Source organism: Erythrolamprus reginae, chromosome Z (genome assembly GCF_031021105.1).
Source record: "Erythrolamprus reginae isolate rEryReg1 chromosome Z, rEryReg1.hap1, whole genome shotgun sequence".
NCBI classification, from domain to species: Eukaryota; Metazoa; Chordata; class Lepidosauria; order Squamata; family Dipsadidae; genus Erythrolamprus; species Erythrolamprus reginae.
This window is the reverse complement of record NC_091963.1, coordinates 120,820,152-120,879,270: the sequence shown is the minus strand read 5'-3', so window position 1 is coordinate 120,879,270 and position 59,119 is coordinate 120,820,152. Positions and strand designations below refer to the sequence as shown.

The window sequence follows — 59,119 nt, the reverse complement described above, 5'->3', positions numbered from 1 at the left end:
GCATATATGATAAAACACACCTACATTTTCTACTATCGACATGCTGAAAAATTGGTTTGTGTAGGGGAAGAAGTGGCAGAACTTGGAGGCAGAGTTAAAAGGGAGATTAGCATAGAATTTCAATGTAGCCACAAATAAACTACATACATACCCTTAAATTCCACTGATTGTTATCTAACTCCTAGCAGGTTATAAATATTAGTTGAGATTATTCCAATGTATATACTTGAGTAGCAATAAATCAATTTCATTGTACCTTGTAAATGTGATTTATTGCACTTGACAATTTGTACATTAGTCACTTTGATACATAGACAGTTTGAAAAACACACCGATCTTTCATTTAATTCCCTCAGTCTGTTTATGGGATACTCTTATAAAACAGGTTATGAATAGTGTTGGGCAAACCTGTTGAAGTTTGGGTTCGGCGGGTTCGGATGAACTTGCCATTGGAGTTCGGGTAGATTCTCCGAACCTGAACCCAAACCCCAACCCCAACACCTCTGGCCTGGCAGGAGGTGAAGCGCTGGAGTGGGAGGTGTCAGGCTCCATCAAACGGGCAATAGCCAGGAGCTGTCAAAAATCCCTATCCCTAGTTCTCTCTCATTTCGACGGCTCCTGGCCATCGCCCGCTTGATGGAGCCTGACACCTCCCCCCAGTGCTTTGCCTCCTGCCGGGCAAGAGGGCTTGGGAGGCAGGTTCTGGTGGACCAGCTTTTGTGGATCCTGGCAGGCAGCTTCAAGCGGGCAATGGCCAGGAGCCACCGAAACAAGAGAGAACTAGGGGCAGGGATTTTCAGAGGGGGATGTGTCAGGCTCCATCAAACAGGTGATGGCCAGGAACTGCTGAAAATCCCTGCCCCTAGTTCTCTCTCATTGCGGCAGTTCCCGGCCATTGTCTGCTTGATGGAGCCTGACACCTCCCCCCCAGTGCTTCAGGATCCCGGCCGGCAGCTTCAAGTGGGCGGTGGGGGGAGGGGGAGTGGGGATGGAGGGACCCAAACTATGCAAGTTCAGTTCACCCAACACTAGTTATGAATAATAAAGAGTAAAATCTGAGAAAATATTCATTTTTTTCTTATATTATCTTTTATCTTGTATTTTTAAAGGGTCATACAATATTCACTTCCTCCTACATTCTTTGCTAAGATTTGTAGTCATTAATCCTTTCCAATGAAATATAATGATTAAGGAGTGAATATTGCAAGATATTGAAGGATTATTTTGAAAAAAAGTGAAAGATTTCAAATGACTATGGATTCCAGCTATTGCTCCTAAATGACAAGTCAGTCTTGAAAAGGCTAACCTCATCCAGGTTGCCATATATTACTGAGACCTCTCTGGGCAAAAAAAAAGATAATGTCCTTTTCTATAAATGTGTCCAGAAGAATTTCAGTTTTGGCATCAACCACAAGGAAAGGAGTGCTACTATTGTTTATAGGATTCTCGGAAGGATGTCAGGAACTCTGCCTTGCAGATCATCAGGTATCTCACCAGACTCATGGCTAAATCAGGCTTCTATCCTTCTGAGGTAAATAAATGAGGACCCAGATTATTGGGGGCAAAATGCTGACTCTATGAATCACTTGGAGAGGAATGTAAAGCATTATGAAGCAGTATATAGGTCTAAATCAGTAATGGTAAATCTATGGCATGGATGCCACAGGTGGCACGCAAGCCATTGCCTTAGTTCAGCTCCAGCGTGCATGTGTGTGCCAGCCACCTGATTTCTGACTTGCACTGAGGCTCTGGGAGAGCATTTTTGACTTCCAGGGTGCCTCCAGGGGGATGGGGAAGGGTGTTTTTATCCTTCCCTAGCTCCAGAGAAGACATTGGAGCCTGGGGTGGGCAAAACACGAGCTTATTGGGCTCACCAGAAGTTGGGAAATAGGCCATTTCTGACTTCCCGGGGGCCTCTGGGAGGCAAGGAGGCTATTTTTGCTCTCCCTGGGCATTGAATTATGGATGATGTGGGCACTCATGCGATAGCACACACCTACGCTTTTTTAGCACCAGAGGGAAAAAAGGTTCGCCATCACTGGTCTAAGTGATATTGCAATTGCTACAGGTAAGGTGAAGAAGCAGTTGGGAGTTCTGCTATTATATCAGCCTTCATGCTGTTTGGCAGCCGCCCCAAAACTGTCATCAAGTTGATGATAAATATTCCCATACTTGGTTTTTGGGGGCTTCAATCTACTAACATTATAATAAATTCAGTGCATGAATTCATGGCCACCTTTACAACCATGGAGATGATACAACTTTTTATGGGATCTCTGTACAGGGAAGGTCACACATTAGCTCAGGGTAATGGCTATGTGAGCTGGAGTTGGGATATGTTGCATCTATCCCTTGTCACTATCTCATTGGTTTTTCGGCAGTTCCAAGTTAGCTTGAGGTTTTTCCTGGGGTTTGTTACACAGTTTGAATAAAGCCTTTGTTGCTTCCTGATATGAATCAGCAAAAGTATTTTCTATTGGTTCAGACTCACATCTGGGATACAAGGTATTTTGTTCAGAATTCCATTTAGCATCCCCTTATAAAGATTTATTAACATTGCTGTAATCAATTTATGCATTCACCTACCCCCAGGCCCAAGACTGATGTCCATATTTACTGTTTCGGATAAATCATGATTTATTTTTTTAAATTATTTTTATTAAACATATTTCAGCATTTTGTATCACATTTACAATCTTTAAAGCATTCCAGCATCAATAGTACTTATATATTCCTAGAAATTACATCCCTTATTCTTCTTTTAACCATATGTATTGACTTTGGATTTCAGTGTGCCTCTTAAATTAAATCTTAAATCTATCTATCTATCTATCTATCTATCTATCATCTATCTATCTATCTATCTATCTATCTATCTATCTATCTATCAGACTTCTATGCTGCCCTTCTCCAAAGACTCAGGACCCATTGCCTTTATATTTAATCTTTACTTCTATTTTCTAATCATTTATGCCATGTGTCCCAAACCAAATAGCATTCAGTTTCCCCTCTTTCTTTTAATTTCAATGTTACCCTGTCCATCTCTGCACAAAGTAACACCTTTTTAATCAGTTTTGGCAGCTGTGGGCTCTGATGATGCTTATGAAGAGAAGGACAAGGTCAAATAGATTTGTATCAGAACAGGATAACTTCTCCAGTGGGTGGAAATTGCAAAAGTAATGGTCTCTGATAGTAGGGCCACAGAAGGATAACTGAGCCATAACACCCATTAGAAAGTTTCTACAACTGGAAAAAAACCAGAAGAAATTATATTGGGCTAAACATCCTCTCACAGTTATTGTTTTCTTAACTCTTAGCAAGTTGACCAACATTTTAGGCAGCAAAGTAGAGCTATAGCAAGTGTCTACAAAAGACAAATTTGCCAGGAAGAAGTACATTGGGGTGTGAAGGTGCTGATCAGTCACAATTTGCAGATAGATGGGAAGATTTCCCATTATTGTAGTCAAGTAAACCACCAAGAAGAAAGAGAAAAGAGGTTCCACCTTAGGGAAAGTTCCAAAGTCCAGAAGGATGCATTCTGTAATTTCTGTTTGATTTCCTTTTTTTGTATCATAAAATGACAACTCAGATCTAGAATATATAAGAAAAAGGAAAGAAATTAGGATGTAAATTTCTCTCACACACCATAACTAAAAGATCTGGGAAATTTATGTAACTAATGTTTAATCATATCAGGAAGTGTAGATTAAGTCGGAATAATAGGAAAATCTGATTATCCCATTATTATCTTACCTGTTTTGTAGAAGAGATCATATGGTTATGAAACCTTTGTGCTATAAATCATGACTCAGTCATTGTTCCTTCTAACAATCCTCCTAAGCAGTGATGGGCTACCAAAATTTTTACTACCACACTGTGGGCATGGCTTATGCATTTAGTTTCAACATCTTTCAGTGCACATTGGGTGCTCAACAACACTAATAACAATATTATTTACAAAAGGGAACCTTTTATTAATAATATTACAATATTATATTTAACTATTGGTTATATAGCAGTACTGTAGTTGTATTTAGTTCAACTAAAATGTTGATTTTACAATTAACCAAATTGTATTTTAAATAATAAATTGCCTAAAAGGGGGGGATCCTAAACTTAACATGCTTTGGATCTTCTGTGTCACTAATTAAACTGAAACACTGAACAACATATACCCATTTTTTTGTTATTTGTATTTTATTTATTTGTTTGTTTGTTTTGTCAAGTTCATATTGGTGGTATACACAGATATAATAATATTACATATACCTGATACTAGTAAAAGAGAAACATTAGGACAGGGGATGGTGCACTTATGCACACCCCTTACTAACCTCTTAAGAATCATACAAATCTAATAATAAATAAATTGGGAGAGCTCAACAGTGGATAGTCCAAGGGTAAAGTTTTGGGGGTTCGGTGATGATACTACAGAGTCTGGTAGTGAGTTCCATGCATCGACTACTCAGTTACTAAAATTGTATTTCCTGCAGTCAAGTTTAGGGCGGTTTTCTTTAAGTTTGTATCTGTTGTGCACTCGAGTGTTGTTGTGGTTGAATCTGAAGTAGTTGTTGACAGGAAGAATGTTGTAGCAGATTATTTTTGTGGGCTATGCTTAGGTCGTGTTTAAGGTGATGTAGTTCTAAGCTTTCTAAACCTAGGATTGTAAGTTTAGTTGCATTGGGTATTCTGTTGCATGTTTTATGACATCTCTGATAAGCTTAGAGGAATCTAATTTACTCTCAATTCAACATCTTCCCTCCCTCTGTTCTCCACCACTGTTTCTCATTAAAAGAGTTAAGCATCATTCTCTTCTCTTCCCTTCCCTTTCTTGTCTTTTCTCTCTCTCTCTCTCTCTCTCTCTCTCTCTCTCTGTCTCTCTCCCTCTTCCTCCCCAAACCATTTAGTAGTATGTTTAATTCTCATTGGACAATTTGAGGCCTTCTCTAAATATTTTGCCACCTTTTTTTCTTTTTTATTTAATTTAACAGGCTTTGTCTGAGAAATCTGAGACATTTCAGGGTCCCTTGTTCTAGTTTATAATCCTTGACTTTCAAGATTGGTCTTGGGTATATGGGGTGCCTACCTAGCATCTATCCAATCATGTTAGCTCAAGAATTCTGGGAGTTGAATTCCACATGTCATAGAAGAGCCAACTTTACCTACTGTTGTACTAGATAATGACTTAATACAAAATGTCATAAATCATTTATTGTGCTGTCATTTCACTATTGTCATTATTGTGTTTTATAGCATCACTCAAGAGGGTTATCTCTAAGTGTATGCCCAGTATTTCAAGTGAAGGCTTCACATTGGGAGCTTCAAGTTAAATAAACAAACAATTAAGTTAAATTCCATAGGATGAAGATGCTGCTTTGTTGTAATGGAAAATGTAGATTTTAGCATCTAAAAGCAATATAATTGGTGAGAATTTTATGGAAAATAAGAATATCATCCACGTGGTGATTTTGGTCCACCCATTTTCTTTCATGAAAAGACTCAAAATTATCCTGTCACTTATAGGATATTGAAAATCTTAGGATTTCTGGAATCATACCAATTGAAAAACAAATATTCCAGCATCTCCCATAATATCTCTACTCTGTCCATTACTACTTGGTGGGTTTCTTCTTTCTAACATTCCCCCCTTTCTTCTGAGATTCTACTTTTTTCTAAATCTATCAAGATTGATAATATAACAGAATAGAACAGAAATCTAAATAATAAAATTATTTCAATTCTGCATTTTTACTAATTTCATGGGTTGCTCTAACTTTCTTCAATTATGCAATTAAACACTCCCTCGGCATCTAATGCAATCATTCCCCCATTTGCCTCCCCTAGTTTTCATTCTCACCACTATTCTCCAGAAAATAAGGTTTTTTAAAAAATTCTGTCATTGCTTATTATTAATAGTATCTTTCCATTCTCACTTGGAGAGGCTTGCACTATTTCTTTTCTATCAAACAGAACCCAGTTTATTTCTTTATTGCTTTTGGTTCTTAACAGTTATTACTTAAGTTTTTAATAGTGGTTAATTTTAGTATCAAATACGGTCTTACATTTGTAATTAGTAATCAATTAGTAATTTGATGATTTTGTCTTTTGTTTTATGGATATTCTCAGAGTTCCAGCTATAGGTATGCTTGCTCTTCCTCTCATGCTTGATGACAATTACCCATTGTTAGCCAGTAATAAGCAGAAGCTATTGTAGAACATGAAGAATGTACCGGTATATGGGTAGTAAGAATCCAAGGACAGGGAGAGCTAGCTGAAATTTAATTATGATGTTCATTAGGAGAATTTAAGTAGCTTAAAGATATATTTCTAATTTGTGATCAGGTGTGTTCCTAACTTAAGTACTTAAGAATGGACAATGAGCTGGAGGGCGTGTGCTAATGAGCCATCACAAAACAGAATTTAAGCTAGATACACAAGATTTTGCAATCAATAGTACTATTGTTTGGTGTATATAATTGCAGATAAATTATGATAAATGCAATTCATCCAGGAAATGTTTAATTTCTAAAATCCTGACATTTTGAAAAGAGAATCGACTACTCTTGTTTAATCAAGAGGGAGCATTTAACTGATTAAAAGGCGTTAGCAGGACATTGATGTAAAGTGACTATGATATCTGGCAATTTTTCATATTACAAAAAATTGAAACGGAGCAATAGAATGTGAATTTTAGAGCACATTTTAAGTGGTTTAGAGTTATATTAAAATGTTCTATTCCTATATTATTGGAACAGAGCAGTTGTGAATTAAGCTTCACAATTATCTCCAAACCAAACATATATGAATTTTATCTTCTGAATATATATGAGAAATACAGGGAAAAAACACATGAAGAATGATAATGAATAAACATGTTCCAGTTGTATAGATTTTTTTTCAAAATCCCGCTAAACCATTTTTATACATATTCAATATCCAGAGTATATAATTGTATGAAAACACTTTGAAAAACACAAAAATAAACAAAAAAACCTGAAGTCTGTATACAACTTTATACTTCCTAATATCCATAATAAAATATGCTAAAAAGGAATAATACAGTAAAAAGAAAGAATTATAAGAAAGAAGTAGAAGTCAGTTATTTCAATCCTGGTCTTTATAGATATTCCCACCATGATCACATTCAGAATCTTCCATTTAAATAATTAAATATTTAAATATCTTTTATTTAAAATCTTTTATTGGGATACAATATTAATGCTAGCTAATGAATTAAGAACGAGCTGATAGTTTGGGATAACTTTGGCCCAAAATGATCACTTTGCTGTAAAGTCGTCTTAGGGCTTTGTGAACTTCTTTGTTTCTTAAAGAGTAAATTAGGGGATTCACCAAAGGTGTCATCACTGTATAAAAAATGGAGAAGATTTTATTGAGAGGTCTCAGAGTGGGGGAGTCTGGCAACACATAGACAATGATTAATGTGCCATAATAGAGGCAAACTACCATGAGATGAGAGGAGCAGGTTGAAAAGGCTTTTTGCCTACCAGTGTTTGATTTGATTTTTATGATAGTGCCAATAATGCAGATGTAAGAGATGAGAGTCAATAGAAAAGGGGCAATTGTAAAAATAACAGTCATAAAGAAGGCAATGGGTTCAAGAAAATTTCTATTACTACAGGACAATTTCTCCAATGGAAGGAAATCACAAAAATAATGGTCTATGACATTGGAGCCACAGAAGGGCAGTGGATCCATGAGAGCCACCAGAATGCCATTAAATATCAAACTATTTATCCATGTTCCAGCTATAAGCTGGAAACAAAATTTTATATTCATGACAGAATTATAGAACAAAGGTCTACAAATTGCCACAAAGCGATCATAAGACATTGCAGATAAAAGATAGGTTTCTATGGCTGCACAAATACCAAATAAATGACATTGGGCTAGGCATCCACGTAGAGTGATAGTTCTATCACCAGATAACAAATTGGCCAACAATTTGGGCAAGATGGTGGAGCTATAACAAGCGTCCAGCCAAGACAAATTTGCCAAGAAAAAATACATTGGAGTATGGAGATGCTGATTTGCCACAACTAGCAATAAGATGAGAAGGTTTCCAGTTATTGTTGTCAGATAAATCACCAAAAAGAATCCAAAAAGAAGAATCTGCAGCTCTGGAAAAGTCTCCAAACCCAAAAGAATGAATTCTTGAATGGCTGTCTGGTTTTTCTTTTCTGTATCTAGCATTTCCTTAATTCATGAAATGTCTCATCAGATCTGGAATATATGTTTATTTTTTTTTTAAAAAGACATTGTTAAATCCAAAATCCAAATTTCTGTATGCATCTGTGTAATAAATAAAATAATAAAATCTTATATATATATATATATATATATATATATATATATATATATATATATATATATATATATATATATATATATATATATACATATATACACAAACACACACACACACGCGCGCGCACACACACACACACACACACATATGAGTCATATACACATGAGTACTTACGGGATTGGGCAGCATAGAAGTTGAATGGATAAATAAATAAATAAATAAATGTATCATAAATATAATAAATAAATAAATATGACATAGGACAGTTTTCCCCCAAATGTCATCTCTTTGCTAAACAACCAATTCCCATAACGCTGTCAAATTAATAAATAAGACTCTATTACTATTCTTCTTCTCATCTTTACTAGTACTTACTAATACTAATACTAGTGTGTGTGTGTGTGTGTGTGTGCATGTATATATTTATAGATCTTGGCATATATGGGTTTCTCCCCATATAAGGTTCAGAGAATCTTGGTGACGTTTCACTGAGGTCCCACTTGTCATCTTCAGCCTGGAGATGATGAGTGGGACCTCATTGAAACGTCATCAGGATTCTGTGAACCTTTCCCAGGGAGAAACCAGAATATGCCAAGACCCACATACCCATACCCATGACAATCTATACATATGTTTTTTTTCTTTTGAATCTTTATTTCTGACATTTTCAAACCTTCATTTTCAATTCAATTCATTTTCAATTCATTTTCAATTCAGTAAAAATATGTTACATTTATTTATTTATTTATTAGCTTTGTATGCATACACACATACATTCATACATACATACACATATACAATATATGTATGAATATAATATATATACAGTGGTACCTCTACTTACCAACTTAATTCGTTCCAAGTAGAAAAGTTTGTAAAAAGAGGTAATTTTTCCCATAGGAATCAATGTAAAATTGAATAATGCATGCAAACCAATTAGGAAAATCCAAAACTTTAAGGCTTAAAAAAGAAGTGGCGACTGGAGGAAGCGGCGGGTAAGAGGTTATTTTGGAAGCGAGATCGGGCAGAGAATGTAGCAGCCTGCAAGGGGCATTTTGAAGACACATTGAGTTCATAAAGAAGAGAAGCTGTTTGGAAGGGATCGTTTTGGGGTGGGAGAAAAAAGAAGGCAAGCACACATTGAGCTCATAAAGAAAAGAAATCTGTTTGGAAGAGATCATTTTGGGGTGGGAGAAAAAGGAAGGCAAACACACATTGAGCTCATAAAGTAGAGAAATCTGTTTGGAAGAGACCATTTTGGGGTGGGAGAAAAAGGAAGGCAATCTCTGCTACACCCGATCTCTTGCCTGCTGCTATGTTCTGTGCCCAATCTCTCTTCAAACGATCTCTTTATGAACTCAATGTGTGGTTCACCTTCATACCTGTACCCATGAAAATCTACGAAAATAGATAGATAGATAGATAGATAGATAGATAGATAGATAGATAGATGGATGGATGGATGGATGGATGGATGGATGGATGGATGGATGGATGGATGGATGGATGGATGGAGAGGGAGAGGGAGAGGGAGAGGGAGAGGGAGAGGGAGAGGGAGAGGGAGAGGGAGAGGGAGAGGGAGAGGGAGAGGGAGAGGGAGAGGGAGAGGGAGAGGGAGAGGGAGAGGGAGAGGGAGAGGGAGAGGGAGAGAGAATATTGCGCACATATGCCCGGATGACAAATTCCTTGTGTGCTCAATCACACTTGGCCAATAAAAAATTCTATTCTGTTCTGTTCTGTATTGCATGGAATAGTCCAGCTTTGGAAATATCTGCAAAGGTTTTTCTTTAACAAGTTATATAATATCCCAGAGTTAACTGTGATTCAGAGAAATAGAGATACCTCTTTGCAAAACCTGTCCTTTAGTTGCCTAAAGTGTATCCAAAATTGTTTGGAAAGATGATGCTGGGGCTAAAGTAATATATTACCAAAATGAAGAATTTTTTAAAAATACAGAGTTGAATAAATCACAGTGAATGGACCCACACTAAAATCAAGATTCCCAGCTATAATCATTGTTTTCCCAAAGAGTAATGAGCCCTAATAAATCCACATTACAACTTAGCCCAATTTAAAAAGCTTTCCAATGTCTTTATGCAAAATATCATGGAAGAGGATATTCTCCTCCCAAAATATACATTAATATTGAAGTTGAATTAAAACTTACCTTTTACAAGTAACAGGCTACAGAATTTAGTGCTACTATTTCTCCAAATTATGATAAACTACCATGCTGGATAAATTTGAATATCTCCTTCTATGAGACAGAAATGTTTCTTAAATGCTTTTCATAAATGTTTAAAATAATTAATCTTGGGAGACTTGTTGCTAATTTTTTTTATTTTTTTATACAAATTAATAGTGAATCCCAAAAGATATCGAACATTAACAACTTTCCCTTTAGATTTCTGTGTTGTTTAGAGATTTATAATTTGTTGATCCATTTGAACATTTCCCAACAAATTCATTCTTAGTGCTCATCTGATGAAAATTCATACTTAGATTTTTTTTAAAAGTGATATATGTTATTTATTGATTGGAGGCTGGATGTTTCAGAAGAGGGTGAAAACCATCAAAATGAGCCACCTAGACCATTTTTTAAAAATTGTCATGACAGTTTTGTTTATTTGTTTATTTGTTTATTTGTTTATTTGTTTATTTGTTTATTTGTTTATTTGTTTATTTGTTTATTTGTTTATTTGTTTATTTGTTTATTTGTTTATTTGTTTATTTGTTTATTTGTTTATTTGTTTATTTGTTTATTTGTTTATTTGTTTATTTGTTTATTTGTTTATTTGTTTATTTGTTTATTTGTTTATTTGTTTAATTTTATTTGTATGTCGCCCCTCTCCGTTGTCTGGTTACAGCAGCATCTTGATTTTTCAAGTTCTTTTGCAGACTCTACTGGTTGTAGAATAGAATTGTTTAGTTTCGCATACCTTTCAATTTGAAACACATCTCTATATAATTCTAAGCATGGGTTTCTTCAGCTATCTTTCTCTACTGCTATTAGCCATTTCTTTCTTATTCTTGGTCTTTTGCCCTCTTCTATCCAATAATTTAGTCTTCTATCCTATTCTTTTAATTTTACCATAGGTAAATCACCCAGCAATACCTGAAACAAATACATCATCTTTGGGATTATCATCATTTTTAATGCTCTTATCTTTGCCATTTTCCTTAACCCTTTCTTTTTCCAGCTCTTCATCAGTTTTATCATTTTCATCCAAATCTGTCTATAATTAATCTCCACCATTTTCTCCAAACACCTTAATAGCCATATTCCCAGATCCCAGATATTTCATTTTCTTTAGTCCCAACTTCAGTTCAGACTCTTTCCTAATAAGTATCTGTTCTCTGCAATCAATGTTCAGAAACATAATCTCTGATTTTGCCATATTGACTGATAGCCTTGATTGCTATTTAAAATCTAATACTATGTTCTTTATTCCTTTAATCATTTCTATTGGGGTTTGAGTCAATATGATTGCATCAGCAGCAAATAGATTTAATTTTATTTCTAAATCTCCAATTTTATATCAATTCCATTTTTTATCCTGTCTTATCATATTGGCTAATATCTCTATTGCCATTACAAATAACATTGGGGAGCAACATTAGAAAAGTTGAGAACCATTGCTCTATATTTTCTTCAAACTTTCATACATTAGAGAAAAATGTGTATTTTCCAAACCACAAAGCAGTAGATGCTCCCCCTGTACATTTGGGGCATATTATCCTTAAACTGTTATCCAGATTCATTTCCTTAAATTATTTTTGTGCACAGTGCAACTCTAGCTCTCCAGTGTCACCTTCCCAGAATGTCAAAAACAAGGTCATCTATCTTTCCTCCTATCAGACTTAAAGAGACATTGCTGTGTTAAAACAAAATACTCTTAATCCTACAGGTGAAGAAGGGGAGTATTTTGGTCCTTGCTATCATTTTCCACACAGGTGCATGTTCTGGGTTTTGGGGGAGTTGGGTTTATTGGGTTCAATCGACAAAATGATGATTCATTGGCTGTTTTGGAAATTGACTGACCAGTTTGTCACTGGACCAAGTAAAGATACTGAGGATTCATACTTGCAGCTTCCACACAAGAGATCCACCAAGAAAATTGCAATAGTGTAGCTATGCAAAAAAAATTGAAGACTCACAATCATAAATTAGAGTTTAATGAAGAATTCTTTTTCATTGTATGTCTCTTACAGATATTTTTAAATAAATCCTAACATATAATGGTATCCTAAAAGTACCAAAATTTTGGTTTATTGGTTCATATGATTTTTTTTTAAAATCACTTTTATTTTATACAATTTAGCAACTGTTCTGCTGTGGGCCTCTTTCATCTCCCTGTTCCGTAGGCTATATATCAGAGGATTGAACAAAGGGGTCAGGATTGTATAAAATAGAGACAAAGTTTTATTAATATTTTGCAGTCCATCCGTTTTAGGCAAAATGTAGACAATCATTAAGGTGCTATAGAAAATGGATACCACCATGAGATGTGAGGAGCAAGTTGAGAAAGCCTTTTTCCTGCTATTGACAGATGACATTCTCATTATATTAAAAATAATGTAACTATATGACAACAAGGTTAAGAAGAAAGGAGGCAAAATACATACAACAGATATCAAAATTGTGACAAGTTCAATCAAGCGGGTATCACTGCATGCTAGCTTTAATATTGGATTCAATTCACAAAAGAAATGATTGATTTCACTTGGGCCACAGAATTTTAACTGACACATTAAATATAAAACTATGCCCATAACAAGTAAGCTATTTATCCATGATCCAGCTATAAGCTGGAGGCAAACTCTATTGTTCATTAGTATTGTGTAATACAGTGGTTTACAGATTGCAACGTATCTATCATAGGACATTGCTGCTAGGAGGAAACATTCTGAAGATCCAAAGAGACCAAAAAGATAATGTTGCATTATGCAGCCAGTGACAGAAATTGTTCTCCGCCCACCATACAAGACATTAGTCAGCATCATTGGAAGGATATTAGAACTGTAGCAGATCTCCAGGCAAGAGAGATTACTCAGGAAGAGGTACATGGGGGTGTGAAGACGAGGATCAATAACAACCAGCAAAATAATGATGATATTCCCAGCCATGGTAGCAATGTAGGTTAGTAAGAGGAGGCAGAAGAGTAGAATCTGAAGGTCCCCGAACCCTACAAATCCTACCAAATGGAATTCTGTGATATCTGTTGAGTTTTTTTGTTCCCTTTTCTCCATATTTACTAGCTCATACCTGTAAAGATCATACAACATTCATTTTACATTTTCAAAGTGTTACCCATTTCTTACCATTTTATCTTATAAGCTTGGGACACATTTGTAAAGCAGGTGCCAAGTAATAGATTGTAAGTAAATTAAAGTGATTGTAAGTACGTAATTTTTCAATGAACAATTCCATGAGTATAAATCACAACTATTGTCCAGTTTTGGAAAGCTTGGTAAAAAAAATCATTTGAAGACCAGATGATGATTGTAAATAAATAAGGGAAATATCATCCAGTATTCTTAGGCAATGACTTCTTCAGCTTCAACCAAAACAATACATGAGCACATAACAGATGCAAACTCAAAGTAAACTGCTCAAAACTCAATTGTAAGAAATATGACTTTAGTAACTGGGTAGTTAATGCAAGGAAATCACTACCTGACTCTGTAGTATCATCACCTAACCCCCAAAACTCTACCCCTAGACTATTCACTGTTGACCTCACCTAATTCCTAAGAAGTTAGTAAAGGGCATACATATGTGCACCAACATGCCTTCCATCCCCTGGCTTAATGTTTCTCTCTTAATAGTATCATGTATATAAACATTGCTATATCTTGACAAAATAAATAAACTAACTAAATAAATATTAAATTTCCATATTCTTTGTGGAAGTTCCTACATGCATGCCTACATAATGGGTGATGGTTTTTAAAATAATCATCACAGACAAACAATACATATAATATTTCACTGGTAGAATTTCACTCTTCTTTGCAGATACTTGAAATTTGAGCTTCAATAAGATATCACTAACCAAGTCTCTTCATTTAATTCCAATTTTTATATGTAGTTAAGAACTGCGTGTATATGTTTGAAAGGAGGGGGAAGAGAGGGTGAGAGGGGGGTTGAGAGAGAATGGATGGATGGACATACTGCCAAGTTGGAGCATAATCAACGACCCATTTATTCTGTGAAAGCTTATTATAGTTTTATTATATTCTAAATGAGGGGAGAGGGGAATATCTTACCTTTAAAGGTAGCTTTTTTGTGGAGTGAGAAGATTTGTGGCTTTTTAAATTAATGTAAATAATCTAAATCCTGGCTGCACATTGTTGCTGTCAAACTGCATCAATGCATCATCCTTATTTGGTATTTATTTATAAAGCAGTGTGTAATCTCTACCATACATGGCATTTTGTTTGCCTGAGGGAAGATAATATCTCTCTAAATACCAGTGCCCAGGAGAATTGTAGAATCACCAGAAAATCATGACTTCATTATATGTAGTGCAAGAGCTTAATAAAAGAAATTGTCACCATCCAACCAAACATCTTTGGAAATCCCCTAAAATGTTCTAGATATTTACTACTATATTGTAGAAGTTGTAGTTTCTGCAATCAAGATTAAAGTGGATTACATTTAGTTTAAATCTATTCATAGCCCTGGTGTTATTGTGGTTGAAATTAAAGTAGTTGATAACAGGAAGTTAAGGTAGATGATCTTTTGTACTAAGCTTAGATCGGAGCATAGATGGCATAGTTCAAGAGGCCTAAAATTTCAAGTCTACTGAAATAAGGAGTTTTACTGCAAAAAGAGGAGTTAACTTCTTGTAAAATTCCTCTGGTCCCTCTCTCTCGAGTCCTTGGAGATGGGCGGCATACAAATCTAATAAATTATTATTATTATTATTATTATTATTATTATTATTATTATTATTATTATTATTAATGTATTTATGTCCAAAATACAGTGTGGGTCCCAGGCAGGTGAGCAGTATTCAATGATACATCTGGCAAAGGTTTTGTGTGCCCTGGTTAGAAGTATAACATTACCAGAGAAAAAACTTCGCAAAAAATGGTTGACAACTCTTAATGACTTTTTAGAAATGTTATTACAATGAGCTCTGGGCCTTAGATCTTTTGAAATGAGTACACCTCATCCTTGACCCAGTGTGGGTCATGTTGTATCCTGAAATGGCTACCTTGTAATTCCTGTAAATAGTTTGTTCCTCTTTCCAGCGCTGTCTGAGCCGAAGCAGGAAGTGTCTCCTGATTGGCTCAGACGCGGCCGGCTCTAGCTTTGGCGGGAACCGCAAATGTATAAAAGGAGCGGTTTCTCCAGGCAGAGTCAGTCGGTACTCGCTGAATTGTCACTTTGCCTTTGCTGAGCTGTCACTGTTCTCTGAGCTGAATAAAAGTACCGATTGCTTGAACCCTGCCTCTGGGTCTACTTCACTGGCGACGAACGGACGGAAGAAACATCGCGTGCAACATGAACAAAGTCCAGATCGGCCAGGCTCCGGAACTCTTCGATCCCGAGAAAACGACCTGGGACGAATACATGGCCACCTTTGATATCTTCCTCGAGGCGGCGGGAATACAGGACGCCGAAGCCGATCGCAGACGGGCTATTTTCCTTAATTACTGCGGCCCAGAAATCCGTGGACTGGCCCAAACTCTCACCGAACCGCAGCAAGCAAGAACCGTAGCGTGGGACGTCCTACAGGAAAAGCTAGCGAGCCACTTCAAACCGACCAAACCGGCCATGGTTTTTCGGCATCAATTTTCCATGATGGCTCAGAAGGAAACCGAGTCAATCAACCAGTTTACAACGCGGCTTCGAACGGTACTTGCTCAATGCAAGTTTAAAGACCCGGAAGCTCGCCTCACCGACGCCCTGGTTTTCGGCATGAAAAGCGCCACAGTGAGAAATAAACTCCTCACCGAAGAAGAGCCGACTCTACAAACCGTGATTAAACTAGCGCAAACCGCAGAAGCAGCCGACGCAGCGGCTAGAGAATTGAAAGAGCACGGAAGGCGAGAACTCATTGCCAAAATTGACTCCGCGTCTCCCAGCGCCGTGGAAACAGACGACCTCAGCCAACCAACTCACAGCGGGGACAACTGCCTCCTGGTGCAAGACCAGCCGAGACACCTTAGAGCTACTCACCCAGCCCCCTGCGCGGGCTGCCGGGGAAATCACCAGCGCCATCGATGCCCTTTCCGAGATGCTACATGCCGCCGCTGTAACCGTAGAGGCCACATCGCCATCGCATGCAGAGCAACAGCACCAGAAGAAACATTCGCCACACCGCAATACCAGCGACCACAAAACCAGACCCCCCAATCGCGAGAAAGGAGACCGTTCCGCAACTTGGGTCAAAGGAACTACTCAACCGCTAACCGCGACTACTATAGAGGTAACTCTCAATTTTCCGTGAATAACACGGCAACCAAAAAGGGGGCTAAAATTGTTATCTCACTGTTACTAAATAACCAGCCTTGCTCAATGGAGCTGGATACGGGCTCTAGATATACCATCATGCCCTGGGAAAAGTTTAAACTGTATATGCCTAATGTGTCTAAGGCTGACCTAAATCAAACCTCTTTGGTGATCAGAGACTTTCAAGGGGGAGTAATCTCGGTCCTGGGAACAGCAAATGTACCTATTGCATTCAAGAATGTTAAATGTACCCTTCCCATGCTTATTGTAATGGGGGCCAAGCACTCTCTTCTGGGTTTAGCGTGGATGGAACTGTTGGGGATCGAGATTTCGGGTGTGTGTAATGTAAACTGTGATAATATGCCTAACTTTGTGAAAGAATTCCCTGAAGTGTTCAGCCCCACCTTGGGGTTGTATAAGGGCCCCCCTATATCATTCTCTATTGACCCCAAGGTCCCACCGATCAGACTAAAACCTCGCAGGGTCCCCCTGCCGCTTCTCCCCAAACTAGACATACAGCTGGATAAACTCATTAGCCAAGGTATTTTGGTCCCTGTGGAACATGGGCCATGGGAAACTCCCATAGTTACACCTCTGAAGCCAGATGGTTCTTTAAGAGTTTGCGCTGATTACAAATCGACCCTGAATAAGGCACTCCAACACCACCCCTACCCCATCCCGGTTGTGCAACAACTTCTACACTCCCTGGGGGAGGGGAAAAGGTTCGCAAAGATCGACCTGGCGCAAGCTTACCAGCAACTTCCGGTCGATGAACAAACAGCAAACGCTCAAACAATTGTAACGCACAGGGGGGCTTTCAAATGCACGAGGTTACAGTTTGGGGTAAGCATAGCCCCAGGAATATTCCAGAGCATTATGGAACGCCTATTGTCAGGGGTAAATGGGGCCATTCCATACTTTGATGACATCTTAATTGCAGGGGAAAACCAGGAACAAGTAAACAAAAGAATAAGGGAAGTACTTAAGAGGTTACAGGACAAAGGGTTAAGAATCAAGCCTGATAAATGTGTCTGGGGAACCAACAGTATAGAATTCCTAGGATATAAAATAGATAAAGAAGGCATCCACCCCACAACAGAAAAGCTGAGAGCAATTAGAGAAGCCCCAGAACCACGAGATAAGAATGAGCTACAGGCATTTTTAGGCCTCCTTAATTTTTATTCCGTTTTCTTAAAGCAGAAGGCAACAGTAGCAGAGCCTCTCCATCGTTTACTCCAGAAGGAAGCCCGCTGGACATGGGGGAAAACTGAACGTGAAGCTTTTTCTCAAATAAAGGATTTATTAACTTCTAAAAGTGTAGTAGTCCAATATAGTGCTTCACTACCCATTAGGCTCACGTGCGACGCTTCGCCGTACGGCATAGGAGGAGTCCTAGCTCACGTTCTGCCTAATAAGACAGAGGCCCCAATAGCATTTTTCTCAAGAACCATGACCAGCACAGAGAGAAATTATAGCCAGTTAGACAAGGAGGCTCTAGCATTAGTGGCAGGGGTAAAGAAGTTTCACAATTATATTTTTGGAAGAAGTTTTGAACTAGTCACTGACCACAAGCCCCTACTAGGTCTGCTAGCCCCCAACAAGCCCACTCCACCTTTTATGTCTCCAAGACTAATCAGATGGGCTCTTTTCCTCTCAGGGTACCAGTATGAGCTCACCCACAAGGGGGGGAAGGAAATCAATCACGCAGACGGCCTCAGCAGGTGCCCCATAACAGACTTAGTGGAAGACCCTGTTCCTTCCACAGATGTGTTAATGATAGAACTCGAGGATAACCCACTAACCACGGCCAAAGAGGTAGCTGCACACACGCAGCAAGATCAAATCCTTAAACAAGTGGTGAACTGTGTTCTAAAGGGATGGCAAAATGATGTTGTGAAACCTGAATTGTGTGATTTTAAAAACAAAAGACTTGAGTTATCGTATGTAAAGGGTTGTCTGCTGTGGGGAGATAGAGTGATCATCCCCAAAAGCCTAAGGGAAAAGGTACTCAAAATGTTACATGTGGGTCATCCTGGGATTGTCAGGATGAAGAGCCTGGCAAGGGGGCATTTATGGTGGCCAGGGCTGGATGCTGATATTGAAAGTTGGGTTTCAAAGTGTGAACCGTGCCAAGAGTCACGGCCTAGTCCCCCCAAAACAACTCCGGCTGAGTGGGAACAGCCTGCTGGTCCTTGGTCTAGAATCCACATTGATTTTGCTGGCCCAGTGGGGTCCCAGTATTTTTTAATAGTGGTTGATGCCTTCTCCAAATGGGTGGAAATAATAGCAATGAACAACATAACCACAAGTGCCACCATCAAGGTATTGAGTAGACTGTTTGCATCCCATGGTTGCCCAGATATCTTAGTGTCTGACAATGGGCCACAGCTAACAGCCAGGCAATTTGAATTGTTCTTAGATGGCCTAGGGGTCAGGCATGCCCTCATCTCGCCTTATTCGCCCTGGGCTAACGGATTGGCAGAACGCTACGTTCGGGTGGCAAAGGAGGCATTGCGCAGGTCAGGCCCTGGGGATGTGCAACAAAACTTGGACCAATTCTTACTCACCCAACACATTACCCCTAACTCGCACACACATGTAAGCCCTGCAGAGTTATTGATGGGAAGGAAGTTGAGGTCACCACTAGACAGGTTAAACCCAAGGTTCTGTGTTAATAATAACCAAATGTGTGTAAAACCTGAAAGAGAAATGTATTTGGGACAAAATGTATATGTAAAAAGTTTTGATGGAAATGTAAACTGGATGAAAGGAATTGTTGTTAAGCAAAATGCACCAAAGACTTATATTGTAAAACTAGAGGATGGTCGTTTGTGGAAACGACACATAGACCACATTCGGAAGCGAACAGAAAATCAATTGCCACAAACCGCTGACATGGACTCTCCCCCTTCAACAGACTTTAGCACATTGCCCGAGTTAAGAAACACGCAAAGAGACTTATCGGGCCAGGGGGAACCATCCAGCGACGCCAAGCCATCCTCGTCCTCCGAAGCCTTCGTTGGGCCCACCAGGCCAAGTCTGCCGCGCCGGGAGAACAGCGGCGAGCCATCCTCCACAGTCAGTGTCGAAGGAGAAATTGAACTGCGCAGGTCAGCGCGAGCTCCACGGAGGCCCCACCGATTGGACGACTTTGTCACATGGCTTTCCTGATGGATGTGTCCAACTATGAGGGGAGGGGTGTTGTATCCTGAAATGGCTACCTTGTAATTCCTGTAAATAGTTTGTTCCTCTTTCCAGCGCTGTCTGAGCCGAAGCAGGAAGTGTCTCCTGATTGGCTCAGACACGGCCGGCTCTAGCTTTGGCGGGAACCGCAAATGTATAAAAGGAGCGGTTTCTCCAGGCAGAGTCAGTCGGTACTCGCTGAATTGTCACTTTGCCTTTGCTGAGCTGTCACTGTTCTCTGAGCTGAATAAAAGTACCGATTGCTTGAACCCTGCCTCTGGGTCTACTTCAGGTCATCTTTTAGTTTCTGTCCAGCTTATATTTGATGTTCTGATTTTTATTGCCAATATGTAAGACTGAGCATTTGTTAGCAGAGATCTGGAGTTGTCAATTGTTTGATCATTCAGATACATAACCTAGGTCATTTTGTAGGGTAGTAGAATTGTCTGTGGTGTTAAATAATTTTACATAATCAGCAAAGAGGACACAGCTACTTACAATAATCAGAAAGGTCGTTTATACAAAGATAGAAAGAGTGTTGGTCCTAGACTGCTGCCCCAGGGAACACTACTATTAACTGGGTTAATAGCTGGGTTTGATATAGTGTTTCCAATTTTAACTATTTGTTGCCTATTTGATAGGCAGCTATCCACTTGTGCAAGAAAGTAACTACTGAGAGTGGTGCTGGATTTCATGGTCTACTTGGGTCCTGGGAATGCCTGAGGCCTTCGTTGTTGCCCTTCCTCAGGCTCATGTAGACCAAGGAGCCCAGAGACACTCAGAGGAAGTCTTCATGGGGCATGCAATGGTGGATTTTGCTGTCAACTCAAGCCCCAGAAATGGCTGAGGCCTTCCCTGCTGCCTCCCCAGTCCTCGGCCTTGCATAGACTGAGAAATCCAGCAGCCTTTGGCTGAGGCCCTCCTTGTTACCACCACCCAGTCCCTGGCCTCACCTGGCTGGCTTAGCTGCCTCAGCTGCAAGCCAGGCAATCCTAGCTAATTGGGTTCTTCCTGTGTGTCTCCAGTAAAACTTAGTTTCAGCTAGACTCTGGAGCATCTGGTCACCTGCTCCATCATTCCAGCATCCATTGCATTGGAAATCAGTGGTTCTCCTCCTATTTCTCTGGTCAGTCAGAGTCAGTGTTGGCAGGAGGTCAGAGATCAGCTCCCAGGCCCCAACTTTATAGGGTGCTTTAGGAGTCTGTTCTCTTCCCCTGCTGTTTAACATCTATATGAAACTGCTGGCTGAGGTCATCTAATGACATGGGGTAAGTTACCATCAGTTCACTGATGATACTCAGTGGTACATCTCTACCCAGTGTCAGTTCAAGGAAGCAATGGAGGTGATAAGTCCAGTGCCTGGAGGCTGTGGGGGTCTGGGGGCTCAGGCTTAATCCTGACAAGACAGAGTGACGGTGGGTTTTGCCTCCCAAGGAGAACACCATCTGTCCTTCCATCTCTCATGGGGGGGACTTTTGGCTCCCTCAGAGATGGTCCACAACTTGGGAATCCTCCTCAATCTACAGCTGAGATTAGAACAACATCTCTCAGTTGTGATGAGGGGCACGTTTGCACAGGTCCACCTGGTAAATCAGTTGCAGACCTATTTGGACAGGGAGTCTCTTCTCACAGTCACTCATGCCCCATCACCTTGAGGCTTGATTACTGCAATACAGTCTACATGGTGCTATCTTTAAAGAATGTTCAGAGACTGCAGCTAGTCCAAAATGCAGCCATGTGAGCCATCTTGGGTGTACCAAGGTACATCCATTTATTACTCTGTGAGCTGCATTGGCTACCGATTGATCTCCAAATACAATTTAAAGTGTTGGTTATTACCTTAAAAGCCCTACATGGCTTAGGACCAGATTACTTACGGGACCATCTCCTGCCTCACAAATCCCAGCTGCAGGTCAGATCCCACAGAGTCAGCCTTCTCCAAGCAATGATGCCTGGCAGGGCCTAGGGGAAGGGTCTTCTCTGTGTTAGCTCTGATCCATTGCAATCAAATCCCCCCAGAGATTCACACTGCCCCCCAGCCTTTCAGCTTTTCAAAGTTTCTAAAAACACACTTTTCCTGGCAGGCCTGGGCCATTGAGTGTTGACATTCTGCTCCAGCTGAAAGCATGATTGTGATTGGAATGAGTTTGGATGAATGGGTTTAAATATATGGAATTTTAAGATTTGGGGTTTATGGTTGGGGTTTATAATTTGTATCTGCATTATGTATTGATTTTATTTTGTAAGGCGGTGGGCTACGAGCTGGAATGCTAAATTGCACTTGCTGCCATGGCTCATAAGTTCTTGCTGGACCAGCACGATTTTGCTGTCGCACCTGTGGAGGTAACAGAATCGCTCACAGAGCCATAGGTAAAACCTGTGCAATGGGTGCAATTTTGCTACCTCCACAGGTTCAGCAACAAAATTGCACTGGTCTCGCAAGAACTTACGAGCCACGGCGGAGAGTGCAATTTAATGTTCCAGCTCATAGCCCATCGCTGCCTGAGACCCTGGAGAAGGGTGGCCTAGGAATTCAGATAGATAGATAGATAGATAGATAGATAGATAGATAGATAGATAGATAGATAGATAGATAGATAGATAGATAGACAGACAAACAAACAAGTCAGTGCTATTTCTAATGGTATTAAATATTCATTCAATATAAAGTAAAAGCTACTTTTCTCAAGGAATATGTGAAAATAGAACAGCCTCAATTCTATTTAAATTATATCAGTTCAGTCTCTACCTATTTGTTTTACTGATCAAAAGAGCTCACAGGTGCAAAGAAATGGTCCTTCTTCTCTTTTTATTCTCTTTTATTTTATTGATTATTCCTTACACCAATCTACTTTTGAAGTAACTGCAACCAATTTTGGAGGGGTTACCTTTGCATATCAAACAGTTCTAATCCCCAAACAGCTGGAAACATTAATATGTGGAACAGCATTGATAATTTGACAAAATGTAGAGGGCAGAATGATTGGGTAATAGCAAAAACAAAAATTTGGATACTTGTTTCTTTCCGTCCATTTTTTTAATGGACTGGAGACAGAATGCGAATATCCGTCAATTAAAACAGTGATATTGTTATTAAATAGTTTATAATTATTTCTAATACTTTATAGATAATATTGCATATTAGTTATTATATATATTTGTCGCTATTGCATGGTAATCCATAGAATCATAAAGATAGCTATATAATTTATTTATCAAATGTATATACTTGCCTATCGCATAAACTGTGTCTCTGGGTGAAATAAATTTATTACTTATTATTTATTAAATAAATTTTTAAAATGAAAATGTAAACACAAAATACAACAAAATGAAATCAGAAGGCAAAATCAGATCAAAAAGCATATTTCCAAGGGAACAACATTTAATGTTTATATATAAAATGTTGTCAACTATGGAAGTTTTTTAAATAAAGGATAGCTTCTTCTGATCAGTGACTTTAGTAGAAACAGCTTTAGGACTGGCATGAAATTTCCTAGTGCTCCTTCCAAATTCTTCCCTGTAAAGACCAGATGTCTGCTTGGGGAAGATCAGAACTCAGCACTGTTAGTAACCAGCAAAACCACTTCTACCTCCCATCTCCCATTCCAGACACCATGTACTTTGAAACAGCCATGAGCATATTTGCTAAGAATCAAGTAGTTCAGAAATTTCTGTAGAAGGTGATGGGGGGAACCTTACTGTAAAATTATTCTTTCTCCCTTCTAAATGTTTGTTTAATTTATTAGTATAATGAACAATAATAAAATTCACTTGTGTATGTCATTAACAGGACTTTGGCTGTCTCAGGTTAGGAGGAGATAATCATAGCAGAATTTTTGATGTCTTTAATACAGTTTTAAAGAAATCATCAATGTGATTATATCCTCAAGAATCCCAAATCTTCATTTCATTGGGAAATAAGATAACATGAAAAAATTACATGCTAGATTACAGTGATGGCATCCTTCCAAGTGTACACAATTTAGCAACTGCTTTTCTAAGGGCCTGTTTCACCTCCCTGTTTCGTAGGCTGTATATCAGAGGATTGAACAAAGGGGTCAGGATTGTGTAAAACAGAGATAACACTTTGTTAATTTTTCTCAGGCCATCTGTTTTAGGCAAAATGTAGACAATCATTAAGGTGCTATAGAAAATGGACACCACTATGAGATGTGAGGAACAAGTTGAAAAAGCCTTTTTCCTCCCACTCACAGATGACATTCTCAAGATAGTGGAAACAATGAAGATATAAGATGCCAAAGTCAAGAAGAAAGGAATCAAAATACACATAGCAGATATGAGAAAAGTTACTACTTCAATAAAGTGAGTGTCATTGCATGCCAGCTTTAAAATTGGGTTCAGTTCACAAAAGAAATGATTAATTTCACTGGGGCCACAGAACTTCAATTGATGCATCAGATATAAAACTATGCTCATAACAAATAAACCATTGATCCACGATCCAATTATAAACTGGAGACAAATTCTGCCATTCATAAGTGTTGTGTAATGCAGCGGCTTACAAATGGCTACACACCTATCATATGACATTGCCCCTAGTAGACAACATTCAGCAACTCCTAAAATAGCAAATAAGTAATATTGCATCATGCAACCAATTACAGAAATTGATCTCTTCCTACCATACAAGAGATTAGCCAGCATCATTGGAAGGATATCAGAACTGTAGCAGATTTCCAGGCAAGAGAGATTACTTAGGAAGAAATACATGGGAGTGTGAAGATGGGAATCATTAATAACAAGCAAAATGATCAGGATATTCCCCACCATAGTAACAATGTAGATAACTAAGAGAAGATAGAAGAGGGGAACTTGCAGGTTTCCAAGTTCAACAAATCCCAGCAAATAGAAAGCTGCAATATTTGTTTGGTTCTTTTCTCCTGTTTCTGCCATGCCTGCAGATATGATGCAAAAAATATTTGATATCAGGGAAAGTAACTGAGATATTGTACTAGAAAACAGAAGCTTGTTGGATTTTTATTTTTATTTTGGGAACATTTCAGTGAATGCAGTTCAATTCAGTTAAGTCATGTGTCCAATGAAATAATTTTCATCTCAAGATGAACGAGTCTTTCGCAATGAAGGAGAAAGGAAGAAAGTTGCTATTTTAATAAATGAGAAAGAACCAATCTGAGCAAAGAAAAGTTTGAAATTTCACTCTTTCATAACAGTAGTATTTTCAAAATGTGCCCACTGCCCAATTTATCCAATTGTATTCTTCCAGCAGAGGTAGGCTAATGCCTGGACAGAGCGGGGAGGGGGACACAGTGAGGTAGTGAAAATGGAGGTCCACCCTAGAGTACCCAATTTGCACTGCAAGATATTGAAAGAAAATGCAGGGCATCCTGCATAAGCCACGCCCACAGTGTGGTACTAAAAATTTTGGTAGCCCTTCACTGTCTTCCAGTAAACTCAAATAATTGTTTTGCTTGTCTCTTTGCCATTTGTTTTTTTCAGAAACCTATGCAAAGTATGGTATGTATTCCTATTTCTTGGAATCAATATATACCTTTAATTTCCTACATTTTTCCTATTGTTAAGTTTACTATTTAAAATGTTCAAGAATCAAACAGCATTTGATATGTATATTATCAGGTTTTGTGACTTGTTTTCCTCTCAGTTTGCAAACAAAACATTCAAGTGTACATTCTTGGAATGTGCAGTAATCAGTTGCTGTACATCTGGGGGAAACTACATTTCACATAAAAAGTCCCAGATATATAAGCAGTAAGTTACAATAGATAGACACTGCTCCTAAGAAGCAGCTAATCTTTCCTTTTGTGAAGGTGGGGGTGGAGGTCGGGTGGGAGAAGGATAGACATTGTGAGGGTAATTTAAGAGCTAATAAATTGCACAGTATATCTGAGAAAAATAAGAACTAAAACTTTGAAACTGTCTCTACTTACAAAGTTGATATTAAACATAATACAAACATTATAGAAAATAGTAACTCTTGGTTACTGTGTTACTATTTTTTCCCAAGAACCATCATTTATCAAAGTAGCTCCCTCTAAATCAGCACCCTACAAATATTTTGGGATGGCTATTCCCAGAATTTTCAGTCAGAGTTGATTATTGATATACATTCATAGATCCTCCATTCTCAGAATGAATTTTCTATTCTTTAATGCTAGTTTTCTTTTTTAAAAAACAGAACAGTCAGTGCTGGTTTACTAATTTTGTAAAAATAATAATAAAAATTGACCTTTTAAAAAAATAAAAAATAACCTCAATGAGACTGAATCTAAATTAATTTTGTGTTTAGAATAAAATGGATCATTCTGGGATTTATTTGGCTAATATTAGACCCAGGAATAATAGTCCATCCACATAGTATGGAATTAACTATTACGGTCTGATATGCTGTGAGGCATTTATGTCAAGACAGCACCATGTTTGTATGGAATCTTACCTTGATCTCTATATTTCATTTAGGACTGATATAAACAAAGGAGTAATTGAATGAAACCTCTAAAAAGACACTATCCAACTCTGGATTTATCTTAAATAAAAAGGCACAGTCCCTACTGTGCAAATTAACTTAGTTTATTCTAGAGGGATAATATGTCTCCAGATGATGATGCATGGGAACCTCTGAAAACCTGTAGGCAAGATATCTCTTGGATCATATTATTGCTATCATCAGAGAATAGCAAAAGTGCCAAAAATGCTTCTCAAGAATAAGAGAAAGAATCAAATAACACTTAGGAGAAGAAATTGAACACCTGGGAAATGTGATATGCTTGTGATAGGCTTTACATGCATATTTTACCAAATCACCTGAAAGCAGTGAAACTATGACTGTCATGTGGAACTATGAATGTTTGATACCATGGTATCTTGCTTATGTGAGTCTTAATGACTCCCTAGTTAGGAGTAGTAAGGCAGGTGGGTGGCAATCAATGTTCCCTCTAATTTTTTTTTCATTGTGGGCGGAAAAGTATAATGTCTGAGCGGCACATTTTCATGCCTGGGCGTTGATCAGTGAGAAACAAAAGAGGGGTCACATGACCAGTGTTCCCTCTAATGTGAGTTGTTCGCTATAGCGCAGGAGAGTTGAGATGTCTGCCCACGAGTTTCCAATTCCAGCGCAGAGGTCTGACCTCTGCGCCGGAATTGGCAATTAGAATAAGGTGACCAGACCTTGATCATTTGTCCCGACTCCAAAATGCGGCATGACTTTAAAAACTGAGTGGATTGGATTTCCAGCCTCAAGAGAAAGAGAAAAGCCCAGCCGGCTAATTTCCCCCCTCCCCGCACTCCAAAATGCGGCATGGCTTTAAAAACTGACTGGATTGGATTTCCACCGTGGGGAAGGAGCGGGGAAAAAAGAAGGAGAGAAAAGTATGGCTTTTTCTAATTGGATATTGTATTTTTTAAATTCTCACTGAAGGCATTTGTAATTGCTTCTAAATGTTGTTGGTTTTACTTTTGAAAAAAAAAAATCAAAACAACCTCCTTAGGTACAAGTCAGCTGAAAGTCCTAGAGAGACTGAAGGTAGATAATTCATTAAAAATCAAGGCATGTCAAACTGATCTGTGTTTCCTGAACTAGATACTGGATATTGGATACTAGATGTAGAAGTTGTTTATGGTTATTCCCAGTTTCTGGAAGTATTGTCTACAAGGTGGGAAGATGTTCCTCTAAAGAGATGTCTCTTGTGGCTTGTACAGATATTTTAAAATGTGAAACATTTTCTAACAACCAAGATGGAAGGGACCTTGGAGGTCTTCTAGTCCAACCCCCTGCTTAGGCAGAAAACCCTACAGACAAGTGGGCATCCAACATCTTCTTTAAAACTTCCAGTGTTTGAGCATTCACAACTTCTAGAGGCAAGTAGTTCCATGGATTAATTGTTCTCACATTCACTCCTTGTTTCTAAGTTGCTTCTCTCCTTGATTAGTTTCCACCCACTGCTTCTTGTCCTACATGTACTCTGAAGAATAACTTGATTCCCCCTTCTTTGTGGCAGCCTCTTATTTACATTGTAAATAAGCTGTCTCAGACAGTTCTCTTAAAACAGAACTCTTATAAAATTGAACATTAAGTAATATCCTAATATACATTTCGAAACTTTGAACTAGAGGAATCAGCAAATGTATGATACTTTAGTGACTGGATAGATATTTAGCAAGATGTTTTATAAATTCCACTGCTGGTTGGCATTTATAGCCAAAGAAACATGCAAACAATTGTAGCCTTCTGTTAAAATGAAGCCTTCTGTGAACCTAATATACTAGTTGGGAGCAAATATACCTTTGTATTTCCACTCATAAATTAGTTTGATTAACAAAGAAGATAAAAACAAGGTTTTATCATGGTTAACGTGGAACTCATTACTGGACTCCATAGTGTCATCCCCAAACCCCCAACACTTTACCCTTAGATTATCTACGGTTGACTTATCCAGATTCCTAAGAGGTCAGTAAGGGGCAAGTACAAGTGCACTAGAGTGCCTTCCCGTCCTCTGTCCTATTGCTCACTTATATCTCCTATACCTTTCTTCTATTCCTATATCTCTTCTTCTATTCTTTCATTGATATGTTCTATTACTATATCTTCTTTTCTATTCTTTCTTAGATATATTTTATTATGAATATCTCTCCTCTATAACCTTCATCGTGTATTTTACTATGTTTGTGTATATATATATATATATATATTCCCACTAAAAGCCTCATTGTGTATTGGACAAAATAAATAAAAAAATAAAATATTTTTTTAACAAAGTCCTTCCTTCCTAGAAGGAAAAATAGAAAGAATAAAATGAAAAATGTGGATTAAAAGGGAATACAAAAAAATAAAAAAGAAGAGGGTTTGGTTCAAAGTTCTGCTCAAATTAAAGAAATTGGAGTTTGAGAAGGGTTGATTAAGCTTGGAGTATTGTTTTGTTTGCTCTTTTTTAACTTTAATTATTTTTTCTATTTAGATATATGAATTTAGGAATTGCTGATCTGTTTTAATAAGGTTAGAAGTATTGATTATAATAAGTGAGGCAGTAGGTGATACTGATTTGGATTAATGCATAAATGGAATTGAATTTAAGATTGTTGGAGAGATTAATGATATTAATGATTTGTAATTGATTGAAAATAGAGAATATTTAGAATTTTTTCCCTTTTTTTCTTTTCTCAAATTGACTGCATGGAGTTTGTTTTTTTCCTGCACAGCTGCGCGACCACACAGGCGAGAGAGAACATTGGTGGCAATCCTGGAGCGTGTACCAGTAGTGGCTGGTAAGTGGAACCCTTGTCTGGCGTTCAGGGAGGAGAAGCTGAACAAAATATGAAGCAACAAAGAATTGACACATAGGAGCAGTCAATACCATGCAGGTTTGACAAAGGATAGACACACAGGAGCAGTTAATACCATGCAGGTCAGAGCGATGGAACAAGGGGATTTCACCTGACAGGTATTCTGCTAGTAAAGTTTGTAATGTGTGGTATGAGCCAAGAAACTATAAGGACTTATTGGCATTACATAAATTGAACAAGTAAAGTGGAAAGAAGATTTCAACCAAGGGTGGGCAAAAGAAAGAAAGGAAGGAAGGAAGGAAGGAAGGAAGGAAGGAAGGAAGAAAGAAAGAAAGAAAGAAAGAAAGAAAGAAAGAAAGAAAGAAAGAAAGAAAGAAAGAAAGAAAGAAAGATGCTAGGAAGGAAAAAAGACAGAAAGAAAAAGAAAAATGGTTGGAAGGCTGGCCGGCAGAAAGACAGAAAAAGATAGTAGGAAGGAAGAGACAGACAGAAAGAAAAATGGTAGGTAGGTAGGTAGGAAGTAAGACAGACAGATAAGGAAAGGGGGGAGGGAAGAAGGGAAGAAGAAGGGAAGGAAAGAGGGAAAGAAAGAAAGAAAGAAAGAAAGAAAGAAAGAAAGAAAGAAAGAAAGAAAGAGAAAGAAAGACTTATGACCACTATTGAGCCCGAAGCATTGTTAAGTGAGATTCATCACATTTTACTCAATCCATGACATTTCCTAGCTCTAACAGTGATGTGCAAGCTAGGGAAGTACATCTGAAGGCATGTGTAATGTTCTAGTTATGGTTAAATGTGTGGCAGAAAGTGGACTCTGGGTGTGTTTTTCCTATCGCAGTAAGTGAGGTTGATTGTGTATAATTTTAGAAGAGCTCTGTGTGGGTGTATGTGTGTGCATATACACATATAGTTTATATAGTAGATAATGTATATTTTTGTGTGCCTGTGTATAATATGTATGTACACATATGTCATATATACATAGAATTAAATAGTATATTTTGCATGTTCAGTAATAGTAAATAGATAGGGAAATTGTATCTATTATTTTCTCTATCCTCCTGTTCTATCCCATGAATGATTTTAAACACTTTGATCAAGTCACCTCTTAAATGCCATCTTTCAAGGCTGAAGAGACCAAGGCATTGCAACCAGTAAAGGGCAGCAAAAGGTTCTACAGTGATCCCCCGCTCGTTGCGAGGGTTCCGTTCCAGGACCCCCCGCAATGAGCGGGTTTTCGCGAAGTAGCGCTGCGGAAGTAAAAACACCATCTGCGCATGTGCAGATGGTGTTTTTACTCCCACAGCGCTAGCGAGGAGCCGAAGATTGGGGGCGGCGCGGCTGTTTGCCGCCAGCATGGGGGGCTTCCTAGCAGCCCCCCAAACCCGGGTTGGGGGTCCGGGGGGCGCTGGCTCTCGGCGCTTTCGAGCTGAGTCCGGGAGCGAATTCGCTTCCGGACTCAGCTCAAAAGCGCCGATAGCCAGCGCCAACGAACGGCTTGTCCACGCTGGCTCTCGGCGCTTTCGAGCTGAGTCCGGGAGCGAATTCGCTTCCGGACTCAGCTCAAAAGCGCCGATAGCCAGCGCCAACGAACGGCTTGTCCACGCTGGCTCTCGGCGCTTTCGAGCTGAGTCCGGGAGCGAATTCGCTTCCGGACTCAGCTCAAAAGCGCCGATAGCCAGCGCCAACGAACGGCTTGTCCACGCTGGCTCTCGGCGCTTTCGAGCTGAGTCCGGGAGCGAATTCGCTTCCGGACTCAGCTCAACAGCGCCGATAGCCAGCGCCAACGAACGGCTTGTCCACGCTGGCTCTCGGCGCTTTCGAGCTGAGTCCGGGAGCGAATTCGCTTCCGGACTCAGCTCGAAAGCGCCGATAGCCAGCGCCAACGAACGGCTTGTCCACGCTGGCTCTCGGCGCTTTCGAGCTGAGTCCGGGAGCGAATTCGCTTCCGGACTCAGCTCGAAAGCGCCGATAGCCAGCGCCAACGAACGGCTTGTCCACGCTGGCTCTCGGCGCTTTCGAGCTGAGTCCGGGAGCGAATTCGCTTCCGGACTCAGCTCAACAGCGCCGATAGCCAGCGCCAACGAACGGCTTGTCCACGCTGGCTCTCGGCGCTTTCGAGCTGAGTCCGGGAGCGAATTCGCTTCAGGACTCAGCTCGAAAGCGGCGAGAATGAACGGCGTGGGCGGGCGAAGGGCGGGCGGCAGCGAGGAGTTTGCGTGGGCGGTGGGGAAACTCCTTGCTGACGCCAGCAAGAGGGGGAAGACCCGGGGAAGCCGCCCAGCAGCTGATCTCCCGGTTGCCATCTACGCATGTGTGCCCATAGAAAAAACGGGCACGCATGCGTAGATGGTATTTTGACTTCCGGGTTGAAAAATCGCGAAGTACCCTGTTCGCAATGGTTGGGGACGCAATAAACGGGGGATCACTGTACTTCCATACTGTGGGCATGGCTTATTTTGTGGGTGTGGCTTGACGATCATGTGACTGGGGGTGGCTTAAAGGTCATGCGACTTGCTTAAAGGTGGCCAAGTTGACATCACTCATGTCAAGGGTTTGGGTTAGGGTGCCTGGCCTCTCCTTACCTCAGAGATACAATTTCCCTATCTATTTACTATTACTGAACATCCAAAAATTATTTTCTCTATCACACAATACTAGGTGGGCAGCAGTTGCAATTCAACCGGCCGATGGCAGGAAGTGCGAGGAGGACTCAGAGTGGTTTCTCCCGGATGTAGAAGCTGCGTAGGGTTGCCAGGGCTGCCAAGGATCAGGCGGAAGGAGGCGAAGTGGTGGCTAGATTAGGACTCCGGGCCACAACTTCAACTGGCTGCTGCTTCTTTGGCTGGGGAGACAAAGGGGAGCACGTGGCTGTTCCCGCAGGCTCAGGAGGAGGAGGAGGAAGGGGGGGCATCTCACCCAGCTGCTCAGTCCCTGCTTCGGTGTCTTCCACTGGTTGGCATATGACTGGCTTCCCAACTCTCCTTGGCCGAAAGCAGGTGGACAAGCTGGGCTCTCCCCACCCGCTCGGGTGCCAGGCATGGAGCCAGGGAGCCTTGTCTGAAACCAAAGCACCAGGATTCTCCTTTGCCGCCATCACTGAAAACTTTCAAGGAGGGTGGAAGCCCCGCCGGTTGACAAGCCACCAGGCAGCTTCCTGCGCGTGTCAATCCATCCACGAGACTCCCTCTGGGCAGCCTCTACTGTCTTTCCCCCTCCCCTTCCTGAACAAGGATCCGAATGTCGGTGGTAATAAGGCAAAAGGGGTGAGTTTTGGTAGTGCACACATTATTCACTTTTACATTGATTCCTGTCGGAAAAATTGATTTTACATTGATTCCTGTCGGAAAAATTGTTTCTTCTTACGAACTTTTCTACTTACGAACCTGATCATGGAATGAATTAAGTTTGTAAGAAGAGGTACCACTGTAATTAGTCCAGGAATTTCTGTAAAACACAGGGAGGGGGAGGAGCCTTACTATAATTTATTTTCCCTTTAAATGTTTTATTTATTTATTTATTTTGTCAAAGTATAGTATAAACAGATTTCAAGCTGCCCCTTTAAAAATAATGAATACATACCATCAGAATTCTAATTTCTCACACTAGAATGAACACTAATAAAATTCGCTTACTTATGCCATTCACATTCACGGCTGAGGCAGACCTAATCATAGCAGAATTCTTTGATGTTAGATTACAGTGATGGCATCCTTCCAAGTGTACACAATTTAGCAACTACTTTTCTAAGGGCCTGTTTCACCTCCCTGTTTCGTAGGCTGTATATCAGAGGGTTGAACAAAGGGGTCAGGATTGTGTAAAATAGAGATAACACTTTGTTAATTTTTCTCAGGCCATCTGTTTTAGGCAAAATGTAGACAATCATTAAGGTGCTGTAAAAAATGGACACCACTATGAGATGTGAGGAACAAGTTGAAAAAGCCTTTTTCCTCCCACTCACAGATGACATTCTCAAGATAGTGGAAACAATGAAGATATAAGATGCCAAAGTCAAGAAGAAAGGAATCAAAATACACATAGTAGACAGGAAAAAAGTTACTACTTCAATAAAGTGAGTGTCATTGCATGCCAGCTTTAAAATTGGATTCAGTTCACAAAAGAAATGATTGATTTCACTGGGGCCACAGAAATTTAATTGATGGATCAGATATAAAACTATGCTCATAACAAATAAACCATTGATCCATGATCCAATTATAAACTGGAGACAAATTCTGCCATTCATAAGTGTTGTGTAATGCAGTGGCTTACAAATGGCTACACACCTATCATATGACATTGCCCCTAGCAGACAACATTCAGCAACTGCTAAAATAGCAAAAAAGTAATGTTGCATTATGCAACCAGTTACAGAAATTGATCTCTTCCTACCGTATAAGAGATTAGCCAGCATCATTGGAAGGATATCAGAACTGTAGCAGATTTCCAGGCAAGAGAGATTACTCAGGAAGAAATACATGGGAGTGTGAAGATGGGAATCATTAATAACAAGGAAAATGATCAGGATATTCCCCACCATGGTAACAATGTAGATAAATAAGATAAGATAGAAGAGATGAACTTGCAGATTTCCAAGTTCAACAAATCCCAGCAAATAGAAAGCTGCAATATTTGTTTGGTTCTTTTCTCCTGTTTCTGCCATGCCTGCAGATATGATAACGAAAATTATTTGAGCTACTCAGAAATGGTTTATGCAGTTCTTATAAGCCACAATCATGAAAATACACTCTCTTTTCACCAGTTGTTAACTTCCACAATGTGCTATGTGTTCATTCCAATCATATTCTACAAATAAACATTCCATTGTGGATTATTCCATATTTCATAATATGCTCTACTTATGTTTTCATTTTTGTTTGTTCCCATAGGAGTTTATACCTACATTTATGAAAAGGTACTTCTTTCTCTTTAAAATATTAACTGATGTAATATTTCATCTCCCATTTTTTTCTATTGCTAAATAAATTGACTTAAATGTCTCTAATGCTTCTAATCAATGTTATTTTGTAAAATAATAACAAAAATTGACCTTCTAATCATATATATTGTGACTCAAACAAACAAACAAACTAATAAATAAGTAAGTAAGTAAATAAGTAAATAAATAAATAAATCCATCCATCCATCCCTACATCCATGCAGCCATATATTCAGTAATGGGCAGCCAGAATTTTTACTGCTATTTATTTACTTACTTACTCACTCACTCACTCACTCACTCACTCACTCACTCACTCACTCACTCACTCACTTACTTACTTACTTATTTGTATGCCACCCCTCTCCGTAGACTCATCGTTCAAGTGAAGTGTTAAGTCCTCAAGTTACAACCTTACCAGTGTTGTTCGCAGGGATGACAATTTGTTTCACATTTCCCGTGCTCTCCTTCCTGGGTCACCCCCCAGCCTCAGGCTGGATAGCTAGGTGAAACGGTGCTGCCAGAAGCATAAATGCTGCCACCACCACTTCCACCCACACCTTCTGCTTGCACCTCAGATGGGAGGTGGCTGCGTGAGGCTGGAGGGGAGCCAGGCAGGAGAGAGGGAAGCTCGTCCAAGGCCAGGAAGGAGGAAAGAAGAAAAAAACGAGGAGTGCAGACACAGCAGCAGGGGGGGAAAGGAGAGCCGAGCCAAGACTGGTAATCAAGGAAGTGACTGCCGCCAATAAACTGGAACTGTGCACACAGTTTCATTTCCACCAGTGGAATTGCGTTCCACCCTATCCTCCCTGCTGTCCACCCCTGCATATATCCCATACATCTATATAACCATACATCCAGGGGTGGGCTGCTGCCCAGATGGGGGGGAATGCAGTTGGTTAGCAAAAATGGAGCTCCAGTCTCCCCCTACATAAAATTCAACAATTAAAACTTTCAGGCTTCATTATTGGAATGTGCAGTATTCAGTAGTTCAACCACTGGGCAAAACTATAAGCAGATATCTCCTATCTTTTATCAATTTCCTGTCACTACCTCATCTGATATCCAACTTCATTGACACTTCCTAGGGTTTGGGGTTTTTTTCAGTTGAGTCACAATCCACTTAAGTGAGCAAGGAAACATTTATATTTTTAGGAATTTTCTGTTGGGATGTGATCCATATTTTCTTGAATCTTGATCCAGACTTCTACAAATACAGAATCATATTTACTGATGAACTGAGATCATAGTTTATAGGAAGGGGGAAAGGGAGGGAGGGAAGGAGAAAGGAAGAAAGTTGTTATTTTAACAAATGAGAAGAACCACTTGGTAAATAAATGAGCAAAGAAAAGTTTGAAATTTCACTCTTTCATGCCAGTAGTGTTTTTGTAATGTGCCCACTGCCCAGTTTAACCAACTGTATTCTTCCAGCAACCTTCCTAATGAAGATATTCTCACATAAATATTCTGCTTGTCTCTTTGCCATTTGTTTATTTCAGAAACTTATGCAAAGTATGGTATGCATTCCTATTTCTTGGAATCAATATGTACCTTTCCTTTCCTACATTTTTCCTATTGTTAAGTGAACTATTTTAAATGTTAGAAATTAAACAGCATCTCATATGTATATTATCAGTTTTTGTGACTTTTTCCCTCTCAGTTTGAAAACAAAACATTCAAGTGTACATTCTTGGAATGTGCAGTAATCAGTAGCTATACATCTGGGGAAATTACATACAGATGCCCCCGTTCCTTTTCACATTTCACATAAAATGTCCCAGGTACATAAGCAGTAAGTTACATTAGATAGACACTGCTCCTAAGAAGCAGCTAACCTTTTCTTTTATGAACGTGGGGTGGGTGGGGTGGGTGGGAGAATGATAGACCTTGTGAGGATAATTTAAGAGCTAATAAATTGCACAATATATCTGAGAAAAATAAGAACTAAAACTTTGAAACTGTCTCTATTTACAAAGTTGATATTAAACATTATAGAAACATTATAGAAAATAGTAACTCTTGGTTACTATTTTTCCTATCATCTATCAAAATAGCTCCCTCTAACTCAGTACCCTACAGTTATTTTGGGATTAGGTTCTCCATTCTCAAAATCAATATTCTATTCTTCAATGCTAGTTTTCTTTTTAAAAAACAGAACATTCAGTGTTGGTTTACTAGTTTTGTAAAATAATAACAAAAATTGACCTTTAAAAAAATAAAAAATAGCCTCAATGAGAGTGAACAGAGCTCTAAATCACAATTAATTTTGTGTTTAGAATAAAATGTGAGGCATTCCTCTCATAATAGCAGCACCATATTCTGTATGGAATCTTACCTTGATTTCTATATTTTGTTCAGGACTGATATAAACAAAGGAGTAATTGAATGAAACTTCTAAAAAAGACACCGTCCTAGCTTTGGATTTATCCTATATGAAGAGGCATAGTCCCTACTGTGCAAATTAACTTAGTTTATCCTAGAGGGATTACATGTCTCTAGATGATGATGCATGGGGACCCCTGAACATTTGGAGTCAAGATGTCTCTTTGAATACATTATTGCTATCATTAAAAAATCATTATTGCTATCATTAAAAAATGCCAAAAATGCTTCTCAGTAATAAGAGACAGAATCAAATAACACTTAGGAGAAGAAATTGAATACATGGGAAAGGGGGAAAATGTGATATGCTTGTGATACCTGCATATTTTACCAAATCACATGATAACAGAAAAACTATGAATGTCACGTTGAACTACGAATGTTTGGTACCATGATGGCTTGCTTCTGTGAGTCTTAATGACTCCCTAGTTAGGAGTAGCAAGCCAGGTGAGAAACAGACACATGAACAGCATCTGAAAATCTCTATCACTGCACCATTTACCCTAATACTCAAATAAGTGCAAATAAATGTACACTCTTTCCAACATCTAGTCTTCCCAAACTTCTCAATGTTTTAATGCTACATCTCTTAAGTATTTCCAAGGGCCACGCTGTTTGAATTTTGGGTAGGTATAAATCCCCAAAGAGTTAGAAATTTCAGTTGGAGGAAAATATTTAGAGTTCCACAACTAACAACTACAGAATATATAATCTGGCTAGTGATGAAAATTAAAATTTGGAGGTTTGCTACTCTTACTTATCTAGAAACACTAAAAATAAAACTTGTACCATACTATTGACTGTAAATGAAAACAATGAAGGTTTGAAAATGTATCATTTCCAAACATTAAAGTCCTTAAAAGTTGCAACATCCCTTGAGCACTGTAAAGATATTTTGGTTACTTTAATATAATTTAGACTTGCTTGGTAAGTAACTACACAAATATCATAATATTTTAATGTTTTGTTTGTTTTACCTGCACGGAGAGAAGTGTTGTATTTTTCAGAATATAAGACACAGCATTCCCTCTCCAAAAGAGGATAAAAATTTGGGTGTGCCTTACACACTGAATGTAGCCCTGCCCAGCTTCTCAAACAGATGTTTTAACCCTGCTGTTCAGTTCAAAAAATCTCCCTAATCTTATGTTCCCGGGTCTATTTGACCCGGACTGCAAATTGATCATTTTAGGTACAGTACTTATATTTGGTCTTTTTGAAAGCTTTTTTCACCTGGAAACAAGGTTGAACACTTCTGCACACAATGGAATGAGAATTGAACTGAAAAAAGTAATCCTTATTGGTTTATTTTGCACATAAATGTGCCCCCCCCCCGTGTTTGTGGATTTTTTTTAGGTTTATAAGGCCAGGGGGGTGGCCCTTTTGTGGCAAAAATAAACCAATAAGAATCATTTTTTTCAGTTCATTTCTATTTTTCTTATGTTCAGGATTGTTCAATTTAGTATATCAAAACTTTTGGGGGAATATTCCTTAGAGATTTGTAGCCTAAAAAAAGTATAAATTGGGAAAAAATTCAGAAAACATGGGGGGAGGTTTTTTTTGATAAAAATAAAAATATAAGCCTCAATTTTTTCAGTTCAATTTTCATATCATTATGTTCATAAATGTTCAAACTAGTTTTTCAGTTGAAAAAGTTTTCAAAAAGATCAAATTCAAGTACCTAAATAAATTCTTTTTGGTCCGGTCATATACGACCAGAAACAGACTCGAACTGATGGGGGTTTTTTGCCCAGAAAAGAATTAGCCACCACCCCAAAAATATTGTTTTGATGATCAGCAATGTTAAATTGAGTAAATGAATGCATAAGATATTAAAAATATTTCGGATTTGAAGCTTGCATAAATATAAAGTGAAAATGTTTGCAAGCAGCCAAGGGGGGGGGAGGGCTTATTTATGATTGTAAACAACCAATAAGAAACATTTCTTTCAGTTCATTTATATTTTTCTTATATTCAGAAATGTTCAAACTACCAATCCCACACCAACTTTAGTAAAATTGAACACATTTTGCAAGCAAAACTATCCATAAATTGAAATATATTTCACAAAAATGGGGGGGCACGCATTCTATCAGCAAAATAAACCAATAAGAATTACTTTTTTCATTTCAATTTTCATATCATTGTGTGCAGAAATGTTCGGACCACTTTCCAAGTGAAAAAAGTATTCAAATTGACCAAACATAAGCACTTCAAATGAAGAGTTTTCGGTCAGGGTCAGGGTGACCCGGGAACACAAGAAGTGTGACTTTTTGTTTTTCAGCAAGAAAGAAACCCCCCACCCCCCCAAAAAAAATTCTCATAGAGAGAACCCCTGAAATGATGAAAAGTCATGAAATTTCAAGTTTCAGATATGCAGGGAAATTTTTTTACAGGGACTCAAACTTGGCTTCGGGTCACATACGACCCGAACTGAACAGCATTAAAGACTAAAAACAGCCTGTGAAATCTCTAGTTAAGTAGCTTTCCCCTCCACCAATCTCTGAAATCTCTGTTTCAGAGGCTGTGAGGGGCTACAATGGAGGTTTCAGAGGCTGAAAAACAGCGTCTGAAACAGAGGTTTCACAGAATGAAAAAGCAAGAGAGTTCTCAGCCAAGAACCTGTTGCTAAAGTTTATCCCTGGGAACAGCTGATTAGGGTATTCCGGGAGGCCAATCCACCCACCAGTCAGGTTTTTTCTTATTTTCTTCCCCAAAATCTAACGTGTGTCTTATACTCTGGTACATCTTATAGTCAGAAAAATATGTTTTATTATTAAAGAGAAGAAATATATTCTGAAATATTTCAGCGAAACATGAAATATAAATTATTATTATCTCTTTTATTCATTCAACATTATACTTGAAATGCTGTCAATTGACACAAATACCCCTTACTGGTGCTAATGGTTGATACGGGTTGCTGCCAGCATTCTAGGTATCAACCAGGTATCTTCTTAAAATATATGATGTCCCAAGTAGCACAGCTTTTTGCAGTTCCTCTGGTATTATTGCAGGAAGCTGTAATTTCTTGATGTGTTTTGTGAAATTCTTGGACATGGTACCAAGTGCCCCGATAACAATGGGTATCACTGTTACCTGTTTCATCCATAACCATGTAGCTTCAATGGCCAGGTTGCAATATTTTGAAATTTTTCCAGTTCTTTTTCTTCAAATATGTATCTCCTGCTACAATGACATAAATAAACTGTACTCTTTGACCCTTGACAACCATGGTATCTGGCATATTGTGCTTCAAATGAGGACCTGTCTGTATTCTGACCTGTCTTGCCTTTCGCAAACTCCTTAAAACCCACCTTTGTCGTCAGGCATGGGGGAACTGAGATATCTCCCCCGGGCCTATATAATTTATGTATGGTATGTTTGTAGGTATGTCTGCTTAAAAATGGGGTTTTTTAACTGTTTTAAATTTTAAATTGTAAATTATTAGATTTTATTGTGTTGTGAGCCGCCGCGAGTCTATGGAGAGGGGCGGCATACAAATCTAATAAATAAATAAATAAATACCTGTCTGTATTAAAAAATCCTACAAGATCTTGACCATCTCATTTTCAGGAACTTTTTCCATTTCATGCTGTTATGACTTTTCATAGAAACATAGAAGATTGGTGGCAGAAAAAGACCTCCTGGTCCATCTAGTTTGCCCTTATACTATTTCCTATATTTTATCTTAGGATGGTTATAAGTTTATCCCAGGCATGTTTAAATTCAGTTACTGTGGATTTACCAACCACGTCTGCTGGATGTTTGTTCCAAGCATCTACTAGACGGGGAGAGAAGAAGTAAGAAGATAGAAGGAGGAGCTGGAGATAGAGGGAGGGGAATGTAATAGAATGAAGGAAAACAGACTGATGAAAAGGAGTAGAAAATAGGTGCAAAATAAGATATTGATTTCTGTCTGATTGAATAAATACGTTATTGATATACTTAAAGCTATGTGTGAATTGTCACTTGAATGAATCTGTGGATATTTTTTTTTTAAAAAGGCATAATCTTATATTTATTATAGAACAGACAAACAACAAATGCTCAGATTAAATGACAGATATCCACTTTTATTACTATTGCACAATTTATTAATTACATTTTTAAAAATATTTTACCTCCATATTTTATAGGCTATATATCAGGGGACTGAACAAAGCAGTCAGAACTGTTTGAAACAGAAACAAGACTTTGTTTATGTGTTGTAGTCCATGTTTTGGACAACACATAATAATCGTTAATGTGACATTAAAAAATGGAGTTACCATAAGGTTTGTGCAGCAAGCGGAGAAAGCCCTTTTTCTTCTGCTGATTATATTCTCATAATGGTGGAAATAATGAAACCATAAGAGGGAAAAGTCGAGAAAAAAGGAAACCAGATAAACATTGCAGATAATAAAATAGAAACAAATTCAACCAAATAGGCATAACTGTATTTTAATATTGGATTTAATTTAAACAAATATGATTGATTCCACTGTAAATTGACACATTAGCTTGAAGGGTTGGATAACTGCATGGTGCTTGGGTGCATCTTTCAGCTGTGGCGAGGGGGGCGTTTGTCCAGGTTCGCCTGGTGCACCAGTTGTGGCCCTATCTGGAACGGGACTCAGTGCTCACAGTCACTCATGCCCTCATCACCTCAAGGTTCAACTACTGTAATGCTCTCTACATGGGGCTACCTTTGAAGAATGTTCAGAAACTTCAGATCATGCAGAATACAGCTGCGAGAGCAATCATGGGCTTCCCTAGGTATGTCCATTTTACATCAACACTCCGCAGTCTGCATTGGTTGGGGATCAGTTTCCGGTCACAATTCAAAGTGTTGGTTATGACCTATAAAGCCCTTTATGGCATCGGACCAGAATATCTATATATATATATATATATATATAAGGGTTTTTAATGTAAAACTGTTATTTTAGACAATATTAGATTTGCCATTGTATACTGTTTTATCACCGCTGTGAGCCGCCCCGAGTCTGTGGAGAGGGGCGTCATACAAATCTTCTTATTATTATTATTATTATTATTATTATTATTATTATTATTATTATTAATAATAATAATAATAATAATATCATCATCTCCGGGACTGCCTTCTGCCGCACGAATCCCAGCGACCAGTTAGGTCCCACAGATTTGGCCTTCTCCGGGTCCCGTTGACTAAACAATGTCATCTGGCAGGACCCAGGGGAAGAGCCTTCTTTGTGGCGGCCCTGACCCTCTGGCACCAGCTCCCTCCGGAGATTAGGATTGCCCCCACCCTCCTTGCCTTTAGTAAACTCCTTAAAACCCACCTCTGCCGTCAGGCATGGGGGAATTGAGACATTTCCGCCAGGCCTATATAATTTATGTATGGTATGTTTGTGTGTATGTCTTGTTTTTAATTAAATAAGGGGGTTTTAGATATTTTTAAATATTAGATTTGTTATTTTACATTGTTTTTATTATTGCTGTGAGCCACCCCGAGTCTACGGAGAGGAGAGGCATACAAATCAAATAAATGAATGAATGAATGAATGAATGAATAAATAAATAAATAAACAAACAAACAAACAAACAAACAAACAAACAAATAAATAAATAAATAAATAAATAAATAAATAAATAAATAAATAAATAAGTAAATGTAATAAAATTCACTTGTGTATGCCATTCATCGGGCTTTGACTGCCTTGGGTGAGGAGGACTTATCATAATCATGTGTCCTTAATACAATTTAAAGAAATAATCAATGTGATTATATCCTCAGGAATCCCAAATCTTCATTTGATTGGGGAGTAAGATAACATGTAAAACATTGTTCGTAGATTTTATTTATTTATTCATTCATTCATTCATTCATTCATTCATTCATTTATTTATTTATTTATTTATTTATTTATCAGATTTAATCAGATTATGCCGCCCCTCTCTGACAATGCCATTACTGTAATCCTAGATTACGGTTGTGGCAACCTTCCAATTGAACAAATTTAGCAGCTGCTTTTCTAAGGGCCTCTTTCACCTCCCTGTTTCGTAGGCTGTATATCAAAGGATTGAAGAAGGGGGTCAGGATTGTGTAAAACAGAGATAATACTTTGTTAATTTTTTGCAGACCATCTGTTTTAGGCAAAATGTAGACAATCATTAAGGTGCTATAAAAAATGGACACCACTATGAGATGTGAGGAACAAGTTGAAAAAGCCTTTTTCCTCCCACTCACAGATGACATTTTCAATATAGTGGAAACAATGAAGCTATAAGATGCCAAAGTCAAGAAGAAAGGAAGCAAGAGATAGATAGCAGCTATGAAAAAAGTTACTACTTCAATAAAGTGAGTGTCATTGCATGCCAGCTTTAAGATTGGATTCAGTTCACAAAAGAAATGATTAATTTCACTGGGGCCACAGAACTTTAATTGACTTATTAGATATAAAACTATGCTCTTAACAAATAAACCATTGATCCACGATCCAATTATAAACTGGAGACATATTCTGCCATTCATAAGTGTTGTGTAATGCAACGGCTTACAAATGGCTACACACCTATCATATGACATTGCCCCTAGTAGACAACATTCAGCAACTCCTAAAATACCAAAAAAGTAATATTGCATCATGCAACCAGTTACAGAAATTGATCTCTTCCTACCATACAAGAGATTACCCAGCATCATTGGAAGGATATCAGAACTGTAGCAGATTTCCAGGCAAGAGAGATTACTCAGGAAGAAATACATGGGAGTGTGAAGATGGGAATCATTAATAACAAGCAAAACAATCAGGATATTCCCCAGCATGGTAACAATGTAAATAACTATGAGAAGACAGAAGAGAGGAACCTGCAGATTTCCGAGTTCAACAAATCCCAGCATATAGAAAGCTGCAATATTTGTTTCGTTCTTTTGTTCTGTTTCTGCCATGCAGAAATTATTTGTGCAGTTCTTATAAGCCACAATCATAGCTGCGAAGTAGTTTTCTTTTAACAATTTGGTAGTTACAAGCCACAGCAGCAAAACATATGAGGATCTGGGGAAAAAATCATTTAAGAACAAACAGGTGAGCATAAGGTGGTCAGGGAAACTACGGGGAGATATTCTAGCAAATAAGAGAGCAGAATTTTGTAAAAAAAAATATCAGAATATAACAGTATGAAAATATACTGTCTTTCCCACCAGTTGTTAACTTCCACTCCATGTGCTATATATTCATTCCAATCATACTCTACAAATAAACATTCCATTGTGGATTATTTCACATAATGATTGCTCTTCTTTTGTTTTCATTTTTGTTTGTTCACTCAGGAGTTTATTCCTACATGCATAGTAAGGTACTTCTTCCTATTTAAAATGTTAACATGTAATATTTCATCTCCTATTTTTTGCTATTGTTAATTAAATTGACTTAAATGTTAGGAATTAAATTCTGTCTAATTAAATTAAATGATATATTATGCATACATTGTGAATCAACTAGATAGATAGATAGATAGATAGATAGATGGATGGATGGATGGATGGATGGATGGATGGATGGATGGATGGATGGATAGATAGATAGATAGATAGATAGATAGATAGATAGATAGATAGATAGATAGATAGATAGATAGATAGATAGAAAAATAGATAAAATAAATATCATGTTTTTCTGAAAATAAGATACTGTCTTTTTTTTTAATACTGAAATAAACATTTGGTCTTAATTTAATTTATTAAATTTATAAGCTGACCAACTACTTATGGATGCTTATTGCCATGCACTCAAGAGCAGGATTGGGCTTATTATCAGGGGATGTTTTATTTTGGAGGAAACAGGGTACATCCATACATCCATATATAAATTAATTTGGTACTGTCAAATTTCCAAAACAGAACACTACAGCAAAAGAATAATCATGGAAGCCATCGAGATAGAAAAACATCCCCAAAATATGAACAAGCGGGATGATACCTCCCGCTTACCAGACATCTGGAAACCAGCCCTCAAACGTATCCCAGCCATAGAAACCAGACTCAGAACACACATTGTAAAACAATCAAGTTCCAACTACTCAGGATATCACGCCTAATCTACAACCATTAACTAATCAGCATACCTCAGCTACATCAACAACCCCAATTGTTACCCCACTGACTCATCAGGAAGTTTCTACACAGCAGGCAATTGCTGAGCCATCAAACCACACCCAGCCACCAGTATTTATAGAAGGAAGGCAGCTCAGGTCTCGCAGTGTTCGCCTTAGAACAAGGACAGAAACACCAGCCTGAAGATGACGAGTGAGACCTCGTCGAAACGTCACCAGAAATTTCCAAATCCTACACGGGAAGAAACCCGAATATACCAGAACTCCCTGAATTCAGCACCCAAATGCAAGGTGACATTAGTGGTGGGAAGAGCCCTGGATGATAGTGCAGAATACCATCAAGTCCTATGAGTGTGGAGCTAGTCCACTCCACCCCCACCCCCATTGTGCCTCTGAATAGCTTATTAGTGTGAACAGAATGGACTGGCAACCGTCAGCAGCTAAATAACTGCAGTATTTTGTGAGAGCACTGTTGCCAACCACAACACATCACTGTATGCTAAATAATCTAATTCTCTCTCTTCCCCTACATGAAATTCAACAATAAAAACTTTCAGGCTTCATTATTAGGATATGCAGTACTCAATAGTTCAACAACTGGGCAAAACTATACGTAGATGTTTCCTACCCTTTATTATATACCAACTTCTTCAGTTGTCATCAGTAGCCTCCATTAAATAAGCATTTCTAAAATTCATGAAGTCCCTTTGTGTGGAGTGAGGTGGGATGGGGTGGAAGTAGGGTGCTGCAGGGTTGGATGGGGAGAATAGCTACATTTGCCCTAAGGCTTCCGGAGGGAAGTTCAAAACGAATGCTTTTGAGAAAAATAAGATGCTATTCTTTAAAAGAACATCCGGGCAGAAATGTTACCAGAAGTTTACAACTATCTAACTCTGGATTAATAGTTTTTAAAGAACTTCATCTCTCATAGCTGGGGCTGTAGTTCTAAGAATTAGTAGCCACAGAAATAATTTATGAAACATTGTTATATGTTAACATCGCAACTGTCTCTTCTATGTTTCAGTGACAGCTTTCTTTTATCAAAACAGAATAGTCAATGCTAGTTCAAATATGTTGTAAAATTATAATAAAAATATAACTTTAAAAAAAATAAAATGAGCCTAGGAAAGGCTCAAAAGAATCTTAGATACAGTTTCGTTTATGGTAACAGTGGAATTAAATGGATTGGATCACTCTGAGAGAAAGTCTGCTTGGCTAAAATTACAAACAGAAAGATGAAATGCTGCAGCATACTGTTTTCTATCATGCTGAAGAAGAAAACTGAAGAAAAGCTGTGAATGAAAAGTTATTGTCTTGAAATGTACCTTTCCTTTCCATGGTTCTGCAAATAGGTGTGAAAAGAATTTAATTACCTTTGTAGGAATCTGCTATTCAGTAAGAAGATACAAAAAAAATAAGTTTTCGTACCTTAGTGCCAGGTTGTCTATGGAATCTTACCTTTATATTTAGGTTTGGCTCAAAACTGATGTAAATAAAAGGTGTAATTTAAGGAAACCCAGTTAAACATTGCCTTAGCAGCTTAGGTAGCACAGTGGTTAGCGTGCAGAACACTTCAGTTTACTGTAAGCTGCAGTTTGGTGGTTCAAATCTAACTAGACTCAAGGTTGACTCCGCCTTGCATCCTTCCCAGGTCGGTAAAATGAGGAGCCAGCTTGTTTGGGGCAGTATGCTGATTTTGTAAACTACTTAGAAATGGCTGTAAAGCACTATGAAGCAGTATAGAAGTGCTAAAAAAGTGCTAGTGCTTCAAAAAAGACTCCACCCTTGCTATACACTAGTCTTATATCAAAGGCCACAGTCCTTGCTGTGCAAATTAACTCAGTTTACCCTAGAGGGGAAAAACAGGTCTCCAGATGGCGATGAATGAGGGAATTCAAAAACTTTCGAGCACAGCTTCTTTGAAAACACTAGTGCTACAGAAGAGGAATAGATAAAATTCCAAAAATGCTCCTTAAGAATAGGAGAAAATAAAATAAGTATGCCATGTTTATGATAGCCTTACTACATAATTTATAAGAAAACAAGGAAAGCAGGAACATCATTTTAGTATGGTAACATCATTCCTATTGAATGAGAAACATAATAGAGAAAAATGTGCAAGTCACAAGGAGATATAGTTCCATTCTTCATTTGAAACCTACTGCTTTGAAGGATCCAGAAGTGCTCCCTCAAATCATTTCTGGCAACCTGTCACCCCAGCTGGTAAAAGGGTAAAGAGAAATTAAGTTCTGGAAGATAAGGGACAAGTTTGTATGTGTGTGTGTGTGTGTGAGAGAGAGAGAGAGAGAGAGAGAGTGACTGTGACTATGTGTCTGTGTATGTGCACCCGCTTGTGTTTACTATCCATTCTTTAAACATTCATGTACTTTTGATCCATAAACTCCTACCTCTTTTGATTATTTTCCTTCATTTCCCTTTTTCTTCTAACAATTCTCAACAAGTATCACGTGACATGCATAAAATCCTTTAAAAATAAACTCAACAGTCTTTGAACTATTCAAATATAACCATTTCAAATTCCACTTTGCTTTTATTAGGTGTACACAAGAAGCAGAATATTTGACATTTTTTTTCACATTAACAAGAATACATATATCAGGTCGCACGCCGGTTCTAAGTCACCTTTCCCCAACTTGGAACTTATTCAATGTGTGATAAATTGTAGCTAAAAATTGTGTACTAGCATTATCTACTGCAGGAATAGAATATGTGAGTGGCTAGGATTTCAGTCAACCAAAAGCAAGCTAAAGCCTGCACCAAGGAGCAAATGAGAATGGGCATTTGGCATTGCTCCTTGATGCTTTAGCTTGCTTTGGGGAAAACTGTGTGTAGTGGGGGGGAATAACAGCTCCCTTAAGCTGTCCAACTTATTTATTTATTTATTTTATTTATTGATTGGTTTTGTCCAATACACAATGAGGGTTTTAGTGGGTATACACATAGTAAAATACATGATGAAGGTTATACTAGAGGATATACTCATAGTAAAATATATCTAAGAAAGAATAGAATAGAAGATATAGGAATAGAACATATCAATAGAAGAAGATATATAGGAATAGAAGAAAGGTTTTTTTATTTATTTTGTCCAATACACAATGAGGGTTTTAGTGGGTATACTGTATATCTATATACACATAGTAAAATACATGATGAAGGTTATAGAGGAGATGCTCATAGTAAAATATATCTAAGAAATAATAGAAAAGAAGGTATAGTAATAGAATATATCAATGAAAGCATAGAAGAAGAGATATAGGAATAGAAGAAAGGTATAGGAGTTATAGGAGAGCAATAGGACAGGAGATACTGACCTCTTAGGAATCTGGATAGGTCAACCATAGATAATCTAAGAGTAAAGTGTTGGGGGTTTGGGGATGACACTATGGAGTCCGGTAATGAGTTCCATGCTTCGACAACTCGGTTACTGAAGTCATATTTTTTACAGTCAAGTTTGGAGTGGTTAATATTAAGTTTACATCTGTTGTGTGCTCTTGTGTTTTTGTGGCTGAAGCTGAAGTAGTCACCGACAGGCAGGATGTTGCAGTATATGATCTCGTGGGCAATACTTAGATCTTGTTTAAGGCATCTTAGTTCTAAACTTTCTAGGCCCAGGATTGAAAGTCTAGTATCGTAGGGTATTCTATTTCGAGTGGAGGAGTGAAGGGCTCTTCTGGTGAATTATCTTTGGACATTTTCAAGGGTGTTAATGTCTGAGATGCGATATGGGTTCCAAACAGATGAGCTGTATTCAAGGATGGGTCTGGCAAAAGTTTTGTAAGCTCTGGTAAGTAGTGTGAGATTGCCAGAGCAGAAGCTACGTAGGATTACGTTTACAACTCTTGAAGCCTTCTTGGCTATATTGTTGCAATGGGCTTTGGCACTTAAATCTTTTGTTATTAGTATACCAAGGTCTTTAACCGAGTGGGGATTATCTGTGATAATTTGATTATTCAGTTCGTATTTGGAGTTCATATTCTTCTTCCCAATGTGTAGGACAGGGCATTTGCTAGTTGAGATTTGGAGTTGCCATGTGTTAGACCACTCAGAAACAGCATCAATGTCTTTTTGGAGAGTAGTTGTGTATGCTTATTGGTTTGTTTATTTTGCTTATAAAAGCCCTCCCCCTTTTTTGTGAATTTGTTTTCAATTTATAGGTAGTTTAGCCTGCAAAATGCGTACAATTTTACTACATTTGGTGTGGGGTTACTAGTTTGAACATTCCTGATCATAAGAAAAATATAAATGAACTGAAAAAAATGATGCTTATTGAGTTTTTAAAATCATAAATAAGCCCCCCCCCCCCCCGGGCTGCTTGCAACCATTTTCACTTTTAAAACATTTTAGGCTCCAAATCCAAAATATTTTTAATATCTTAGGCATTGATTTACTAAATGTAACATTGCTGATCATCATAAAAATATTTGGGGGGGGGCCTAACTTTTTTCTGGGCAAAGAAACCTCACATTGAGTCTGTTTCGGTTCGTATATGACCTGGACCAAAAAGATTTTTTTCAGTACTTAAATTTGGTCTTTTTGAAAACTTTTTTCACTGGGAAACTAGTTTGAGCATTTCTGAACATAATGATATGAAAATTGAACTGAAAAAATTGATGCTTATATTTTTATTTTGATCAAAAAGCCCCCCATTTTTTGAGCATTTCGTGTCAGTTTATATATTTTTTTACTACAAATCTCTAAGTAATTTCCCCCAAAAAGTTTTGATATACTAAATTGAACATTCCTGATCATAAGAAAAATAGAAATGAACTGAAAAAAATGATGCTTATTTGTTTATTTTGCTCACGAAAGGGCCACTACCCTCGGCTTTGATGTGTGCCATTATTTTCATTTTTATATAGATTTGGTTAGAAATATTGGGAATATCCTTTTGAAAAGCAAGCACATAATAGCCAGACAACTAATTTTATGAAAGAAATCCATTTTACTAAAAACAAGTTTGCAATTTTGAAATTAACAGTATAATTTTTATATAAATTGAAATAATTGAGCACAGCAGGGGGGGGACTTTCATGTGCAAAATAAACAAATAAGCATCAATGTTTTCAGTTCAATTTTCTTTTCATTATGTTCAGAAATGTTCAAACTGGTGATTCAATGCCAAAGTTATTGAAAATATTTGGAATTAGGGGCCTAGAAAAATTTATAAAGTGACATGCTTGAAAAAATGGGGGGGCACGGCCCTTTTATGAGCAAAATAAACAAATAAGCTTTTTTTTCAGTTCAATTTTCATATCATTGTGTTCAGAAATGTTCAAACTAGTAATTCCACACCAAATTTAGTAAAATTGTACGTTGTTTGCAGGCAAAACTATCTATAAATTGAAAACAAATTCACAAAAAGGGGGGCGGGCTTTTATGAGCAAAATAAACCCATAAGCGTTATTTTTTTATTTCAATTTTCATTTCATTGTGTGCTGAAATGTTGAACCTAGTTTCCAAGGGAAACAAGTTTTCAAATTGACCAAATATAAGGACTTAAAATAAAGAATTTTTGGTTTGAGTCACACAGACTCTAAAACAGTACAAGTGCATAGTGGTTTTGAACAGTGCAGCGCAGTTAGCTATGCTATCAGCATGCAGTTGACAATGACTGATATCAGAACTAAGGTTTTTTGGGTTTCTCTAATATTTGGATGGGGGACCATTTGAAGGAAGGACTGGAAGACCTCCAGGTACCTTCCAACTTTATTATTTTATATTCTGTAGGTTGTTGCATATTTGGGAGAATTAAAATAAAAATTCCAGAAGAAGTAAATAACAAACCAGTTCCATTACACTGTGTAGGTGCAATAATCATCTTATTGAGATGAGTGCCATATAAACTTTATTTTAAAAAAATGATAAATAAAATAATCATGACTCGAACCATTGAAAAGTATTTATTTTAAGTGTGTTCTAAACATCAAAAGGCATGTTCTAAACATCATTTGGGGAACACATTTCTTTTGGATCTGTGTTTCCCAAATCAGCCATTTTTTCTCTCTCCTTGATTGGTTGCTCCAGTAGAAAGAAGTGTAAAATAGCACTATGTGAACTGCATTGGTCCATCAGGCACTTGAATCCAACAAGGTCTGCAGGCTAAATGACAAATATCCAGGCCAGCATTACCCCAATGTCTTTTCTGCTTTCTTGAAACATTAAAAATGTATAATTCCATCCTCTTCCTAAAACACAAAGTCTTTTCTATCCTGTATACATTTATCTGTGGAAGGAATGAGAGATTGAATAATCCCTTTCTGCTTATCTCATTCTTGTCTTTTACTTAACCCAAACTATGTTCTAAGAACAGTTGGGCTCCATCACAATAAGAAATAAGCATCTGAGGGAAAGGGAGAAATTTTCTGGGATTGATATTGGTGTCTCTCCTACACAATGACTATAATAAAAACTTTATGCTTCCTTCTGTGGAGTAGGGAGATACTACATCTTCCAGAAATGCACTTATTTCAATATCAGTGATTTGAAATACATAATGTAATTTATATATAACTGTATAATTTTAAAATAGAAGAATACAACGAATACATTATAACGCTGTGGCTTTCTTGATGAGGAAGACAAAATCATGGCAGAATTATTTAGTATATCTAATCTCTAACGTAATAATTTGGAGAAATCAAAAAATGTGATGGTGTCCTCAGGAATCCTAATTCTAATTTTATTGAGTTTATACAATATAAGAAAAGATAGGGGGAGAGAGAGAGATAACAGAGATAAATGGAGTAGATAGATAGATGATAGATACAGACAGACAGACAGACAGACAGACAGACAGACAGACAGATGAGATAGATATGCATAATATAAAGATTTAGATGATATAGATGAGTGAGTGTCCATGCTAGATTACAATATTACATTTGTTCAATGGTATACAAGTTAGCAACTGTTTTTCTAAGGGCCTCTATTACCTCCCTATTTCGTAAACTGTATATCAGGGGGTTGAACAAAGGGGGCAGAATTGTATAAAATAGAGATACAATTTTGTTGATTCTTTTCAGGCTATCTGTTTTGGGCAAAATGTAGACAATCATTAATGTGCTATAGAAAATAAATACCACCACGAGATGTGAGGAGCAGGTTGAGAAAGCCTTCTTCCTTCCACTGACAGATGATGTTTTCATGATAGTAGAAATAATAAAAATATAAGATGCCAAAGTCAAGAGGAAAGGAAGCAAGATACATAGGATAGATAACAAAGTAGTTGCAAATTCAAGCAAGTAAGTTTCACTGCATGCTAACTTTAATATTGGATTTAATTCACAAAAGAAGTGATTGATTTCACTGGGCCCGCAGAACTTTAACTTTAACAAGTGCATTAGACATAAAACTATGCTCATAACAAATAAACCATGGATCCATGATCCAATTATAAACTGGAGGCAGATTTTGTCATTCATTAATGTTCTGTAATAGAGTGGCTTACAGATTGCTACATATCTATCATACGACATTGCCGTTAGGAGACAACATTCAGCAACTGCCAAGACACCAAACAAATAATATTGTATTATGCAACCAGTTACAGAAATTAATTTTCTCCCACCGTGAATGAGACTAGTCAACATCATTGGAAGGATATTAGAACTGTAGCACATTTCCAGGAAAGAGAAACTACCCAAGAAGAAATACATGGGGGTGTGAAGATGGGAATCAATAACAACCAGAAAAATGATCAGGATATTTTCAACCATGGTAGCAAGGTAGATAAGTAAGAAGAGGTAGAAGACAGGAACTTGCAGTTTCCCAAGTCCTACAAATCCCATCAAATATAATTCTGTGATTTCAGTTTGGTTCTCTGGTTCTGCCACTGCCATGCCTGCAAATATAATACAAATAATATAAATATGATACAAAATTTATTTATTTATTGTATTTTCCCTATTGTTTAGTAAAATAATTTAAACATTAGGAATTATTTTCTGATATAATGTGAACATACTGTGACTTTCTCCCTCTCATTCTCGTTCTGCGTATATAATATCTGGCAAGTCAAATTTTCAGGGTTCATTCTTGTGATGTGCATATAATAGAATAGAATAGAATTATTTATTGGCCAAGTGTGATTGGACACACAAAGAATTTGTCTTTGATGGATATGCTCTCAGTGTACATAAAAGTAAAGATACATTTGTCAAGAATCATGACATAAAACACTTAATGATTATCATAGAGTGCAAATAAGCAATCAGGAAACAATATTAATAGTTCAACAACTGAGCAAAATTATAAGCATATGTCACCATTCCTTTCCCATTTTTATATAAAAATTTATAAATTCACTATCAATAAGTTCCATTATATAAATAATCTTTTTAAGAAGCATGAGGCTGACCCCTTTGAGAATGGGGTGGGCATAATTGTATATTAAGAGTTCCAGAGTTTGCACTAGAGGGAACTATTTCTATATATTCACCTTTTCTCACCTATTTGCAAAGTATTTCATACCTCAAGGCCAGTATTATTCTAACAAAATAGAATGCCCAATGCTGTTTCATCAATTTTATAATAATTGTAATAACTTGGAAGGGAACTTGGAGTTAGAAGGGAATTTGGAGGTCTTCTAATCCAACCTCCTGCTTGGGCAGGAGACCCTACACTTCTTCAGACAAATGGTTATCCAACATCTTCCTAAAAACTTCCAGTTTTGAAACATTCACAATTCTGGAGGCAAGCTGTTCCACTGATCAACCGTTCTAACTGTCAGGAATTTTCTCATTAGTTCTAAATTGCTTCTCTCCTTGATTAGTTTCCACCCATTGCTTCTTGCCCTACCCTCAGATACTTTGGAGAATAGCCTGACTTCATCTTCTTTGTGGCAACCCCTGAGATATTAGAACATTGCTATCATGTCTCCCCTAGTTCTTCTTTTCATTAAACTAGACATACCCAGTTTCTGTAACAATTCTTCATATGTTTTAGCCTCCTGTCCCCTAATCATCTTTGTTGCTATTCTTTGCACTCTTTCTAGAGTCTCAACATCCTTTTTATATCATGGTGACCAAAACTGAATGAAGTATTCCAATGTGGCCTTACCATGGCATTATATAGTGGTATTAACACTTCACTGTGATCTTGATTCTAATGCAGCCTAGAACTGAGTTGGCTTTTTTGGCAACTGTAGCACACTGCTGGCTCATATTTAAATAGTTGCCCTATTTAAGATCCCTCTCACAATTACTACTGTTGAGCAAGGTACTACTTATACTGTACCTGTACATTTTATTTTTCTTGCCTAAATGTAAAACCTTACTTTTTTCATCATTGGATTTTATATCTTGTATATCTTCTGTATCTTGAATCTATCTTCTGGAGAGTTGACTATTCCTGCCAGTTTGGTGTCATCTGCAAATTTGATGGGATCCCCATCTATTTCTTCATCCAAGTCATTGATGAAGAGTTCTGGGCCTAAAACAGAGTCTTGGGGTACTCCATTACATACTTCCTTCCATGTAGATGCAGTTCCATTGAGTGCTGTTGATTAGCTAGTTTTGAATCCATCTGGTAATGTTGCTGTATAACCCACATTTTCAGCTTTATCTAGTAGTAGGTTATGGCCTATTTTATCAAATACTTTACTGAAGTCCAAGTAAATTAAATCAACAGCATTCCTTTGGTCCACTTTGAGAAAGAATGCTGTAAGATTAGTCTGGCATCTGTTTTTGACAAACACATGTTGGCTTTTGGTTATTACTTTGTTTCTAGATGTTTGTTGACTCATTGCTTGATTATCTTTTCCAGAATCTTCCCTGGTATTGAAGTCAGGCTGATAGGTCTGTAATTTCCTGAGTCTATTTTTTCCTTTTTTTGAAGATGGGAACTACATCAGCTCTTTTACAGTTCTCTGGCAGTTCTCCGGTGCTCTAGGATCTTTGAAAGATATAGTTCAGTAGTTCTGAGATCTCATCTGCCAGTTCCTTCAGAACCTTGGGGTGAAATCCATCTGGTCCTGGTGATTTAAACTCATCTAGGGTAGACAGGTGTTCACTTCCGTATTTTAATTTGTGTTCCTAATATATTTTTTTGTGATGTTGTTTATGACAGGTTGAACTATTTTTTCCCCTTTGTGTAAAGACAGATGCAAAAAACAAGTTAAGTAGCTCTGCTTTATCCTTGCTGCTTGTCACTTCCTTGCCACTTTCTCCCTGCAATGGGCCAATTGATTTCTTCACTTTTTTCTTGTTTTTAATATGTTGGGAGAAGTTTTTTTTGTTATTTTTTACTTTTGTTACAAGCCTTTTTTTATTGTGATTGTTAGCTTTGCTTACTTTATCTTTACAGGCTTGGGCTATTTGCTGGTATTCTGCCTTAGTTATTTCCTTCTTTCCACTTTTTATACAGTATTAGGTATTTGGAACAAAATGTGCCATATTTCAAAACTTTAATTGCAAAAACAGTTCCTTGTTTAATCTTTGGCAAGTTGGAATACAGTAGAAGAATGGAAGAAATTCTGAACCAAACACTGAAAAACAGTTCTAAAGAGCTAATGGACTATAACTGCGACTGTTTCTGATTTTGAATTTAGATGTTTATTTTGATAATACTGATCTTTTCCCCCAACCCATATTTCCATGCCATTCAAATACTGAAATGTGCTTTTGAAGAAAACTGATTAAAGAGCCATTTCTTTCTTGTTGAAAGTTGGACAGAAAGAAATTAACTTTGGTTGTTAGGTTTTTTTCTCAATAGCAGAGTATCTCTGTTTATTTTAAGGTAATCTATAAGACAGATCATATGTGTAACAATATGTGGGAACATTATAAAAAAGAGAGATTTAGTTGTGTAACATATTTCCAGGGTCTCATGAATTTAAAAGTAGTATAATATCTTGGCATATACACTCATCCAAAATAAATACTAAATGACTATTCAAAAGAAGATGAAAATATACAAAATATATAAACATTTTCTTCTATTTATGATATAAATAGAAGAAAATATATATAACATTTTCTTCTATTTATTTAACAGATTTCTCCAACACTGTAATATATACATATCTGCATAGGTTGTGGTCACCTGAAAATATCACTCTTGATTAAGTAAACCATAGTTGGTCTCTGACAATAAATAAAGATTAAATTAAAAACCAAATATTATACAGAGTTAGGTCTTTATAGTCAGGGTGCTTGCATTTGATCCTGTTGAACAAATTACTACCTGACATATGAATAAGTATAAATAAATATGTTCAGAATTATCATATCAGCATTGTTGTTGTTTTATCTGAAAATAAATACTTGATTAACCTGAGGTTGATTTATGGAGACATGTCATCTATGCAGTTTTCTTGTCTTCGCTGTTTCCTCAGATTTTGTTTTTTAAAATTTCCAGTCTAGTCTTCAGTCCTGGATTTTCCTAAACATTTCTAATGTAACTAGGAAACAGGCTTTATAGCTCAGGCTCTGAGCCTAACTGGTAGTTCTTTCCTCAAATGTCCTCAAAACTCTTCTGTCCAGAAATGACTGTGCTCTTTTCTTCTTCTTTATAGATTCACTCTCTTTATTATATACCTCAGAAGAACAATCGTCCTCCCTGCTTTGTTGTTTTTCCTTTTTCCCATAGGAAAAGGTCAGTTTTCTGTTATCTTCGTTTTTAAAAATTAATAAGCATTTTAAAACTTCAGCAGCTGAATTTGATTGGGTTGATACTTGGATAGATTTTCTCCATGGTTTTCTGTTCCTAATCTGGTTCTTCAGCTCTTCCAATGGTGCACTCAATGTTACTTTTACTATAACTGAATTTGGACATTTTGAAATCATCAATCTTTTTTTAAAAAAAATCTTCAAGTGGTTTTTATGGTAATAATACAAGAATAGTTTGCCCATGCTTTCTCCCACATGCTCTGAATTGAAGCCTTTGTCACTAAAATAATTATCTGCTTCCAGCCTCTTCCATATTGTTGCTGCCTAATATAGCAGGTATGCTGCCTGTTTGCTTTATCTGGACATCTGGAATGTCCTTCATGTTTTTGGGTGATGATAATCTTGGCATACACATTCAGTATCCTTCACACAGCCTCCTTCCCATGAACATCTCCCCCTATGCTAAGCCGGTTAAGAAGAACTTGGGTCTTGAGGGGGAGGGAGCTGAGATCAGTCATACTTTAATATTCTTTTAAAATGAGATATGCCAATATTGAACTAATTCAATACTTTATTTCCAAATCCATGAGTAAAAACTGAAAAATGAATGAGGGCTGTCAAAACAAGAAAAAAACAAATTTATCATCTGTATCAATAGAACCTGAGAGCCAAAAGTAAGGATTAAAGCATCAAACAAAACTGGAAGATTGTAAGCTCTTGTCCTGCCTTTGGCACAACTGGGTATTTTATTTGTTTGTTTGTTTGTTTGTTTGTTTGTTTGTTTATTTGATTTGTATGCCGCCCTTCTCCGCAGACTTGGGGCGGCTAACAACAATAGTGAAACAACATATAACCAAATCTAATATTTAAAAAAAATTAAAAACCCTAATTTAAAAAAGACCAAAGATACACGCCTTGAGCGCCACTTTGTAAGTCTTAATGTGAGCTCTTACAAGTGTTCGATTGAATTTGGACTTACTCTTCCTCCATCGCTTCTCCAGACATCTCTTCTGGCATTTCAACTCCCAGAGCTTTTTGTTGAACCATGGAGCTCTACGAGGTCTAGTGCTGTGGAGAGGTTGCAACGGCACAATCCGGTCAAGAGCCTCCGCTGCAGCCTTGTTCCATGCCTCAGCAAGAGACTCTGCCGAACTGTGGATAAGTGTATCTGGAATAACCCCCAGTGCCCTCTGAAAGCCCTCTGGATCCATCAGGCATCTGGGGCGGAACTTCCTAATCGGTTCCGCCTCCCTACGGGGAAGGATTGGAGCCAGGAAGTCAAGCCATAGTAGAAAATAGTCCAACCATGACAAAGGCAACACTTCTAAGCCCCTTAGTCTCAGACCATTACTCAATTGCTCAGAGAGGAATACCATGTTGGGTGCATGCCCCCCTCATGAGTCTGACTCTGTACTACTTGAGTCAGGTCCATGGCTGTCATGGTGGCCATGAACTCCTGTGCCAGTCCAGAGGTTTCGCTGAGTGACGGCAGGTTAAAGTCCCCCAAGACAATGAGTCTGGGGAACCCCACCGCCAACCCGGCCACCTCCTCGAGTAGCACAGGGTATCCTTGTGCCAGTCATTCTCCCTCGGCACTAGGATGAAATAATGGCAAACAACTTCCAAAAATCATGCAAAGGAACTGCGGTATTCAGCAGTCACCATTTGAAGTGAGGAGGGTGGGGAGGGGGGGATACAAAAAGGCAGTTGCAAGGAACATAGCCAGAAAGCCAAGATTGATTAAGAACTTTAAAAAGATAAATAAAATACCAAGAAATATAGCTGGAAATTAAAAAAAAATAGAACAAAATTAAACATACTGTTGCCAGGGCGATCCAAATTATTTGCAATGGATTTTAGATAAACTGTGTGGTGCACAATAGATCTGAAAAGTCCAAACTAATTATTTTAGACAGAGAAAATTGGGAGCATGATTTTAATGTTGTACATCTGTGGAGAAATAATGCAAGTGAAGGTACAATATTTGTGTACCATTTATAGAATATTTATTGAAAATAAGAAAATGAATGGAAAATTTTTAATGTAAATACTGGTGAGATATAATGGATAGTGTGTGATCTGTGGTAAGGAATGAATTATTGTCAAAAGAATTGAAAAAGGCAGTCCCTAGGAATTTAGTATCCTTATGCCCAGTTACAAAAGAAATATAAAAAGAAAAGGAGAGTTGTGTGAAAGAAAGTAAACACTATGAAACTCATATTTGGATAGAATTATCTTGAATCACAGAAGCGAGCTTGAATTTTCTGTGAGATTTAAAATTTTTCATTGATTCTGCTTTTTTGTATTTTGAACTCTTCTGTGTCCTCTGCTGCACACAATTTTGTCTCTCAATTTTCTTTCTTCTTTTGTTGGTCAATAAATCCTAATTAAAATTAAAAATAGCTTACTATCCCATCTTTTCCTCTTGTTTATATAGGAATATTGGCAATAATATACCATTTATTAATTCCATAACATACTCCTGATCTATATTTAATCAATGTCAGGAGTGGAAGTTTTACCATCTACAATTTTTTCAACAATTCCTCAATTATTCATCATTGTTGATCAAAGAATAATATAGTATTTGGTAAGACAAGATCAAAAAACACTATTTGATAACTAGGATGGCATGCCTTCTTATGATATGAGAAGAATAAAAGCTCAGTAGTGGAGTTCCAGATGCTTTTGCTACTGATTCACATGTGAGTGCATGCAACACTTGTGCACAGAAGCATCCTGGGCAAGTGAGTATAGCTTCCTGCCACTTCTGCTACTGGTTCAGAGATCCAGACTGAACCAGAAGCACTGCATAGATACTTCTAAAATAACTATATAAAGAA

At 37.7% G+C, this 59,119-nt stretch overlaps 6 protein-coding genes across 6 annotated transcripts; all 6 read right to left on the bottom strand.

The window, feature by feature from the left end:
- Window positions 1-7,233: 7,233 nt before the first annotated feature.
- Window positions 7,234-8,211, bottom strand: LOC139153887 (olfactory receptor 5G3-like). Its single transcript, XM_070728309.1, has one exon. It carries the CDS (start codon window positions 8,209-8,211, stop codon window positions 7,234-7,236), a length of 978 nt encoding a protein of 325 aa, XP_070584410.1.
- A 4,384-nt stretch (window positions 8,212-12,595) lies between these two features.
- LOC139153886 (olfactory receptor 10C1-like) lies at window positions 12,596-13,576 on the bottom strand. The gene has a single exon (XM_070728308.1). The coding sequence runs from the start codon at window positions 13,574-13,576 to the stop codon at window positions 12,596-12,598; it is 981 nt and encodes a 326-aa protein (XP_070584409.1).
- A 10,348-nt stretch (window positions 13,577-23,924) lies between these two features.
- Window positions 23,925-24,890, bottom strand: LOC139153885 (olfactory receptor 2AP1-like). Its single transcript, XM_070728307.1, has one exon. It carries the CDS (start codon window positions 24,888-24,890, stop codon window positions 23,925-23,927), a length of 966 nt encoding a protein of 321 aa, XP_070584408.1.
- An 8,056-nt stretch (window positions 24,891-32,946) lies between these two features.
- On the bottom strand, window positions 32,947-33,912 carry LOC139153884 (olfactory receptor 2AP1-like). The gene has a single exon (XM_070728306.1). It carries the CDS (start codon window positions 33,910-33,912, stop codon window positions 32,947-32,949), a length of 966 nt encoding a protein of 321 aa, XP_070584407.1.
- An 8,590-nt stretch (window positions 33,913-42,502) lies between these two features.
- On the bottom strand, window positions 42,503-43,483 carry LOC139153883 (olfactory receptor 2AP1-like). The gene has a single exon (XM_070728305.1). The coding sequence runs from the start codon at window positions 43,481-43,483 to the stop codon at window positions 42,503-42,505; it is 981 nt and encodes a 326-aa protein (XP_070584406.1).
- An 8,062-nt stretch (window positions 43,484-51,545) lies between these two features.
- LOC139153882 (olfactory receptor 10AG1-like) lies at window positions 51,546-52,508 on the bottom strand. The gene has a single exon (XM_070728304.1). The coding sequence runs from the start codon at window positions 52,506-52,508 to the stop codon at window positions 51,546-51,548; it is 963 nt and encodes a 320-aa protein (XP_070584405.1).
- Window positions 52,509-59,119: the final 6,611 nt, after the last annotated feature.

Coding starts and splice junctions, on each gene's coding strand:
- LOC139153887 (XM_070728309.1), bottom strand. CDS start 8,211: ATGCTAGATACAGAAAAGAAAAACCAGACAGCCATTCAAGAATTCATT.
- LOC139153883 (XM_070728305.1), bottom strand. CDS start 43,483: ATGGCAGAAACAGAACAAAAGAACGAAACAAATATTGCAGCTTTCTAT.
- LOC139153886 (XM_070728308.1), bottom strand. CDS start 13,576: ATGGAGAAAAGGGAACAAAAAAACTCAACAGATATCACAGAATTCCAT.
- LOC139153882 (XM_070728304.1), bottom strand. CDS start 52,508: ATGGCAGTGGCAGAACCAGAGAACCAAACTGAAATCACAGAATTATAT.
- LOC139153885 (XM_070728307.1), bottom strand. CDS start 24,890: ATGGCAGAAACAGGAGAAAAGAACCAAACAAATATTGCAGCTTTCTAT.
- LOC139153884 (XM_070728306.1), bottom strand. CDS start 33,912: ATGGCAGAAACAGGAGAAAAGAACCAAACAAATATTGCAGCTTTCTAT.